The sequence below is a fragment of the Triturus cristatus genome, chromosome 7 (genome assembly GCF_964204655.1).
Source record: "Triturus cristatus chromosome 7, aTriCri1.1, whole genome shotgun sequence".
NCBI lineage: Eukaryota > Metazoa > Chordata > Amphibia > Caudata > Salamandridae > Triturus > Triturus cristatus.
Genome location: NC_140590.1, coordinates 1112886144 through 1112958232, shown reverse-complemented (window position 1 = coordinate 1112958232; position 72089 = coordinate 1112886144). Strand labels below are relative to the sequence as shown.

The 72089-nt window shown below is 48.5% G+C and overlaps 1 protein-coding gene across 1 annotated transcript; it reads left to right on the top strand.

The window, feature by feature from the left end:
- Window positions 1-24547: 24547 nt before the first annotated feature.
- On the top strand, window positions 24548-61677 carry LOC146811173 (zinc finger protein 862-like). Its single transcript, XM_085615046.1, has 3 exons — window positions 24548-24607; window positions 24715-26062; window positions 61520-61677. The coding sequence occupies exons 2-3, from the start codon at window positions 24754-24756 to the stop codon at window positions 61675-61677; spliced, it is 1467 nt and encodes a 488-aa protein (XP_085471172.1). The 5' UTR covers window positions 24548-24607; window positions 24715-24753.
- The last annotated feature ends 10412 nt before the right edge of the window (window positions 61678-72089 follow it).

The following is a 72089-nucleotide window of genomic DNA, read 5'->3' as shown; positions in this document are numbered from 1 at the left end:
CTCCGCGGAAGAAATACAAGAGTGGGAGAAGGTCCGGACCCACGAACTAGAGCTCGCACGACTTCGGCTGGACGGCGAACTCCGGCTGGCCGAAAAGAAAATGGCCATAGAACAGCTATGGCTGCTGGAAGAGATAGAGGAGAAAAAGCGGCATCGAGAATTGGAAGAAAAAAGGCTGACCCTTGAACACGAGCGGGGCCTCAAAGAACTCGAGCTCAAGGCCCAGAAGGGGGAGACCGGCACCCCCAGTAATAAAGACGCTCCACCCTCCACCGAAGCCAAGGTGCATATTCCCAAAGATGTCGTCAAAGAGTACTATAAAAACGACGATATCCAGCAGTGGTTCAAGGCATACGAGGTGGCCATGACCTCCCATCGGGTGCCCCGGAAGGATTGGGGTGCCGGCCTGTGGGGTCGGTTCCTTAGTGAGGGCCGAGACACCCTGCTCCAGCTACCAGAAGATGTGGTGACCTCCTACGACCATATGAAGGAGGCCCTGCTCACCCGCTACGGACTGACCGCGGAAATGTACCGCCAGCGTTTCAGAGACTGCAAAAAAATGCCCGCTACCACGTGGGTAGAATATGTGGACTTCTTCAGCAGGGCCCTAGAAGGGTGGATCAAGGGCAGCAAGGTCACCACCTACGGGCAGCTGGTCGACCTCATTATTTGGGAACACCTCTCCAACAACTGTTTCGTGGAGCTAAGACAACACCTCCTCGACAGCAAGCTGACCGAGCCGCGGAAGCTCGCCGCCGAGGCCGATCGATGGGTCAAAAACCGAGTCCCCCGGAATCCGATGGGGGAGTATCAGAGAAACCCCACCGGACCTCCCCGCCAGCGCGGCGGAGGAGGAGGGTCGAACCGGAATCGGGACATCCCCGCCGGGCCACCCCGGAGTCCGCCTCGAGGGCCGCCTCAGCAACACCTCTCCCCGAGCCTAGCCCGAAGAGGGACAGCACCAGCCAGAACCGGACCTCGGCCCACGATAACCTGCTACGGCTGCCAACAAACCGGACACTATGCCAGCGACCCGGCCTGCCCCATGAACCGAAGAAGTGGGGCCGGCGGGCCCCCGCCCCGACAGCTGGCGGCTGCCGCCCTGGGGGAAGGGGAGGAGGAGGAAGAACCCCTCGACAGAGTAACCACTCAGTGGGAGCCGGCGGCCATGTCCCTGGTCTGCCTGGGCAGCTGAGAATTGGTGCCCCGAACACCCATCCCGAGCAACACCCAGAAGTACCAACAGTGGGTCACTATCAATGGACGACGGGCTGAAGCCCTCCGTGACACCGGAGCCAGTGTCACCGCTGTCCGCCGCCACCTGGTGACCCCCGAACAGATCCTGCTAAATGTGCTATGCCCCGACCGGACGGCCGACAACAGCGAAAGCATGTGCCAGATGGCCCAGGTCCCCTTCGAATGGGGAGGGGTGACGGGCCTACTAAAGGTGACTGTCCGCGACGACGCCCCGGTGGACTGCCTCCTGGGGAACGACCTAGAGATTTCTCCCTGGGCTCAAGTGGAGCGGCGAGAGCACCTCCGAATGTTGGGACTACCCGAATGGGCCTGCGCCACTACCCGGTCCATGGCCGCACAGGCCCCCCGCTCGTCCATGGCATCCGACCCCACCGAGCCCGAGGGGCCCGCGCCACCCCCCGACTTCAGCGAGGGAGAAGCGGACACTGATACCAGACCCACCGAACCCTCCCCAGACGAAATCGCCTCTCTCGACGCACTCCTAGAGCTTGCCCAATGGCGCCACGACGGGGGTCCCACCCGAGAACAGTTCCAGCAGGAACAGAAGACCTGCCCCTCCCTCGAAGGGGTCCGACAGCAGGCATCCTCGCAGGCCAACGGTGACCAGACCGGAGCACACTGGGTCTATTTGGCCGAGGGCCTACTATACAGCGAACAGAAGATTGCGGAACTGGGGGCCAGTCGAGTGCTGGTGGTCCCCCTCCGATTCCGGGAGTTCCTCCTTAACCTGGCACATGATGTGGCCCTCGCTGGGCACCTGGGGCAGGACAAAACCTACAGCCACCTGGTGACCCACTTCTACTGGCCCCGGATGCGGAGAGACGTGGACAACCACTGCCAGTCCTGCCAGACCTCCCAAGCCAGTGGGAAGGCGGGGGATGGGTCAAAGCCCCCCTCCAGCCCTTCCCAGCAGTCAACACCCCGTTCGAACGGGTCGGGATAGACATTGTAGGGCCCCTGGACCCCCGGACCGCCCTGGGTCACCGCTTCATCCTGGTCCTCGTGGACCACGCAACCAGGTACCCTGAGGCTATCCCGCTTCGAACTGTGACGGCCCCCGTGGTGGGCCGGGCCTTAATGGGGATCTTCTCGAGAGTGGGATTCCCCCGAGAAGTAGTGAGCGACCGGGGTACGAACTTCATCTCTAAATACATGCGGTCCCTGTGGCAGCAGTGCGGGGTCACCTACAAATTCACCACCCCATACCACCCTCAGGGGAACGGACTGGTCGAGCGGTTCAACAGAACCCTAAAAGGAATGATCCAGGGCCTGGAAGAGCCCCTAAGGCGGAGATGGGATGTCCTGCTGCCGTGCCTCCTGTTTGCCTATCGGGAGGTCCCGCAGAAGTCCCTGGGGTTCAGCCCTTTCGAACTGTTGTATGGGCATCCGGTCCACGGACCCCTCAGCCTGGTCAAGGAGGGCTGGGAGACGAAGCCCCAAGACGCCCCTCCCGACGTCTACCGATACCTCCTGACCCTACGAAACCAGACCCGCAAGTTTCGAGCCCTGGCCGAAGCCAACCTCGAGGGCAGCCAGGAGGACATGAAGCGATGGTATGATCGGAACGCCTCTACCATTGAGTTCGAGCCAGGCCAGCAAGTCTGGGTCATGGCACCGGTTGACCCCTGCGCCCTCCAGGACAAATGGACCGGGCCCTTCAAGGTGGTGGAGAAGAAGAGCCCCGTCACCTACCTAATCGACCTGGAGTCCCCCCGGAACCCCCTCCGGGTCCTACATGCTAACCGGCTCAAACCCCACTTTGCCCGGACCAAACTGAGCCTGCTACTGGCAACCGACGATGGGGGCGAAGACGACTCCGAGCCCCTACCCGACCTCCTGCGGATCAGCGTCCACGACGGGTCCATCGAAGGCGTCCAACTCACCTCCTCCCTGACCCCGGAACAGCGCCACGACTGTCAGCAGCTGTTGCAGCCCTTTGCGGCCCTCTTCTCCCTCACTCCGGGGGTGACCCCATGGTGCATCCATGACGTCGACACTGGGGACAGTCCCCCCGTGCGACACCGAGCCTACAGAGTACCCGACCGGGTGCGGGCCTGCATCCAGGCCGAAGTGGCAAAGATGCTGGCCCTCGGGGTCATCGAGCCCTCCGACAGCCCGTGGGCCAGTCCCGTCGTCCTGGTGCCGAAGGCCGCCGCCCCAGGCAATCCCCCAGAGCTACGATTTTGTGTGGACTACCGGGGTCTGAATGCTGTTACCAAGACCGATGCCCATCCCCTTCCCCGGGCCGACGAGCTCATCGACTGTTTAGGAGCAGCCTGTTACCTGAGTACTTTTGACCTCACCGCCGGGTACTGGCAGATCCAGCTCACCCCCGGCGCCCAAGAGAGATCCGCTTTCTCCACCCCTGCTGGGCACTACCACTTTCGGGTGATGCCCTTCGGCATGAAGAACGCCCCGGCCACCTTCCAGAGACTGGTGAACAAGGTTCTGGCCGGGCTAGAGGCCTTCAGCGTGGCTTATTTGGACGACATTTCCATGTACAGCAACCACTGGGCTGAGCACCTGGGGCACCTCAAGGCAGTCCTGGCCGCCCTCCAAAGGTTCGGGCTCACGATCAAGGCCAGCAAGTGCCAGATAGGTCATGGATCGGTGACCTATCTGGGCCATCAGGTGGGGAGCGGTCAGGTGGCTCCCCTCCAACCAAAAGTTGATGCCATCCAGGCCTGGGAACCCCCCACCACCCAGACAGCTGTCCGGGCCTTCCTGGGCCTCACCGGGTACTACCGGCAATTCATCAAAGACTATGGGAGCATTGTTGGCCCCCTCACAGAGCTCACGTCAAAGAAGCAGCCCAAGAAGGTGCACTGGGCACCCCGCTGCCAGTCGGCCTTCGAGACCCTCAAGACGGTGATGTGCACTGCCCCCGTGCTACAGGCCCCTGACTACAGCAAGGAGTTCGTTGTGCAGACGGACGCCTCCGAATATGGAATTGGGGCCGTCCTGTCCCAGGCAGATGCGGAGGGACTCGACAGACCCGTGGCCTTCATCAGCCGACGGCTGTTGCCCCGGGAACAGCGGTGGAGCACCATCGAGCGAGAGGCCTTCGCTGTCGTGTGGGCCCTCAAGAAGCTCCGGCCCTATCTCTTCGGCACCCACTTCCGGGTTCAAACCGACCACCGGCCCTTGCGGTGGTTAATGCAAATGAGAGGCGAGAACCCCAAGCTGCTGCGGTGGTCCATCTCGCTGCAAGGGATGGACTTTTCTGCCGAACACCGGCCCGGCAATGACCACGCCAACGCCGACGGCCTATCCCGCTTCTTCCGCCTCGACGAGGAGAACCCCCAAGGAGATGGGTGACTCTCCCTGCCTTCGGCTGGGGGGGACGCCTGTTGGACCCGGCCTCGTGGCGTGGTCTTAGCCCCCTTGGATTGTGCTCGTTACCCGCACCAGCCTACACGGGCCACCCTTTCGGGCCGCCCAGGGACCCCTCCTCTCTTCGAGGTCCCCCCTTGGATTGTACCTGTTTCCCTACACCAGCCTAAGCGGCCCCCTTTCCAGGTCGCACAGGGACCCCTCACCCTTTCGTGGTCCCCCCCTTTGGATCACGCTTGCTCCACGCACCAGCCCCCGCGGCCCGGCTCCCGCCGGCCTCGGCCCCGGCGAAGCCCCGACATCGAGGCACCAAGATCTGGCCGGGGGGCATCACTGGATCGCTTCACCACTCCCGGAGGAGGGGAGTTTCGATGGGACCTCCACCGTCCCCCAACACTCAGGTGCGATCATCCTCCGGCCTCCCTGGGCCTGGCGCCTCTCCCGCTGGGCGTCTGGCCTCTCCCAGCCCGGCCTCTCCGCCCCCCCAGGCGCAAGGGTCCGGACATCAAAGGGCTCCAGACCTATATCTGGGGCAACCCTGCAATGAGACAGCATTTGTATCCCGGAGTCGAGAGCCCTGCTGATTGAATCGCGGCCGACCCTACGGAGAAGAACTCTTGCTTGAGAATCTACCACGAGCCCTGCTGACTGCGTCGTGGCTCCACCTTATTGAGAACACGAATCCTCACGGAACATCGGGGCCCTGCTGACGCTGTCGCGGCCCAACCTCGCTGAAACCTCCCTCGGAGCCCTGCTGACGTCGTCGCGGCTCGAGCTGGACCAAGACACCGTAAGAGCCCTGCTGACCTGGTCGCAGCTCGAACTCCACGAACTGAACGCCAGAGCCCTGCTGACGCCGTCGCGGCTCGACCCCTCCGAGAACCGGAGGCCCTCCAGCTTGAGGATAAGAACTGGGCCCCAGGTACCCTCGTACCAAGCTGCTGCTAAAGACTGTCCTGCTACCCCGTCCCTACCAAAGACTTTGACACTCTTGTGGATCCCTCGATCCCCCTCTTGTAAATATTGATCACCGTAACTTCATAAGTGCTGATAAAGAACTGCTCGTCTTGCTAAATCTCCTCGAGTCCTGTGTGGTGGTGTTACTGTGCTAGTACATTATAGGGGAAGGACCTCTCCCGGAGGCTTCTCAGCAGCGCTCGGCTACTTCGTGCAGTGTGGGGGCCCCTCTGGGTGGTCTCTCCGACTCCCCCGAGGCCCGCCTTCCAACACCAACACATATTTGTGACAAACAACCATCAACAGACAGTTGTAAATAGACACACAGGCACTGCCCAGTGTGAGGATGCAGAAGCCAAATGGGGTCACCCTGTCCAGTGGACACTTGTAGCACACTTTAGGTAAATACAAATGAGGCCAGGGAACAATGCCACAGAGGCCAGACTATGCTGAACACACAGAGAATGGGCACAGTGTTGGATGACACACATGATTCCGAGGCAAGGGTGTCTCAGGGGACTGTAGTGGGCACACTGCTCCATGGTCCTGGAATGATCTGACTGTAACATGAGCAACCGTCCCGGCACTATGCATATCTCCCACTCATGCACATCATGTCTGAGGCCACAACATCGGTCATGCATGCTGCAAGTCTGTTCATTTGAAACCTCACACTCCTATGTTGAGACTCAGCATCAGTGCCAACAAATATGAACCCCCAAATGACTGAACAGGACAGGGCACAGGCAAGGTACCAACACATGTTACAGACCACCCACACACATGATGCAGAAAGCAATGTGCACTTGGATTAACTGGCAGCCTAGATGACCATGTGCAATAGTGAATACACACAGACCAGGGAACACATGTCAAGGAGGGTTAGGGAGGAAGAACAGCACCGGTTGACTTGGGGGAACAGGATATGCACTGCACATATAAACCCTAGCAGTGTATCCAGGCGACTCAGCACTTCCAAAAGCTGGTGACACACAACAAACACACATGTACCTACCCACTCCTTGCTGCTGTATCTCCTGCAACTGCCTATCCATGTCAGGGAAGACCACCGCCAGGACACGCCTCATCTGGTGGGTCAGGCGTTGGCGCCCGCCGTGGGGGTGTGGAGGTGAGTCCTTCAGCTGGACCCGGGCGATCCTCCGGGTCCAGCACCGGATGTCCTGCCACCGTTTTCTTACTTGGGCTAGGCGCCGACTGCGACCCTCCACCGATCTCACGGCCCTGACGGCCCGCTTCCAGATCTCCCCCTTCGCGTAGGCAGTTACCTGTGAGGATGACAAAGTGAGACAACATCACTACACCTGCTCCATGTCAGAGAGACACACATTTGAACATCTTTAATATGTTGAACAGGGCATAGGATGCTGCCAAGGAATAGCATCTTTGTCATATGGACATTGGCCTCTGTGGAAGCCCCAATGCACTACATGGCATATAAAGTACACAGGTGGCATGAGGGGTGCGACACACTCCATGAACATGGCACACACTGTGCATCACAAGTAGGGGTGGGCGGAATTTGCGAAATCCACTTTCACAAATTATCACGAAAATGTTAAAAATTATCGCAAACACGCGGAAATATCGCGAAGATGCGGAAGTTTTTATCTCGCATGTTCGCGAGATTTTCCGCATGGTTGCGGCTCGCCAACTTACCCATGTGGTTGCTCGCGGGCGCGGCCATCTTGTTTTCAGTTGTCTCGCGGTGCATGATCGCGAGAAGAAAGACGTGATCGCACGACACATGACGTCACTGCGGGCGCGAACTGTCGTGAGACAGCGCAAATGGCTAAAAACAATACCACATCTCATGGAGAACGCGACCAGATCCAGAAAACTTGTCGGCGAACGCAGGGATTCATGTAAGGCGATCGCGCGCGCGTGAGAATGTATTATTTTACAGCGCGAGCAAGAAACAAATTATCGCCAAGCTGCGGAATGCGGAAATTTTGACATTTTCGCGATTTCCGCGGAACGCAAAAATGTCAAATTATCGCAATTTCCGCGAACGGAACAAAATTTTAGCCCAGGCTTAATCACAAGCAACACCAGGCTGATGGACAGCACCTCCAAGCAGTTACATGTCCCAGGCCACTGACACAACCTCAGCAGAGTACACAGACACACACAGGCACAGATCAATCACATGCCATTGGCAACAGTGGATACAAACCTCACTCTGCACATGTGCCACTTGCCTGTGGGGTGTCACAGGTGTGGGGCTAGCTCAGCAAGTCAGACACACAGCACAGCTTACTTCTCACATCAGATGGGTAGAGCTGTTGCCTCCTCCATGCAGCCGTGGTGCAACACTTCACATAGACACTCACCTACATGACAAGGAACATTCACACACATCAATATCCACGGGGCGTACACATCACTTGGACACTTTCACCACAGCTCCACTCAACTCACACACATCTGTGGGTACAGTCACCTGTCACACCGGGGGGACCACTGAATCACCTCAGGACTATAGACAAAAAATGCCACAAAGGATTAGCCAGGCTGAATGTGTCATGCACTATGCAGTGAATGTCACAGTAAGCACAATGAAAGTGAGGAGTGCACACATGAATTACAACATGCTCTGCATTGGAGACATAAGCCATTCCCCCTCTGGGACCCACTCTAAACAACATTGCATGTCTGTCACACCTGGACACAATGCCAGAAGTGACAGTCACAAAAAAGGTGCACAGTCAAAGCTAGTGGAGTCAGCACTCAACTGCTCCCCTGGTCTCCCATACAGGCTGTTTTACTGTGGGAGGATGACATCCAGCAATGCCTCATTCTGCTCCTGGGTGAATGGCTGGGCCCTCTCCACAGACCTTGACATGGTGCCAGAGGAAGCACAGACTGCAGCTGTGTTGTCGACAGGAAAGTTGTGCAGGCAAGTGCCCTCTCATGGATTCTGGCTGACTTATATCTGTCTTGCTGAGGGGCATTCATTTGGACGAGTACATAGTGATTGGTCAGATTCATTTGCATCTTACGTTTACTCCAATCCCTTTCCACATACACCAGTGACAGCATTTTCATCGTTCAAATTTTGAGCATCATGTCAAGTCGACAACCACTTTGCAACATTGTATTTTGTGGCTGTTGGACCCGGCCTCGTAGCGTGGTCCTGAACCCCCCTACCAGACCATTCGGGGCCCCCCTGGATAATACCCCGCTACCCGCACCAACCTTCATGACGTGACCCGCCCGGCCGAGGTCCCCACGAAGCCCCGACATCGAGGCACCAAGATCCGCCCCTGGGGGGTCGAGTGGCGACTCCACAGATCCCGGAGGAGGAGAGTTTCGATGGGGCCTCCAGCCGTCCCACAACGCCTGGTTTCGATCGCCCTCCGGCCTCCCTGGGCACTGGCGCCCCCTCCTGCTGGGTGTCTGGACTCTCTCATCCCGGCCCCTCCGACCCCCCAGGCGCAAGGGTCCGGACATCAAAGGGCTCCAGACCTATATCTGGGGCAGCCCGAGACCAGGACAGTAGTTGTATCCTGGAGTCAAGAGCCCTGCTGATCGGATTGCGGCTGACCCTACGGAGAGAGACTCATTGCCTGGACCCCGGAACTCGAGCCCTGCTGCTCCCCCCCTTTGCTGAGAAGAAGACCCTCAAGGAACATCAGAGCCCTGCTGACGTTGTCGCGGCCCAACCTCGCTGAACTGACCATCGGAGCCCTGCTGACCTAGTCGCGGCCCACCCTCGCTGAACTAATCATCGGAGCCCTGCTGACCTCGTCGCGGCTCCCGGAACCTCCCCAGCTCGAGGATTAAGAACTGGCCGCCGAGTATCCCCGGACCAGGCCGGTACTGCGACTGTCCCGCTACCTATCCCTAAAAAGATTCTGAGACTCTTTTGGATCCCTCGATCCGCCTGTAAATATTGCCACTGAACCCTGCTGTTAATGCTGATAAAGATTTGTGAGAATCGATACTCTTGTTGAGTCCTTTGTGGTGGGGTTGCTTGGCTGTTACGATTATAGGAGAAGGACTTCGCCTAGGAGGCCTCTCAGCGGCGCTCGGCTACTCCCCTATGGAAAGGAGGCTCTCGGGGGCGACCGAGGCACAAACTTTATCTCGAAGTATATGCGGTCCCTGTGGCAACAATGCGGGGTCACCTACAAGTTCACCACCCCGTACCACCCTCAGGGGAACGGACTAGTCGAACGATTTAACTGGACCTTGAAAGGGATGATCAAAGGGCTGGAGGAGCCCCTGAGGCGTAAATGGGACGTCCTGCTGCCCTGCCTCCTGTTCGCCTATCGGGAGGTCCCGCAGAAGTCTCTGGGGTTCAGCCCCTTTGAACTCTTGTACGGACACCCTGTCCGAGGCCCCCTCAGCCTGGTCAAAGAAGGCTGGGAGACTACCATCCACAGTGCTCCTCCCGACGTCTACTGGTACCTCCTGACCCTGCGAAATCAAACGCGAAAATTCCGGGAACTGACCGAAGCCAACCTCGAAGCCAGCCAGGAAGAAATGAAACGCTGGTATGACCAGAACGCCTCCTCCATCGAGTTCGAGCCCGGCCAGCAGGTCTGGGTCATGTCACCCGTGGACCCCTGTGCTCTCCAGGACAAATGGACTGGGCCCTTCAAGGTGGTGGAGAAGAAGAGCCCCGTCACCTACCTGGTCGACATGGAGTCCCCCAGGAACCCCCTCCGGGTCCTCCACGCCAACAGACTCAAGCTCCACTTTGCCCGAACAGAACTTAGCCTACTGATGGCTACAGACGATGGGGCCGAAGACGACTCCGAACCCCTACCCGACCCCCTGAGGATCTCCGAAAAGGATGGCTCCGTAGAGGGAGTCATCCTCTCCGCCACCCTGACTTCAGAGCAACGCCAAGAGTGTCAAAGGCTGCTGCATCACTTCGCTACTCTCTTCTCCCTCACTCCCGGGGTCACCCAATGGTGCGTCCACGACGTCGACACCGGAGACAGCCCCCCCATGCGACACCGCGCCTACCGAGTCCCCGACCGGGTGCGGGCCTGCATCCACGCCGAGGTCTCCAAGATGTTGACCCTGGGGGTCATCGAACCCTCCAACAGTCCATGGGCCAGCCCTGTGGTCCTGGTACCAAAAGCTGCCGCCCCATGCGCCACCCCAGAACTCCGGTTTTGCGTGGACTATTGGGGATTGAATGCCGTCACCAAAACCGATGCCCATCCCATTCCTCAGGCAGATGAACTGATCGACCGCCTAGGGGCAGCCCGCTACCTTAGCACCTTTGACCTCACCGCCGGATACTGGCAGATCGGGCTCCCCCCAGGCGCCAAGGAGCCTTCTGCTTTCTCCACCCCCGATGGCCACTACCACTTCCGAGTGATGCCCTTCGGCATGAAGAATGCCCCGGCGACCTTCCAAAGACTGGTGAATAAGGTACTGGCCGGGCTAGAAGCGTTCAGCGCCGCTTACCTGGACGATATTGCGGTGTTCAGCAGCCACTGGGCCGAGCACCTGAGGCACCTCTGGGAGGTCCTGACCACCCTCCAAAGGGCCGGACTTACCGTAAAAGCCAGCAAGTGCCAGATAGGCCAAGGAACCGTAACCTATCTGGGTCATCGAGTGGGGAGCGGCCAGGTGGCTCCCCTCCAGCCAAAGATCGACGCCATCATGGCCTGGGAGCCGCCAGTCACCCAAATGCTTCCATAGTTCATTCAGAACTATGGAAGCATTGCGGGCCCCCTCACGGAGCTCACATCCAAGAAGCAACCAAAGAAGGTGCACTGGATGCCCCGCTGTCAGGCAGCCTTCGAGACCCTCAAAACAGCGATGTGTACCGCCCCCGTGCTGCAAGCCCCCGACTACAGCAAAGAGTTTGTGGTGCAGACGGATGCCTCGGAGTACGGAGTCGGGGCCGTCTTGTCCCAAGTGAACGCTGAAGGAGTTGACCAACCGGTGGCCTTCATCAGCCGGCGCCTGCGGCCCCGGGAACAGAGATGGAGCACCATTGAACGAGAAGCCTTCGCCGTGGTGTGGGCCCTCAAGAATCTCCGGCCCTACCTCTTCGGCACCCACTTTCGGGTCCAAACCGACCACCGGCCCTTGCAGTGGTTAATGCAGATGAGAGGCGAGAACCCGAAGCTGTTGCGATGGTCCATCTCTCTACAGGGGATGGACTTCACTGTAGACCATCGGCCCGGCAACGACCACGCCAATGCCGACGGCCTGTCCCGCTTCTTCCGCCTCGGCGAGGAGAGCCCCCAAGGAGATGGGTGACTCTCCCTGCCTTCAGCTGGGGGGGACTCCTGTTGGACCCGGCCTCGTGGCGTGGTCCTGAACCCCCCTACCAGACCCTTCGGGGCCCCCCTTGATTATACCCCGCTACCCGCACCAACCTTCACGACGCGACCCGCCCGGCCGCGGTCCCCGCGAAGCCCCGACATCGAGGCACCAAGATCCGCCCCGGGGGGGGGTCGAGTGGCCACTCCACAGATCCCGGAGGAGGAGAGTTTCGATGGGGCCTCCAGCCGTCCCCCAACGCCTGGTTTCGATCGCCCTCCGGCCTCCCTGGGTGCTGGCGCCCCCTCCCGCTGGGTGTCTGGACTCTCTCATCCCGGCCCCTCCGACCCCCCAGGCGCGAGGGTCCGGACATCAAAGGGCTCCAGACCTATATCTGGGGCAGCCCGAGATCAGGAGAGTAGTTGTATCCTGGAGTCAAGAGCCCTGCTGATCGGATCGCGGCTGACCCTACGGAGAGAGACTCATTGCCTGGACCCCGGAACTCGAGCCCTGCTGACTACGTCGCGGCTCCCCCCCTTTGCTGAGAAGAAGACCCTCACGGAACATCGGAGCCCTGCTGACGTCGTTGCGGCCCAACCTCGCTGAACTAACCATCGGAGCCCTGCTGACCTAGTCGCGGCCCACCCTCGCTGAACTAATCATCGGAGCCCTGCTGACCTCGTCGCGGCTCCCGGAACCTCCCCAGCTCGAAGATTAAGAACTGGCCGCCGAGTATCTCCGGACCAGGCCGGTTCTGAGACTGTCCCGCTACCTATCCCTAAAAAGACTCTGAGACTCTTTTGGATCCCTTGATCCGCCTGTAAATATTGCCACTGAACCCTGCCGTTAATGCTGATAAAGATTTGTGAGAATCGATACTCTTGTTGAGTCCTGTGTGGTGGGGTTGCTTGGCTGTTACGATTATAGGAAAAGGACCTCGCCTAGGAGGCCTCTCATCGGCGCTCAGCTACTCCCCTACGGAAAGGAGGCTCTCGGGGGCCCCCGGGGGTCGCCCTTCCAACAGTGGCCAACTGACTTTTCCAGGCCACCTGATGAAAAAATTTGAACTGAAAACTCTGTAACCAGCATGCATTTAGTGCCTAATACTTGTCTCTTATGTGTCCCCTATGTAATTTTCAAATCCACACACAGGTACGGTGCGTTTGACACGTACCCCTATGGCACCAGTTGCACAGTTCGTTTGACACGTACGTGTAGGCACTGGTAGTACACGTACTCGTACGTGTACTATTAGTGCCTACACGTATGTGTACTACCAGTGCCTACACGTACGTGTACTACCAGTGCCTACACGTATGTGTACCGTATGTGTAGGCATTGGTAGTACATGTACGGGTATGTGTACTACCAGTGCCTACACGTAAATGTACTACCAGTGCCTACACGTACGTGTACTACCAGTGCCTACACGTATGGGTATATGTACTACCAGTGCCTACCCGTACATGTACTACCAGTGCCTACACGTACGTGTACTACCAGTGCCTACACATACGTGTAGGCACTGGTAGTAAATGTACGTGTAGGCACTGGTAGTACACGTACGGGTAGGCACTGGTAGTACACGTACGTGTAGGCACTGGTAGTACACGTACGTGTAGGCACTGGTAGTACACGTATGTGTGTACTGTCCGTACCACGCGTGCTCCTACGGTACCACTACTATAGTGATATGGACCGTACTTGTACGGTCCGTACCACACGTGCTCCTACGGCCACACAACTCTAGTGATACGGACCGTACACACGCCCTCAGAGCGTGTGTACGGTGCATTTCACATGCTTACACTGTTGATAGGATGCGCGCACGAAAGGAATGGAGGTCTCAGACACGCACAAGGATGTACAGCAAATCATTGTCATTGCTGTCCTACATGTGCAGGGCCTAGGTGTGTCAGGCAGTGATATTGCACATGTCTCCTCATGTATTTGCACAATTGATGTGTGATGACCTGTGTACACATGTCATGTGTGATGGGGCACTATGTGGCACACTTCCCCTTCACACTTTGCACATGTGTGCATGTAGTACAAACATGTCAAGCACAGCATCACTGGTATGGCACAGTCACCACCACCCGCAACTGTCCCATGATGCCAGGGACAGGGACACTAACAACTGACATTTAACGATCAGTGTGTACCGATGTGACTATGTCATGTGTGTGTCATGTGTTCCCATGAGCTTGCTGTTGGTGTTCTGTCAACTGCATCTGCTGTTGCTGCATATTCAACATGTGTCTGTGTCTAGATGGGCATGGCACACATCTATGCACGCCATGCCACATGTGGATTTCCACGTAACGTGTGTCTGTATGCATCGAACTTGATATTTTGACATGAGGACATATCTGCTTCGTCTCAATGTCTGTGTTTTCTGTTTTCAAGTGTACCCCTTCATCGCAATGTGTGTGATCTGTACATTTGACATTCCATGTGATCTGTGCGTCTAGCTTGCCGTCAGCTGTCTGTATGAGATGACATCCTTCAAATGCTGATATGTGGATGTATGTCACTCTTGTGATGTCTCTGGCTGTTCACTGACACTGGCCTACAGCTCGTTTCAGGGCATGTCATGTAGACTTGACAATCAACGGCTGTAGCTAGCTTTTCGTAGGAGTATCACCTGGCTGGCATACGTGTCCTGGATGTATTGCACAGACTAGACTCTGTATTTAGCAGATGTGTATTAGCAGTTGAGCATGTGCTCAGTTCATTGACATTGATGTTGTTATGTTCTCACTCTTCGTTATTCATTCCATTTTCTGCAGGGCACCGCCTGTCCCCAGACCAATGCCAGACTTAAGTGCCATGAGGGAACGTGACTGCATACGACATTACAGATTTACCCAACAGTTTATTGAGGACCTGACAAACAGTCTGGCACCGCACCTCCAACCGCGACACAGGTATCCTACTGCGCTGACACCCAAGATGAAGGTGATGGCAACCCTACATTTTTTTGCCACAGGTACGTTTCAATTCAACATACCTGATGTTGGTGGCATGTCCCAGACGATGTTCAGCCGTATCCTGCATGATGTTTTGGCAGGCATGTTGGAGCACCTGGATGAATTCATCCATTTTCCGACTCCTGAGGAGTTGACAGGTGTCAAGGGTGATTTCTATGCCCTGGGAGGGATGCCCCATGTCATTGGGTCCATTGATGGGACACATGTGGCTTTGGTACCACCACAGGCACATGAGGTCGCCTATCACAACCGTAAACATTACCACTCTATAAATGCCCTTGTGGTGTGTCTTGCTAACATGCTGATTTCCCATGTCTGTGCACGTTTTCCAGGGTCAGCACACGATGCCTACATCATGAGGTGTAGCAGGGTGCCATAAATGATGCTGTGGCTGCACAATGAACAAGCATGTCTTGTTGGTGGGTATACTCTGTTTGTCCTGTGTTTTGCGGTATCTTTGTATCTTACGGCATCCCCGGACCCACTTTTTTACATGATGTTTCCATGAAGGGCACTCTGGCTATCCCAACATGCCATGGCTGATGACGCCTCTCCACAACCCAAGATCAGCTGCAGATCACCGTTACAACAATGCACACGGGCAGACCAGGCGAGTGATTGAGAGGACGTTTGGCCTCCTGAAGAGCCGATTCCGGTGCCTTCACAAGACAGGCAGGTCCCTCCCATATGCACCGGCGAAGGTCTGCAAAATGTTCCTCGTGTGCTGCATGCTGCACAACATGGCAGTGGAGAAGGCAGTGCCACTCATCCTGGAGCAGCATGAGCAGGAACATCCACCCGTAGAGGATGAAGGGCTTGGTCACGAGGCAAGTGAGGAGGAGGAGGAGAGGAGGATATCCGGAGTCAGCTCATACGCAACTCCTTCTCATAATGGTGAGACACTGGGTCTGAGTGTGCATGCTTGGAGCCTTGTGTGGCATGTGTTGCAATGTGTGTGTCCAGCTGACTGTATGCTAAGTGACTTAGATGTGTGTTCTGAGGTGTCACTCGAGTGATGATGTCATTCCACTCATTTTAGCTGTGACCCTAATTTTTCTAATCGCATGGTGACATTATTCCTTTAGAGTAAATGACCATGTATGCGGCTAACAATCTTTTAGCTGACTTCTTGTGTGTCTCTCATCCACAGGTTCTTGCGCATGTTGTCTGGTCGTGTCATCGTTAGCCTCCTGCTATTCCTCATGAGTATTGCAACGTGTGCTGAATCAGCGTTCCATGCACGGACATGGGGAAAAGTCTATTTGCTTAAGGATTGCTGCACGGCATTTTGGTGTTGGTAGGTGTTTGGAATGTGTGGGCACTGCTCCTGTGCATGTTGTACTATACATACATGTTGACTCACCATGGGGCACTTGACATGTTGCATGACTCCCATGTATTGATAGTCAACCTTCGTGACAGTTATCTCTAATGGTTTGTGGATTCTGATGAAGGCATCAATGTGTGTATAACTTCCCTCAGAAACATGTAGGATGCTACGGGTGGACATGGTGTGGGACATCCCCATAACAGGCTCAATGGGGAATTGCAGCCTCTCCTTGTGCAGAAGGGGGTGTTTGGCTCATCCCCTTAACTTGTGTGCCAGGCCATTTGGATTTACTACATCTGTGTTGTGAAGGGGTGTTCAGTGTAGGTCCCACATGTTCAGCCAAATGACCTGTGTGTCTGTTCATCTTGATGCATTTCCCTTAGTGTGAGCCTGAGTAATAAAGGGGTTCCTCACCCTCCAAGGTGCCTCATCTCTGTCAATGCATGTCTCTTGCCACTTTTCATGCCGCATCTCTGGCACAGTTGTCAAAGATTGTGCAGCTGAGTCTATGAGTAGTTTAGCTACATGCATGCAGTTCTTCATGGGTTAGAATCTCGATTGTGCATGAAGTCCATGGTTGTGTATGTATTTGGGCATGTTGGTCCCCACGACGAGCCGTCAACACCTGCTGAGGGTGTGTCTCCTGTGCACGGCTCTGCCTTCTGTTTCCTGATCCTGTGTCAGTCATCTTTGGTGATTGTGCATCCATTTTCTCTGGGTGTGCCATGGGTAACCGGACACTCCTTCCTTTACATACGCCTGTTGCAGTTGTCCTTTCTGACATCCTTGTCTTTGTGTGCTACTTTTGGCATAGTTTCCAGGACATGCCGCCTGCTGCTGCGGCCCCTGCAGCAAGGGCCCACAAAGTGGCGGGATTCGGCAACACACACGCCTCAAAGATGCTCCTCCCTGCCTCCCTCCACCCATTCATTTGGCTGTCATCATCTTGTCTGTGCCACTGTTGCTGCCACGCGGTGCCAAAGGCAGGACCGTCAGCACATGCAACGTGCACATTGCACGACCCTCATGTCCTTGCATGACCCACATCACACTACAGTCTGATGTTGTAGCCACCCTCCAAGCAATGTCTATCTGAAACTCAACCGCCTGCTCTCAGTCATACCCTAAGCGCACACATGACACCTTTGCATGCTGAGTGTGCAACTCCAACTGTCTACACAGCGCTACCCCGCCTTCAAGGCCCTGTCACACCAACCAGATCATGCCCCTCCTGTTCCACACCGGTTCCGTCCACCAGCAAGGCCATGGGAGTGGGACTCAAGCCTTCAGCATGTGGTATAGTGGCGTCATCTGGCACATGGCCCAGGGATCATCTCTCAGCGTGTCAATCTTCAATGTGGCCAGGACACCCCTCTCCACCATCACATGTGCACACAACCTCATCATCATGTCGTATGCCATTGACACGCAGGTGATCCTCACCCTCACCAAAGACGCAGCCATTGTCAGTTCCAACATTCAAGAAGGCATGATGTCCATGGATGAATGGCTTCACATCAGCCACCCAAGGCTGGACTTGTACAGGACTGAGGTAAGCATCTGAGGATTGTCCCCTTACAGCTGGCTCAACTTCTTGTGTCCCACCCGCAGGGGCCCTACACAAGCACCCAGTGTCCACGCACACAAGATGGTGTGCATCATGGATTTGTCACTCACATTTGCCATGCAAATCACCAGCATCTGTACCTCATGCTGCAACACCCTCTGCATGATGCACATGATCCTCAGATAGATCCACTCCAAGGAAAGACAGCCCATCCCCCAGGTCCACGGCACCAGCCGTGTCAACTACTGCCCCGCCCTCTATGGAGCAAGTACATCCACACTCACGGGAAACTTGTCCACATCCAGGGTGCATCCGCACAACTCAGCTTCAACATCCCGCACCCCATCAACATCACCGTCCACCTGAGATAGCTGCAAGGGATCACTGTGTGCTGCAGGATGACTTTCACACTCCTCACACACACTCAGGAGGCAGTCAACAACCCCAGACCCCAAAATCAACCTTGTACGTCTGTCATCCAAGACCCCGTTGGCCCAATTCTATGCATCCAAACTTGGCCTGGCCACCATTCTTCACATCTACAACACTCCAGCAAGAAGGAGATGGTTCTCACGCCTGGACAAACATACCTGGGACTCCCTCCCCGGGAACCTCCACATGAGCCATGACCTCTAGGCCTTCATCATCCTCTTCCTGATTGGTGTGTCCGCACAGTATTTCAAACCCCCCTCTCAGCAGCTTGAGGCCATCACGGGTGAGTATTGGGCTCCCAGGCTGTATCGGATGATACATTGTGACCCATGTGTGTCCTGTACCGGACTCAGATCCCAGGGTATGGATGGCTGGAGTTAGTTCAGCACTCAGGCATAGTTTATCATTTACCCACACGTATGTTGTGGACTAATGCAAAATGACTGCAACATCTCATGACAAAAAAATAGTTTTATTCTCGGTGGGGTGCGTGTTTTGGTAGAAAAAATAAGGTGCTCTACCGGGTGCTTAGAATCCAAAGTTCACAGGGGGAGATGGGATCCTTGGCATTTGAAGTCATCAGAGTCCAGACCACAGTGTTGGTCATCATTGGTCAGACTGTGACCAGCAAGTCCATGTGGCAAAGAATGTCAGTGAATGATGTGCTGCTGTTGCGCATGAAGGCCAGGTGCCAGGCCAGGTGACCTGGGAGATGTGGATGGTCCGCTGCTACTCACGGTCTTTTCTGTGGACGACCCACCTTCCTCCGGGGACCCTCAGATGCAGGCCTTGACGAAGTTTGGGACGCTCCGTCGGACGAATCCTCCTCCTCCTCCTCCCTCCCTGTTACTGGTGCTGGTCTGCACCTGGTGTCACAGGGAGGGTTGCCCATGTTGTCGGCGACCCGACGGAGTGAATGGCTTATGTCCCTTTGCACCGCCAGGAGCTCAGCCAGTCTTGCCTCCATCCGTCCTTGGTATTGTTGTTGAATGGTGTTTTGCTCGACCTGCTGATTCTCAATGTCTGTGAGGGTCACCACTACCTGACTGATGGCCCTGGTGTAATGCCGGTATGCCTCCATGATGTTGCGTACGTGTGTCATACCGGTCCCTTCAGCTGTCTGGTCAGGTTCTCGCCTCTGCCTGCCTCCACTCCCACCACCCCTGCCCACACGAGCCTGGCCTGCCGTTGTGGGCACATCGGGTCTAAGGGACCCCTGAGGGATGGCAGTGTCGGTGTTGGCTGGCTCCTCCTGGTTGCCCGGTGAACCTTGTCCCTCCAGGTCAGACTGGCTCAGTTGTTCAGTGTGGGCAGGGCTCCTGGGTGTCTCCTGGGATGTGGCAGGAATGGGGGTGGTGGTTGGCACAGATGTACCTGAAGCAGGTGCTGCAGGTGCTGGGACACCAGAGGGGCCAGGTGGGTTGGGGTCATCCGCCGAGTGTTGTGAGGTGTCACTGCCGGTGGAATCAGGTTCCTCCCGAGCCTGGGACTGTGGTACTTCCCCCCCATTGTTGGGGGGAGATCCATGACATTGCCCTGTGTGAGAGAGAGACAATGTTAATGCTGTTTAATGCGACATCCATGTTTCATACATATTCTAGTTGCCACAGTTCCTCCAGGTAGTTGTATGTGCCTAGCATTCACATCAATGTTCACTTGTGGATGGGTATGTTGCAGGGGACTGATTGAAATGTTCTCCAGGGTGTTTGACATGTCGAATTTGGGCTTGGAGGCTTCTTTGGCTGTGGCTTGATCTTGTTGTGTCACATGTCCATTGTGAGAGTGGGTAACTCCATTGGCTGCCCCGGGGGTGTGTACTTGTGTAAGGGGTGAGTGATCATCCCTCAGCCCGACGCTGTTCAACATCCACATGGCCCCCCTCACACAAGTGGCCCGCCAATACAACCTCAAAAACATCTCCTACGCTGACGACACCCAGCTCATCATCTCCCTCACCAAGGACCCTCACACCACCAAAACAAATATCCACAAGGGCTGAGAACCATCGCCGACTGGATGCGGGGCGCCCATCTGAAACAGAACTCAGACAAGACAGAGGTCCTCATCCTGGGACCCACACCCTCAGCCTGGGACGACTCCTAGTGGCTGATCGCTCTGGACACAGCACCAACACCCACCCACCATGCACGCAACCTAGGATTGATCCTTGCATCCTCCCTCTCCATGTCCAAGCAGGTCGACGCTGTCTCCTCCTCCTGCTACGACACCCTACGCACACTCCGCCGGATCTACTGGTGGATCCCGACCGAAACAAGTAGAACAGTGACACAGGCCCTCGTCAGCAGCTGACTGGACTACGGCAATGCACTCTATGCAGGACTCCCATCCAAACACCTACGGCGGCTACAACGCTTCCGAAACACCTCCGCGCGACTGATCGTCAACGTCCCCCGCCACAGCCACATCACCCCCCTCCTGAGCAGTGGCGGCTCCCCCATTGGGGTGTGGGGGCATCGCCCCACTGCTTTCTCGCAGTGCTAGAAGGCTGAAACATAAATGGTAATAACTACCATTTTATGTTTCTGCTTCTCGCACTGCGAGAGAGCAGAGGTGCCTGGTTGGGGGTGGGCAGACCTGCTCAAGGACGGGGGGAGTGGCTTGCCCACTGTTGTGGGTACAGACTGTTTGGTTGGCCCTGGGGCCGACCAAACATACAATACTCACAACCTACGTTCCCTTTAAGGCGCGCGCGCGCGCGCACCTTCGCCGACGTCACCGCGCACTCCCGGATGTGGAGCGCGCACAAACGATCCCAGGACGTTCGGCGGAGAGGAGCCGGCCGCGCCGCCGCTTTAAGAAGCGAGCGGCGCGAAAACCAGGCACTTGTTCCAGTGCTGCCGGCGAGGTGAGGTGTCGTAGGAGAGTGCAGGTAAGGGGGCTTGTGGGGGCTTGTGGGGGCTTGCGGGGGCTTGCGGGGGCTTGTGGCGGCTTGCGGCGGCTTGCGGCGGCTTGCGGGGGCTTGCGGCGGCTTGCGGGGGCTTGCGGCGGCTTGCGGGGGCTTGCAGAAACCTATTAATTGTATCCGCTGGTGTAGGTGCCCGTTCACCCCTTAATAGGCGCCATGTTCTCCCTCGACGTGCTCCAGAGGCTGGCGGCAGGCTGACCTAAATGATGGTCCTACTGGCGTAGGATCATTTACATTTGTTTAATGCCTATTACAGCCCATTACATATTGCAGCATGCCTGTAACTGTTTAAAATAGTACACAGTGTATGCATGTATCCCACATCCTTGCATCTGTGTGGCCAATATTGATTATTTATCAGTGATATTCGTCAAACATGGACCTAGCGTAGCTCTTCACATCTGACTGGCCCAAAGTACCTACAAGAGCGTTTCGCTTGGTATATGCCAAGTAGAAACCTTAGATCCAGCTCTTTACGCTTTGTTAACACTTCCAGATTTAACAAAGCTAGATGGGGGGGGGGGGGGGTAGGGCCTTCTCCATATGTGAAGGTAAATGGTGGAGCCTACTCCCTCTCTCGCTGCAAGGTCGAGCCTCCCTGAAGCAATTTAGAAAGCAGTTGAAAACATGGCTGTACACGGAAGTAGTAGAATAGGCTGCCGCATGTACCAGGTTCGGCCCTACTGACTTTACAGTGTTCTATTTTCTGCCCTCTCTTTCTTTCTTTTCCTCTCTTTACTTTAGCGCTATGACACCCTCGAGTATGTGTGCGCTCTATAAAATTATTTTCATTAATTCATTCTTTTATTTCATTCATGCACATGTAAGAAGGACACGCAACAAATTAAGGTAGCAACATAGAGAGCAGTGGTATAAATCCTTCAGATAGATTCTGTATAGGTTTGTTTGTAGGTCTTTCGGCACAATACCCATATGGAGTTGCGATGTTATGCTATGTTAACACATTTATAAAGTACATGGGTACTCCATTCCGAGAGTCCCCGCGCTAAGATTCCACACTGATCGATCTGAGAGGATTCCACCTTCAGCGACTGTGACAATAGATTTGAGCTGATTATATTAATGACATGTTTTAGAAAAGTAAAAATTAAATCCAGATAAAATAATATTTTAGTATGAGAATAGTACCCTTACTTATTATGCCTTATTGTATTTATGAATTGTCGCAGTTATAAACTGTTGCTGTTGTTCTGTAGTTCTAGACAGTGTTGGAAAGTTTGCCAGCAGGATTTGTGGAATGTCCTGAACGCGCATCCTCAGTTTTGATGAAATGTATAGGAGTGTCAGGTCGTGTTCATTCCAGCTCAGAGAAGAAACAGATTCTGAACCTCAGTTGCAAATTATTAAGATGTTTTTAAAACAAAGCCCGCAAGCAAATGTATTTTGTGTGAAATTGTACAGAGTTCATAATGGTGACATGTTTATTCCACCAGGAATGTGTGAAATGAAGCAACTCGATTCTTTCGATAGCCGTGGCCCAGACCTCTTCTCTGAGGTCACCTTTGCCGACTAATCTTAGTGATTCCGGATTTAGGCGGAGCGTTGCAAGAGGCTGTGTCTGAGACCAGAAATTCTTGGTTTGACACATTCCACTTCTGGGCCTGGTAGAATTTCAGGGTATCTCCTCAAGCCTAGGGGTACACTTAAGAGTTTAGAGAGAAATTCTGACACATGAATGGCATGGATTCAGTGTATATTATGGAAATGCACTTTATGTAAATCTATTCGCGGAATATGCCGTGATTACTGGATAAGGGTTAACCCTTAATCAACTGATTTAATGGACGATTTACTAGTACATGGGGAAGAAAAACATAGTGAAAAAAATGCACAACAGCAGTATCTGGATTAATTATTTTTTTGTTTTACCGCATAGACAAAGAAGTTTTCCCAGAGCACTAGTATTAAAAGTTTTTGTTACACAGTTTCTGTATCCTGCGCTAAAATATGTCTAGTTAAGACTTTCTACTGCAAATGAACATACATAAAATCTGGGTATTTATTTTTTTCTCTGTCACCAGACAGCGTCAACTGACAGCACTGTATACAGTACTACAGAGCGCATGATTTGTGTACGAGGAGTCAGCGTGAATTAATATATATATATATCAACATACCTTCAATGATGTGAAGTAAAAGCATTCCCAATGTAGAATCATTCCCGATGTAATGACTGTGATGTGAGGAAGGACTACCTATGTAACCCATGCAAAGTAAGAGCTGACATTAGTTAAAAGAACTCAATATAACATAGAGGTCACAATAGTTCCTGTCTCTCCCTCTTAGGAATTTTTTGGGAGATACAAGCGTACAACAACATTTTACTAAATGATGCTGTCTTTTTTCCTACTAGCATTTTTTCTAAAACATTTTATTTTGAAAGCAAAGAACCATCACTCTTGGTTTCAAGCTTCTGCAAATATTTGCATATAAACAGAGAGCGTTCTGGGAGCATTATACATAGCCTCATATTACTAAACTTTGAAATCGTGTGTACACATTTATACTGGAGCCGCCTTCAGTAGTGAAGGCCGAGCTTGCGGCATTTACTTTTAATGCTCACCCTAATAATGCATTAATGAACCATAAATACAAGTTTGAACAGCATTAACACATGGACCCACATATTACCTTAACTGTAGACAATGGCCTTTCCTAATCCATAATGTGGTACTGTAAACTGGCAGCCAACGTGTTTGTGCTGTAGGGGGTTGCTGACTATCTTGTCTTCAGTTGCAGGTTTCCAGTCTGTAAGGTATTTGGATAGGAGTGGTCAGGTGCGAGTACCCACAAAGACAAGGTAATTCTGTGTACGTTCCTCGTTGGGTTGGGGGTTGCTGGGTAAATAGAATCACAATCTGCACCCCTTTTCTTTTGCAGGTTTGGGAGACCGTACCACGAAGACAATTGCACAGGCAGACGGGAGTACAGGCAGAACAAAGAGGTGATTGTTTGCTAGAGTTAAAGGAGTGCATTTTCTGTTGCAGGTTTTGCTGCCAGACTGTGGTGCATCTTGATCATTGTAGTATAATATACTTACCCATGTTTTCTTCTGTTGCAGGCTTCACAGGCAGACCCCCATACTTTGACACAGGCATACGTGAGTTCAAGCAGGAGAGGTAATTGTTTGGTAGAGTTAAACTGTGGTGCATCTTGATCATTGTAGTATAATATACTTACCCATGTTTTCTTCTGTTGCAGGCTTCACAGGCAGACCCCCATACTTTGACACAGGCATACGTGAGTTCAAGCAGGAGAGGTAATTGTTTGGTAGAGTTAAACTGTGGTGCATCTTGATCATTGTAGTATAATATACTTACCCATGTTTTCTTCTGTTGCAGGCTTCGCAGGCAGACCCCCATACTTTGACACAGGCATACGTGAGTTCAAGCAGGAGAGGTAATTGTTTGGTAGAGTTAAACTGTGGTGCATCTTGATCATTGTAGTATAATATACTTACCCATGTTTTCTTCTGTTGCAGGCTTCGCAGGCAGACCCCCATACTTTGACACAGGCATACGTGAGTTCAAGCAGGAGAGGTAATTGTTTGGTAGAGTTAAACTGTGGTGCATCTTGATCATTGTAGTATAAAGGATTGCATGCATGAGCTAGGCGTCAACGTAAGCCATGTTCCCTTATCTTGCAGGCTTTGTGGCACAGCAGGTTAAAACCGGCTGGCACGGAAATGTTCAAGCGCAAAGCTGTCACTATGGGAGAGTGCAGTGCGTCACCACAAAGGAAGAAATGTTGCCTTGTATTCAAGGAAGAGTGGATGAAGGAAATTGTGGAGGCTGAGACGCAGAAATCGCGAAGCAAGGTCCGCGTGCAACTCGGGGAACTTTTCCAATACAGTCCAGACGTGGGCTTGATTTGCAAAGCATGTGCCGAAGCCAAGATTGTTGGGGACTTTTCCACAGGGAAGAAATGGAGTGATGGCTGGAAACTGGATTACATGAAACGCCATCTACTTAGCAAAGTACACGAGTCTGCCATGGTGATCTTGAGAAACAGAAGTGCTGCTGCCAGGTTTGGTTTCGGAGTGCGGGCAATGCTGACAGAAACTGCCACTGACAAAGCAAATAGAATGGAAGTAGGTGAACGCCAAAGATCTGTGCCTGAAGAGATAAAGATTCTCATCAACAACGTGCTGCTGGCAGTCAAAATGAATACTTCAATGTTATCTGTACAAGACATCCATGACCACCTAGCTTTGTATGTCAAGATACCAGACAGCTGGAGGAGCAAGAACTATGCCTTTGAGTTCCTTGAGGCCATCAATAGCGTGATACACTGTGAAGCAATGGCAGAACTTCGTAACGCTTTGTATCACACATTGATAATTGATGAGAGCACTGATATTTCTGTTTCAAAAATGCTCATCCTGTACTTCAAGTTCCGACCAGTAACATCAACAGAGCACAAAACACAGTTTGGGGGCATAGTGAAGCTGACTAGTTGCAATGCTGAGGCTATCACTAGTGCTGTGAAAGATTTCTACACTGCCAATGAACTGGACCTTATGAAAATGGTCATGTTCACATCTGATGGTGCGTCCGTGATGTTGGGTAAGAATAATGGTGTTGCTACTCGCCTTAAACAATCCATACCTCATCTAGTTGAGCAGCATTGTGTCGCCCATCGAGAAGATTTGGGAGTTGATGATGCCTGGAAAAGGGTTCCAATGGTTAAAGAGATGGAGACATTATTGAGGACTGTCTACACTGTGTTCTCCAGATCTCCAGCAAGGAAGTCCAAGCTGGATGAAATTGCATCGGTCACTGAATGTGAAGTGGTCTCTTTTCGACCACTGAATGAAGTCCGGTGGCTTTCAAGGCATTTTGCTGTTGGGGCACTAATTCGTAATTACGAGGCTGTTCTTAAGTACTTTGAGCATGAGAAAGTTGAGGAGAATGATCCAGTTGCTAAGTATTGTTATAAAAAACTATCAAACTCCAACTACCATATTTCACTTGCAGTACTTAATGACGTTCTGGGTGAATTTGCATCTTTGTGCAAACTGTTCCAAAAAAGTTCTCTGACTACTGTTGAAGCTGTACAGTATGCAAGAGCAAAGATTGGCCAAGTTAAGCAACAGTATTTGGGGGACACTGTCTTTTGGAGCAGTAATGTAAGAGATCTGATGGTGTTGTACAAGGAAAGGCAAGAGTTTGACAGTGGGCCTATTTTGTCTTTTGTTTCCCTTCTTTGTGAGCACATGCAAAAAAGGTTCCCTGAAGATGAGCTAAAAGAATGGGCAAGTTTTGAAATCCAGGCTATGGCCGCACAATCACATTTTGAGTTTGGGACTGAGAATATACAAAGACTTGTAGAAAAGTATAAAAATGTCTTGGTCCTGGGTGATTGCGAAACACCAGAAGATGTTGTTCGACAGTACAGAGACTATAAATATGTGGTGGCAGAACATGTAAAGGGTGGGTTATTTACCACCTTTCAAGACATGGTGAATTTCACTGTACGCAATGCTGCTCAGTATAGTGTGGTTTCTCAGCTTGTAGATGTCTGCGCAACGTTTCAAGCATCTAGTGCAGATTGTGAACGAGGATTCAGCCTCATGAATACTATTAAGAGTAAATTGAGGAATAGACTAGAGCAGAAGCATTTGGATATGCTGATGAGGACAAAGGCCTACCTCCTGAACGGCCAAGTTGACCTAGATCGAGTTTATCACCACTGGAAAAATGCCAAAGATCGCCGTGAGAAGCAACCCTGTCACCCCTCTAGTGATGCCACTTGACATGTCTCCCTTATTGTTTATATGTGATATTGACAATTAACAGTGCTCAAGTTAAGAATATTTATTAAAATCTTATGATGATACCACCGTTTAAGTCTTGTGCTTTTCTAAACTTGAAGTGTACTTGCCTGTGTGACCAATTCATGTCATGGCGTGTTTATCCAATTTGGAAACTGCCCTTAAGACACTTATTGTGGCCCTGTATGTGTGAAAATGCACCATCCTTTCACTTATTGAAGTAAACGTTCTGAGTGACATTTGGCGCCGCGCACACGCGCGGTCTGGTTCCTGCCGCACATAGCCATGGTTGCAGCGCACAGAGACCCTCCACTGCCGCACACAGAGGAAAGAAATTAGAGGGAACATTGCTCACAACAGTGGGCAAGCCACTCCCACCTGCCCTCGAGCAGGACCGCCCACTCTCCCCTTTTCTCTATGTATAGCTGCATGCAGCAGCCTACATAGAGAAAATGGCCCGGGTGGGGCACGCTCCGATGCGCCTCTCCCGTTGTGATTGGCAGAGGGGAGGGAGGCTGACTGTGCGTGGTAGCTTTCTGAAAAGTTGGAGAGCTGGCGCAGAAGGAAAACGCGGGACAGTAAGTTTTATTTTATTTTTTCAACCCGTGGATCTGAAAAGGGATAACTCCTTGTCATAAAGCACACTGAAGAAAGCCAACTTAATCCCACATGTGCAAAATTGAGGACATCTGTCTCTGGATGGACCATAACAAAGTTTGTGATACGAATGCATGTTGCCCGAATCGATGCACAGGTTTGACTCGAATTACCAAGTGTTGTAACTTGTGACTGAATCTAAATGTCGACGAACAGTGTCGCTTTATGACAGCAAGTCATACTAGACTTTCAATGAGTTGTTTCAAACCTGTTAAGCAGAGACCTCGACTTTCCCTGACCCATTCCTGGGTAGTTCAGCCAGCCGGAAAAAATATCTTTGATTTTTGGGTCGTGTAGTTCTGGGTTTATAAATAGTTAAACATGATTACAAATCTCTCCTCCTGCAAAGTTAAAAATAGACCGGGATGAACTACTCACGCGCATTAACCTGGGTAACTTGAGAGAGCTCTTTAGATGTTTCTTTTATTTTTATAACCAATACCAAAAGCTGCTACAGTTCTACAATCATGTTTTGTTTGATTATATTGGTTTATTTATATATTCGTAGATTGATTTATTCATAAGTATCAGAAATATATGCTGCAATACCATGCCATCGTATGGTGACTTCATAGTGTTATGTTAGTGAGGCATGCGTAAATACGAGTATCTTACTATTGTGAGGGTGATTCGGATGTATGTAATACTTCATTCTTTGGTTGCCAGGCGGTGCGCCATTGTCCATAAGTAGGTGGTACATTCCTTGCTCACATGTACCATAGTAACTTTAGTCCAGGCAAATTCAGCAAATTGGCACATGCTGATGCAGACGAATAGGAGTGTGTTCAACAAAACTAGTGCACGTTATCAGGTCCCCCGTGCCAAATGCACTCCATTGTCTTGGGTGGGAGGATTAAGGTTTCTCGTTTAGTCGAATTCATCCAGTTAAGCCATATAGCCAGACCCCCATAATATTGCAGATTCCCACCACGCCCCCTACCCCCACCAGGCGCAAACCCCCCATGCGATGTCCCCCACCCAACCATCATGCCTCCCTCATTTCCTCTCTATGATGTTTCTTGCAGCGTCCGCCTTTCTGGCCCCCTACTCTTACAAGGACCTCCCACCCCCTCACACAAGAGGAGCGGCACCCTTCACATATTTTCACCTGGCTAGCACTTGGGCATGCAGACGTCTCTTCGCCAGAATTATAGATTACTTCACTCGTTGCACTTTCCAAACAATTACATGTATTTTTTAACTTTATGATCAAACGTGGCGAGTCTGATTTAGCGCTGCAGATGTTATTGACCATCTGCCAGTCATATGCGCATAAAAGCTTGCCATATAAATCCTGGCTGTCCTTGCCTTGAGCACTGTGTGTCTGAGCGATGGCCCAGTTGTGAATAATAAGGGATTAAACTGACTGTATTCCAGCTTTTGGCCCATAATTTACACACAAGTGAATCTTCCGGCCGGGGTAAGAGGGATGGGGCAGGCTGAAAGACGGATACTGACTCCCCATGAGGAAAGAGACCCACTTACATAAACAACCCTCAGAAAAGACTTCAAAGCTGTTTTGGGCTGGAATCAATCCCCTGCAGACAGTATCCTTTTAATGGAAGAAGCGCCTTGACAGCACTCTGAGCACTCGGCCTCCTTTCTAGCAGGTCTTCCGGGGTCAGAGCCCCAGAGGGGCCCTGATGGAGCCAGCATGGCGGGAAGCTCATCGTGGAAGTGGGAGTTCACTATTAGAGGGCACTAATGGGGGGACAGGGCCAGGGTACAGCAGTATTACACAGATACACACTAATGTGTGCAGCCAGGGATCAGCAGTATTACATGAGTATATACAATGAATGGGACAGGACAATAAAGCTTTGAAAAGAACAGAGGACGCGAGCGTACAAGTGAAAAGCAGATGGCTCAATGCGAAGAAAGGAAGCACTTCTAAGCACAGCAGGGCACGAGTTTGAGAGACAGAGAGTAGAGAGTGGGAACCCAAAAAGGAGCTAGGAAGGTAAAGAAGGCGACGGTGACAAATAGGGGTAGAAAGGAAAGTGGGCGAGAAAGGAAATGAGATGGTGCGAGAGAGTCACAAGGCACATGGTTGCATCATACATCTGAGCCCCACACCATAATGGGCATTGTCTCTTGGTTGTCATCTCTTTTTCAAATTTGCTTGAAAATGCACCATTTGCCCACTCTTTTTTCAAAATTCTCCCAGGGGAAGGGGGGAACCAGGGGCTTCAGGCTTGCTCGCTTGCTTGCCGCGGTACAGTACAATTGTTTTACGCTCACCACTTTTAAATGTCACCAGCCGCCACTGCTCCTGAGTGACCTGCACTGGCTCCACATCGACAAGAGGATCACCTTCAAGCTCCTCACCCACGCACACAAGGCACTCCACAACGCCGGACAAGCCTACCTGAACATCAGACTCAGCTTCTACACCCCCACCCGCCAGCTCCGCTCTGGCAGCCTCGCCCTCGCAGCTATCCCCCGCATCCAACGTATGACCACCTGTGGGAGATCCTTCTCCTACCTCGCCGCCAAGACCTGGAACACCCTCCCAACCCACCTACGACTGACCCAAGACCTACTTGCCTTCAGAAGACTCCTCAAGACATGGCTCTTTGAGCAGTAGTGGAACCCGCCCCTCAGCGCCTTGAGACCCTCACAGGTAAGTAGCGTGCCTTACAAGTACCCTGATTGATTGTTGATTGATTGATGGTGACTGCTGGTGGGTGTAGTGTGATTTGGCAGTGGGTCTCCTAGGTGATGTATCTGTCCCCCCATGGAGCATGCTGCCATGTCAGTGAGTGTGAGTTCCTGTCCTAGATATCTGAGCTTGTTGTGTTTGTGTTAGAGTTTGCAGTTGTCACAGGAGGTCCTTGTGCTGCCTACAGCAGGGCCAAGTGTCAGCTACCTTGTCAGTACTTTGCCAGTCCCTGTGCATTGTGCATGGTGCATGGGTATATACCTGGGCCATATGGGCTGAGGGCAATGGTGTCTGTTTCTGAGTTGTAGAATATGTTTAGTGATCTCCACCCTCCCAGCATCCCGGACATCCAGTCTTGGGTTTGTGGTTTGTGTAGGCTGGGACATGGCATGGCCTTGCTTTGTGAATGGGGCATACACATGTTAGTGGCATGAGCGTTGTGTTTGAGTGTGGTTGTGTCCGGTGAGGGCTAGGGGGTAGGTGAGTGCATTTGTTGTAGTTGGGGTGTGGATGCCATTACCCCCATGTTACATAAGTCGTTTGTGTACTCACCAGGCTCGGCAACTCCTTCGACTCCGTGTACTCCCACCGGCGGAAGCAGGGCCATCACCTTCTCCTCCCAGGGATGGTAATGTACCGGTCTGCGGGGCAGCCCACCTCCAGTGATGTTACTCTGGGCGTAGTCCTCATTCATTTTGTGCTTGACTGCCCTCCGCAGATCGTACCACCTGGCTTGGCATTCATTCCTGGTCCTTCTGATGGGCGCAACAGCATTCACCAGATCGACGATCCTCTGCCACAGGTGTGATTTTTCGGCTATGCTGGTCTGTCTGACCAATGTTCCAAAGAGCTGTGGCTCGACTCTGATGACTTTGTTGACAAGGATGTCCAGCTCCTCCCTTGTGAACTTTGGATTCTTGTCTGTGGGCATGGTGTGGGGTGTGGATGGTTGTGGGTGTGCGGGTGTGAATGTGTAGGTGTGTGTGTGAATGTGTAGAGGGGGTTTGAGTGAAGGAGGTTGTGTGAAGGTGTGTAAGTTAAGGTGTATGGGTGCAGTTGTTTGTGTGTGGTGTCTGTCAGCAGTGGGTCTGTGGCAAAGGCCCATGGTTTGTGAGCGTGGGCCCTTTTTATTGGTCCATTTGTGGGTGTGGCTGTGTTTGATCTTTTGGTGGGTGTGTTATAAGAGGTGGTTGTGAGTTTGGGCCTCTGTTTGCCTGTTTGGATGTGCCAGGTCAGTCTTTTAGATGTTTTTTGTACTGTAGACGTGTTTTGTGGTGTTGTGCGAGGCGAATTGACCCTCCTTGTGCTGTTTTACAGTGTCCTGGTTCTGTACGAGTCGTTTTAGTGTATGTAAGGTGCGTACATACGCGATGTTGTTGTACAGTGCTCACATATGCAATGTTGTTGTACGGTTCATACATATGCGATGCTGGGGTACGGTGGTGGGATACGGTGCCTCCAAGTATGGGCCTGGGGTACGGTGGTGGGGTACGGTGCATACAAGTACAGTGCTGGGGTACGGTGTTGGGGTACGGGGCTGGGGTAGGGTGCTAGGGCAGGGCGCTGGGGTACGGTGCGTCCAAGTCTGGGTCTGGGGTACGGTGCTGGGGTACGGTGCGTCCAAGTAGGGGCATGGGGTACAGCGCTGGGGTATGGTGCATCCAAGTATGGGGCTGGGGTACGGTGATGGGGTACGGTGCGTACAAGTAAGGGCCTGGGGTACAGTGGTGGGGTACGGTGCGTACAAGTAAGGGGCTGGGGTACGGTGGTGAGGTACAGTGCGTACATGTACGGGGCTGGGGTACGGTGGTGGGGTACGGTGCATAAACGTACGGGGCTGGGGTAGAGTGCGGTCATGGGGGGGTATGGTGCTGACATATGGGGGGGAGGAGGGGGCTGTACGACTCGTATCCCTGGCACAAGTTTACCCGGATACGAGTTAAGGTGTATGGGTGCAGTTGTTTGTATGTGGTGTCTGTCAGCAGTTGGTCTGTTGCAAAGGCCCATGGTTTGTGAGCGTGGGCCCTTTTTATTGGTCCATTTGTGGGTGTGGCTGGTTTTAAACTTTTGGTGGGTGTGTTATAAGAGGTGGTTGTGAGTTTGGGCCTCTGTTTGCCTGTTTGGATGTGCCAGGTCAGTCTTTTAGATGTTTTTTGTACTGTAGATGTGTTTTGTGGTGTTGTGCGAGGCAAATTGACCCTCCTTGTGCTGTTTTACAGTGTCCTGGTTCTGTACGAGTTGTTTTAGCGTATGTAAGGTGCGTACATACGCGATGTTGTTGTACAGTGCTCACATATGCAATGTTATTGTACGGTTCGTACATACGCGATGCTGGGGTACGGTGGTGGGGTACGGTGCGTCCAAGTACGGGCCTGGGGTACGGTGGTGGGGTACGGTGCATACAAGTACGGTGCTGGGGTACGGTGTTGGGGTACGGGGCTGGGGTAGGGTGCTGGGGCAGGGCGCTGGGGTACGGTGCGTCCAAGTCTGGGCCTGGGGTACGGTGCTGGGGTACGGTGTGTCCAAGTAGGGGCATGGGGTACAGCGCTGGGGTACTGTGCGTCCAAGTACGGGGCTGGGGTACGGAGGTGGGGTATGGTGCGTACCAGTACGGGGCTGGGGTACGGTGCATACATGTACGAGGCTGGGGTACGGCACTGGGGTACTGTGCATCCAAGTAAGGGCCTGTTGTACGGCGCTGGGGTACAGTGCATCCAAGTATGGGCCTGGGGTACGGTGGTGGGGTATGGTGCGTACAAGTAAGGGGCTGGGGTACGGTGGTGGGGTACGGTGCGTACCAGTACAGGGCTGGGGTACGGTGTTAGGATACTGTGCTGGGGTACGGCGCTGGGGTATGGTGCGTCCAAGTAGGGGCATGTTGTACAGCGCAGGGTATGGTGCATCCAAGTACGGGGCTGGGGTACGGTGGTGGGGTATGGTGCATACAAGTAAGGGCCTGGGGTACAGTGGTGGGGTACGGTGCGTACAAGTAAGGGGCTGGGGTACGGTGGTGGGGTACGGTGCGTACATGTACGGGGCTGGGGTACGGTGGTGGGGTAAGGTGCATACACGTACAGGGCTGGGGTAGAGTGCGGACATGGGGGGTACAGTGCTGACATATGGGGGGAGGGGGGGCTGTATGACTCGTATCCCGGGCACAAGTTTACCCAGATACGAGTGGTACAGCGTTCGCTCCGTACGGGGCCTTTTCCATACGCTTGTGTTTTCGGACGGGCAGTACGGATCGTACTTGCGCACTCGGACTTCAGTTTTACGATTTGTATGTAAAACTGTCCGGGGACGTCTCGTAGACTTTTCCCGAAGTGAATCGTATGTATTTTTCATGTATGAATCGTACTTCGCCGTTTGTACGGGACGTGTACGATTTGTATGTAAAAAAATACAGATACGAGTCGTACGGTAATTTTTTTTAACGGATCGGAATCGGCACCAATGTGTCACTAAATATTTTTATATAAGTTAAAAGTAATGTAAATACTGAGGCAGGTTATTACATCAAACACAATTTTAATAAAAATAATAGCTATAAATGATTAATAAATAATGTAATCTAAATAAATATTCTACCTTACTAGAACTATATATAACTGTGAACTAAAAAAACTACGTTTACCTAAACTACATCATCATTTAATAAAATACTCATCTATCTAAAGCCTCAAAGTCCCCCAAAAACGTAACTACTATTACATTAGATAAATCACAAATAGACTAATCTCATCAAATATTACGAAGTTAAATATTTACTATTACAGATATCTAAAATTATTTAAACATTAACACCCCTCTAATCCACATACACGTTAACAATATTTAACACATAGTTGTCCCAAAACTAGTTTAAACTACCCCAATCATAAAAATACATATGTAAGCACAAAAAAGTAACATAACTATAAAAATACAATGGTATAATAATAAAACAAGAAAACTAAAATCCGATAATTTAAAGTAGTCGATTATTGATGTTGAGCCATTGTATACAATGCTTCTTGACAGCCACGTACAATTATCATTATCTGTCACAATTGTTTTGTAATACTGTGAATGAATAGTAAAAAAGTAATAATTTGCTGAGAATTTCTGTTTAACATGAACCTTTGATTGTGTGGCAGATGTGTTAGGGGTACTACCGTAGGCATGGATGCTCAAGCAGATTGAGATGTTCTCTGCTCCAATCTGGCTTTCTGATATATGGATCCCATGCACATGAATACTCAAGCTATTGTTTGAATGTTTGCATACCTGGTCACTGGATCCCTCTCAGTTGTCTTTCATCTGTTTTCATATCAGCTAAAAATAAGTAATATTCCTTTAAAACTATTTTCTTAATTTTCTAACCAACCTACAAAGTGCATATTGTAGAATATAATATACCTTAATCAGTAATTAAACATTTCATCCATTTGGTACAGGCAACACATATGTGTCACTGTAAGACTTAAAATTTAAGGCCAGATTTTCAACATGTTTAAAATTTGGACCAAATATTGCTATAAATCACCTGAAAATGTTTTCACCAAAATCTATACAATATATAACAATTGGCCATTGCATGGAGATTTTGCTAACTTTTACTCTTTAATAATGTCCAAATATATATTCATAGTTGTTGAGAAACATACCTCAACAATATGAATTAGTCGATAGGAAGTTGGATTGCTGTGCTAAGCGGACTACTGTTTATGTCTTTCAATTGGATTCAAACAGTTTATAATATTTCTAGAGGCTGCAGTAATGATTTGAATATTTTTTTACTTATTACACATTTAAAATTCTTACAAACTCTAAATAACAGTATATGAAAATAATTTTATAATAATGCATTCTTCACTATAAAAATTCTAAATCAGACCCATCATTTTATTTAAAAAGTGTTTTCATATGCATTAGCTTGCCTCCAGAAAACAGAGGTTCAATGTATGAGGGCTTGTGCATATGGAAAATAAAAATAAAATGCTTTTATACATAGGCCTTCATTACGATGTTCGGCAGAATTACTTCTGATTGACAGCCAGTCAGCGGTCTTGACCGCCTTATTAGAATGCGACTGAACACTGTTCGTAATTCAAGCTCCCATACTAAAATTGGGGGGTCGGTTCATCCCTGCACCCCGTGGCAGGCATCTTAATGTGCCTGCCACAAGGTGCAAAGATCATCAGGGGGCACTGTAGGTGTCTCCTTGGCCTCCAACCAGAGGCTGTGCACCCAAGGGGGCCTTGCTGGCAGCCTCCAAAGACACTTCCCGAAATGATTCCTATGTCAGAGAGACCGTCATGGAAACCATGACAGAAACTATCATCATAATCTCAAGGGTGGAGTGGACTGCCCTTGAGATTATTTTCCGCATTCAGACTGGCGGACAGGCTCTCAAGGCCTGTCCGAAGCTAGGCAGAATGACTGATCAGATTTCTTTCCAATCTTCTTCATCAAAATTAGGTGGTCGGAAAGGAATCTGACCGGCCCATTACGATGCAGCTCGGAAGGGTCCGACCGGTGGTTGAAGCCTTACGATCTGCATAGTAATTAGCCCCTTTGTAGTATTATCACAGTCAATCACTATAAACAAATTATATGACTTGAAAACAAATGTTAATGTTAATGTTTTAAAGTAGTGCAGTCCTCTTTGAGGAGCCTAGTGTGAATACACACATGGGGCTCAATTCACAAAGGGCCTCTGCAGTTGTGGGCGAGGCATCAGTCGCAACAGGGGTCCCGCACATTTATTTTAAATAACAACATTGGTATATGGCAGTTTAACCCCTTCTATGCTCATGACGGAGCGTTTCTGTCATGAGCCATGGTGTGTGCTCATGACCGAACCACTCTGTTACGGAATACCCATGGGGGAAGCGATGGAGCTCCCCCCATGGGCAGCCCATCTAGCCCCCACAAAGGGGGATGGCAGTGGAAGAGTTTCCGCTGCCACCCCCCAACCCCCTGGGCAATCCCATGATATCAGCATGCACAATGCACGCCGACATCCTCAGGAGCAGCCGGAGGTGCTGGAATCCATTTGCTTCCAGGTGGCCAGATGGAAACAGGTGAGTTTCCTTGCTCCGGTGGGGCAAATGTTGATGCACTGAGGCATCTGGGGGCAGGAACAAGTTTTTCCTCTCACCTGATATCGCATTGCAGGGCATTCCTGCTGCACGATCGTGCATGGCAGTGTGATCGTGCAGCAGGAATGTCCCCACTAGGCACCAGGGATTTCTTTGTCTGTAATGGAAGTTACCCCTTGGGCAAGAGTTGCTTCTTAAAGGGGCACAATATTTTGTAGACTTTTCTGACCCCCCGGGGTTAAGATCGGCTGCGTTTTTGGGCCTTTCTGGGGGCAGAATAACTCACTAGAGCAAGGGATCTATTTATATTAGGATTGGGCGTGAACCCTTGGGCAAGGATCGCACCCCATTTTTTGGGGGCAGTAGTGGCTGTTTTCTGCTTCCCCTAGGGGCAGTTTGGCCCATTTTTTAGGCCAATATGCCCCCAGGGAGGGCCTGAAAACAGCAACAATCAATGAATGCAGTGATTGTTTTTTTTGTTTTTTTTTTAATGGAAGAGACCCCGTAGGCAAAGGTTGCTTCCAAGGGGGGTAAAATGTGTCAATGTATTTTCTGCTCCCATTGGGGACAGATCAGCCCGTTTTTTTTTTTTTACTTTCTGTCCCGAGCGGTGCAGAAAACCCCACTAGAGCCAGGGTTTCGTTTATATTGGGCATGGGGGCGATCCCTAAGGCAAGGATCACCCCCCATTTTTGGGGGGCACTTGTAGCTGTTTTCTGCTCCCCCGGGGGCAGTTTGGCCCATTGTTCATGCCAATATGCCCCCGGGGGGGGGGGGCAGAAAACAGCCACAATCACTGAATCCAGTGATTGTTTTTTTTGCCCGAATGGAAGCGACCCCTTGGGCAAGGGTTGCTTCCAAGGGGGGTAAAATGTGTCTATGTATTTTCTGCCCCCCCGGTCAGATCTGCCTAGTTCTTTGGTCTTTCTGACCCCAAGGGGGGCAGAAAACCTCACTAAAGCCAGGGATTTGTTTTTTTATAGTGCATGGAGGTGATCCCTTAGGGAAGGATTGCCCCCTAATTTTTTTTATACTTGTGGCCAATTTCTGCCCCTCCCAGCCTCACCGGGGGCAGGTCAGCCCTATTAGAAGACCCATCTGCCCGGAGGGGTGTAGAAAACCCACTATACCAGGGATGTGTATATATTTAAGTTTCCACGTGGCCCCTTGGGTAATAGTTGCCCGAATAGGATGGGGCATTAGTTAATATTTACTTTTAGCTGTTTTTCTGTCCCTCTTGGCGGTAGCTTGGCCATTTAAGTAGTGACATAGCGTGTTATATTGTTAATTGTTTTATTTCTTGTGAATTGCGATTGCAATGTTTTACTTCTACTTTTTATTCTAGTTCGAGGCTTTTGACTGATGTCCAGGTTGCGGTTTTGTCACTGGTAGTTCTGCAGTTTTTGTAGTTGCATGTGTTTGGTAAGAAAATGTGTTTTGTACTATTTACACTAAATGAGTTTCATTTCCCTGCATGAATGTCTTTTTGTAAATGGTGTACTAATAGCTGAATGTTTAGCTTCTGCTTATTGAGTGTGAAAAAACGTTTTGCATGTGAGCTTGATGTGTATTTTGTTGTCTTGTGAGTAATTGCTTTTGTTTGTTTCTTTCTAGTGGGCTATCGTTGGTTTTTGCTGTGTCGCAGCAGAGTAGACGCTGGAGAGTGTAGCTATCCCTTTTTTTTTAATCCTCATAAGACCTCCGTAGCTATAGCAACCTCTCTGACTGATCCACCCCTGCTGCTTATAACTTGGAGGTTATATTGTTAATTGTTTTATTTCTTGTGTATTGCGATTGCAATGTTTTACTTGTTCTTTTTATTCTATTTCGAACCTTTTGACTGATGTTCCAGGTTGCGGTTTTGTCACTGGTAGTTCTGCAGTTTTTGTAGTTGCATGTGTTTGGTCAGAAAATGTGTTTTGTACTATTTACTCTAAATGAGTTTCATTTCCCTGCATGAAGGTCTTTTTGTAAATGGTGTACTAATAGCTGAATGTTTAGCTTCTGCTTATTGAGTGTGAAAAACGTTTTGCATGTGTGCTTGATGTGTATTTTGTTGTCTTGTGAGTAATTGCTTTTGCTTGTTTCTTTCTAGTGGGCTATCGTTGGTTTTTGCTGTGTCGCAGCAGAGTAGACGCTGGAGAGTGTAGCTATTTTTTTTAATCCTCATAAGACCTCCGTAGCTATAGCAACCTCTCTGACTGATCCACCCCTGCTGCTTATAACTTGGAGGTTCCAAGCTCAGCTAATGTTCTTACGGGAGCCACCCGCAGTACACATTATGAGCTGACCCAGAGATATAATCATTGGACTCTATCCAGTAGCTTTATCAGGATCTAAATGGTCTAACAAATTCCAAAATAGTACTAGTTCTGTTCTCTCTCTATATACATTGACATTCTGATCTAGGTCTCTGTAATATATTACTGAGTTCCACCAAGCTCTCCATGTTGGTGGTACTACCTGACGCCATAACTTGCAGATCTCCCTCCTAGCCAGAAGAACCAAATAAAACACCTATTTCTTCTGTACACCTGAGAGGCTCAGCACCCCTTCGGGCGTCAAAATAATGCTAAACAAGATAAGAGAAGGGCTTACCTCAACCTCGATGCCCCAGACATCGGTCAGAGTCTTACCCACTTTGCCCCAGAATTCTTGAATCAGTGGGCAGGATGCAAGCACATGAACATCATCCGCAAACTGAGCACCACATCTTGTACATCTTGCTTCTCAGCTGCCCTTTATTTAGGATAGTTTGAGGGGGGAACAATATATTCTGTGGAGGGTAAAGAAGTGGTTTCTTCTTAGTGAAGCAGATTTAATCACCAAGTAAAGTGTGTCTACATATACTTGCAAAGATTTTTTATCTCCTCGCTCGGCAAGCTCTTCTCCCAGACCAGATGTGGATGTTCCAGCTTCTTATCTGCTGCAGCCAAAAGGTTATCATACCAGAGTGCTACTTCCTTCTTTTTTGGAGCCAGATCTTGTAGCTCATCCTTTATGGGGTTGTCCTCTAATAATGGCCCGTGTTGGCTCTTACACCAAGATGAAATTTGGTAGAAATTAAATATAGAAAGGGCTCCATTAGTAAGAGTCCTTCAAAAGTCCCAGGGTAGAAATTTATTACTAGTCACAACATCTTTCCAGTAAGTAACACCTGCGCCCTTTAGAGGTTGAGCCAGAGCATCCAAGAGGCACTCTGGTGTCCCTGGGGAGTCCCAAACTGGAGTCCATTCACTATAATAGGACAGTCCCAAACAGGCCCGACACTCCGACCAAAGTTTGGCCGCTGCAAACAGTATCTTCAACCAAACTTTTTCGTAAAATTTAGGGGCACCAAATTTATACATGAATCCTACCTCCGCTACATCCCTCAACATACTGCCAATCAGAGAAGTGTCTGGGCTAAGAAGAAACATCCTGCAGTTTTTTAGTAGATACGCCCAACAATACAACTGGAAGTCTGGTAGACTCATACCACTTTGAGGGAATTTACGCCTTTGTTTTTTCAAAGACAACCTGATCCCCTTGCCTACCCATATTAATGAAGAGATCTTACCCTGTATTTTAAGTAGTTCAGCTTTATTGAACTCAAGAGGATATTATTAAAAATATAAGCATATTTGGTGAGGACACACATTTTAACCAGGTTGACCCGCCCATTAAGGGACAACGGAATATTCTGCCACCTCTTCAGTAAAACATCCACCTCCTTTGAGACTCTCTCCAGGTTGGTTTTAGTAATATCTTTGAGATCCTGAGTTAATATTACTCCAAGGTATCTTAACTCCTTGGATAGCCTAAATCCTTGACCTACGATGTTCCAGGCCATGATCTCAGTTTTATCGTTATTGACCTCATAGCCAGAAAACCTCCCAAAAGTCTCCACCTCCTCGAGTAACTCAGCAAGGGCAGAATTAACATCTGATGATAATAAAATCAAATCTTCGGCATATAATACTAATTTTCTCATAACCCATTTACAGCAAAGGGGGCTATCTTTTCACTCTGCCTTAAGCTCTGAGCCAGAGGCTCTATATACAAATAGAAAAGAATAGGGGACAATGGGCACCCCTGCCTGGTACCACGCTCTATTGGGAACCCCGCAGTGAGGCAGCCATTAACTAAGATCTGAGTCCGGGGAGCTTCATAGATTTTCCTGAGAACCCTCCTAAACATATTGCCAAAGCCAAAAGCCTTCAATACCCTTTTCAAATAGTGCCAGTTGACTTTGTCAAAAGCCTTTACTGCATCGACAGATATGATTAAGAGGGGGCGCTCTGTGCCGTTGCCAGGTCAACAGCGCAAATCAAGGTATAGACCAAATCCAGCATCTGCCTACGCAGGAGGAATCCCTTCTGATCTTCATGAACTATCGACCCCACAATCTTACAGAGCCGGGCATTCAAAATCCCTGCAAAGATCTTTTAATCACAGTTTAGCAGTGATATCGACCTACAGGATTGGCACTGTGTTGGTTCCTTCCCTGGTTCCAATATTAGTGTGATAACAGCAACTCTCCATGAGTCCGGTAAAGGGGAAATGCCTCCAAGAATTTCATTAATCAATTTCAACCAGATCAGGATAATTTCTTCGGATATTTAGACATAGACCTCCGATGGAACCGCATCAGGTCCAGCAGCTTTCCCTATCTTTGCCTTGTTTAAGATATCAAATAACTCGCTCCCTGGTATATCTTGAGTAAGTGTTTTTTGAAAATCTGAATTTAGCTTAGGAAGCTGTTTCCCAGTAAGCCACCGATCTATTACCTCCTTCTCAACCGAGAGATACTCATGGTATAGATCTTGAAAGAATTCCATGAAGGCCTGTTCGATATTACCTTTGTCCTCCATAACCTGGTTACCCACTTTGATCTTACTACTATAACTAGTTGACCTTTCTAATGTACGCTTCATAGCAAGGAGTTTACCACAATTCTTACCTTGATCAAAATCCCTCATTTTACTTACTTCCTACTTCTGGAGGATAATCTCTTCCATTTTAAGTCTGAACTTCAACTGGAGATCTTCAACCCTGCCTAGTAAACTTTCTTTCTCCATACCATGGGCCTGATCAAACTTTAATACTGCCTCAGCTTCTGCTAGCTGGCCCTTCAGATCTCCCATCTCTTTTTTTTGTTGGATCTAGCCCAACCTATAGCTATGCCCTTCAATATCCCTCTCAGCCAGGTCTTAAAGGCATCCCACACTATATATAGGGGGCGGAGTCCAAATTGTGCTTGAAAAAAGATAGCTGTTTCCATCTTTATTAAGCCAGGAAGGAAAGGATGAAGGAGAAGTCTCTTATTCAGGGTCCATCTCCTTAAAGTGCGCTCTGGCAGGAGAACAAAGTTAAAAGCTATAGCCCCATGATCAGAGAGGTGAATAGGCAGATATTCAATTAACCTAACATTACCTAATTCTGGGAGTTCTATGAAAATGTAATTGATTCTAGAGTAATGACCATTTTTTGGCTAATAAAAGAATACTCCCTAGCATCGCCCATTTTTTTCCACCAAACATGACAAAGGTTGAGATTTTTTAACATTGTAGCAAGATGGGCTCTAACCAGTGGTGCCGCTATCTGCATTCTGGGGGAAGATCTGTCTAGTTTACTATTTAAAAGAACATTAAAATCTCCACCTAGTATCAGGTGGGCCTCGAAATCAGACAGAGCAAGACAGAGGGTATTTAGCAGATAAGTATAGTCCTCATTGGGACCATAATAGCTGGCTAAAGTATATTTAGCACCCTGACACCTGCCTCAGCTATTGCCCAGCATCCTCTGTCATCCACCTGCGACCTAATGAGCTCTACTCCAGAATTTACCTTCAGGATTATGGCGACCCCCTTCGAGAAAGATTGTTGATCAGAAGCTACAATCTTGGCGACCCATCTTTGTTTACCAAACAATGCCTTACATTCAGACTGTAACAAATGCATCTCTTGAAGCAAGAGGCTCTTGGCTGGGCTATCTTTAAGCTATTGCATAACCAGGCGTTGCCTTCTCTTAACTCTGAACCCATTCACGTTCCAGCATAAAACCTCCAGGCATCCACCACCCCCAGACTAGATCTATTCTCCATCAATATCCTGGTCCCCTCCTTGCTACATCTACAGACGGTTGTTAAATCACATGAGGTCACTATTATGGATTTATTTTCCCAATGCTGCCCACATACACATGCACCCCTCCCCCCTGCCCTTCCATCCCCCCATGGGAATCCTCCCTGACTTCTCATTGGCAATTTACTAATTGCCACTTTGAGCTGCAACCCACTAAATCAAAGAAGAAAAAAAAAATACAATTCATTATCACTAATAGCTGGACTCCCTCCACGTACTTAAATATGACCCACTAGCTAAGGTTTATTAAGTGCCAGAAAGCTATCCACTTCCTCAGGGAATCTAAAGTTGTACATCTTGTTAGCCCACATTACTTTCAAGAAGACAGGGAATCTTAATTGGACTTGTGCACCAAGCTCTCTCAGCGAGTCCATCTGCTTACCCAGTTCCCATCTTCTATCCTCTGTAATTCGGGATATGTCTGATCTTATTCGAAATGATGCATCTTGAACCGGTAAACTCTTACGTTTAAGAGCAGCCCTAAGCACTTGCTCTTTAAGCTGGTACGATGGGATATAAACCAAAGATTTCCTAGGCTTGTTTCATCCCTGGTTCAACTTAAAGGGATCCCTATGAATTCCTTGAATCTCTGTTTCCCAAACAGAAGCTGAGGCTGCCTGCGGGAAAGCTTTAGTTAGGAGCTCTATAATGAAAGTTGTATTAATATCTCCTTCTAGACCTTCTCTTAAATCCAAAATCCTGATGTTATTCCTCCTCGTGTTGTTTTCTAGTCTCTCCAGCCTTTCCGAAAGTTCCCTTTCTCTTTCCTTCATCCTTGTCACTTCCTGAGTATAGCCCTTCACTTTCAACCTCAGTTCCCCCACTTTATTTTAAAGATCCTCCACACGATGCGCCAGCGCAGATAAATTCTCTTCCAGGCTCGTGCAAGTGTCCTGGATGTTTTTGTGTTTAATTTCTGAGGTGGAAAAGCGTTCTCTGATCTCCAGAGACAATTGGCTCAGCATCCCTTGTATTTGATCCGAGCCTTGTGTTGTCATGAGGGCCCCCTCTGGAGCTGCATCACTTATCCGACCGCCCTCCTCCTGATTGCTTCCCCCGATATAGTGGGTACCTCACTCAAAGGAGAAAATCTATTGGATACTGGGATAGATGGGTTTGTTAGTGGGGAGGCCCCCGATATAGATGCACCTTGCTTGGAGTTTTCCATACCATCCTGTGTATTAAGTTTGAAGTTTGATCTAAGTGAGGGGGTCAACCTTGCAGACACTAAAGAGGGCTTTTTCTTTCTCTCCTTTTTGTCCCTTACAGGGGTAACTTTCCCTGATTTAGCTGGAAGGTTCCTAAGCTTCTGTTTGTTCTGCGAGACCCCAGGAAGTTGAATAGGCCACGTGTCTTGTTGGGAGAAAGGTTCTCTGCCGAGGAATGCGCTAGATCTTAATTTATATCTTTTGCCTGCTGTAGCCTCACTGTGTGGGGTAAGGCAGGAGGGGAGAACCGACAGCGACTTACACAGTGGAATTGAGGTATCCCCCTAGAGAGCGATTTTTTTCCTCCACCTTACTGAGAGGCTAACTCCACACACCTAAAGACCATACCATGCCCTACCCTGTCCTGATTTACCTGGCTTAAATCTTCTAAAGGGGACCCTTCCAAAGTACCTCACGATCAATTGTGCTCCTCAGTCAGTGATTGACAAGTACTCTGAGTACTTTGAGTACTTTGAGCTCCCGCTAGAGGACGGTGCAAGCAGCGAGTACTGTCCTCGCCAGGGTCCACCCAGTAGAAAACAGACAGCTGCAAAGTACGACACCATGCACGGCGAGTCTCCCCTAGCGCTCTGGCTGTCCTCATAAATCCAGGCTGGAGTTGCAATGAGCCTGGATATATATTCCGGCTCACTGCTACAACACTGTTACAACAGATTTTTTTCCTCTAAACCACTATGGCAAACCCCTCCACACTGGACCCACACTGGATCTTCTTCCTACCTGCTCACAGCTCTCTCTGGCAGGACTCGACACCCCTAGGAGGCCCCTAGTTCCTGGTAATGAGCAGTGTTCACAACACGCTCCTCATCTCCTCCACCTCAGGCACTCCTGTGCACCCCCTGTGCCGATTCAAAGTGGACAAAGTGCAGAAAGTCTAGACCAGCAAAGGCACACAAGTCTGAACATTCAGCACCTCCTCTGAGCAGCGCGGCGTCAGCACGCAACATGGAGGCAGAGAAAGAAGTCAGAGTTCACTGCCGTTCGTCGTTTTCTGAAAGCTGCCAAGCCTCACACACAAGACAGTGACTCCTAGCAATGCCGCCAGAGTCCCCGGTCAAGCAACGGCCACAGTAAAGAACGAGGAAAGGGAAGCGAGGAGAGAAGCGTGTCAACTAGGTCTGCAGCTCTTTATGGGAGTCCATATCCTCCAGATCAGTTGGAGCGTCTAGCAACCGGCTTCCTAGTGTAGCTGTCTCTTGCAAGTGAATCCTATACTTTTTAAGTATATAGATCTTTGTGATAAAGGGACACAATTTTTTTACTTACTTATTTTGCACAGTGTTGGATGTTGTTGACTGGTTTATCAGTCCCCTTACTTAGTAATGATTATGGCTAGCCGCAGGAATACCGCTCAGCAGGTTGTTATATGCTTTTTGAGTCTTCCTCTGACCATGGTTCAGAGACTGACTCTGCATCTGAGGCAGAGGAGGGAGTGGAAGATTCAGGCTGTGACTTTTCTGTCCACGAGGAATCATCGGATGATGAAGCTACTCTAAGTGCGGAAGAAGCTACTCTTAGTGGGGATGAAGTGCCTGTTTTAGAGGAGGACATTGATGTGCCGATAGTGCAGCAAGAGGCATCTGGACTGCAGCCTGGGGTTGCAAGGCTTCCCACTGGAAGTGCTGACCTCTGGGTTGCCCCAGGCATGGTGCAGCCGGCATTGCCAGACTGTACTTGTGCTCCAGGGTGCAGAGTGGATACTGCAAACTTTTTGCCGATACATTTTTTTAAGTTGTTTATCGACAATGTATTTTTGGCAGAGATTGTTGAACAGTTTAAATTGTATGCTGAACAGTATTTGAGAGACAACAGCAACAGCCTTAAGCCCCACTCTAGAGCTACCTGGTAGACTCCCTCAAATCTGGATGAGTTGAAGAAGTTCTAGAGTTTAACTTTTTTGATGGGCTTGCTAAGGAAGCCATCAAAGTTTTATATTGGTCTACTAGTCCCTTGATGGCAACAGCTATATTTCCGGCAGTCATAAGCCATGATAAGTATTTGCTTCTGCGTCAGATGCTGCATTTTGTTGATAATGGTTCAGCGTTTCAACGAGAACACCCTGATTGTGACTGTCTTTTTAAGATCCGGCCTGTCATTGATCACTTTGTAGATCGATTTTCTGAGATCTATGCTCCAGGGAAAGAAAAAGCAGTGGATGAGTTTTTGGTCTTGTTCAAGGACAGCTTGGTTGTTAGCCAATACATTCCTAGTGAGAGGGAACACTATGGAATTAAGATATATATGCTGTGTGATAGTAGGACTGGATATGTCTCTAATTTCAGGGTGTACACCGGTAGGAATTCCAGGATTGACTCCCCTGTTTGTTCGTCCACTTTTGAAGTGACTGAGAAAATTGTGTGGGAACTTGGTAGAGGACTTTTTAACAAAGGTCACCATTTATATGTAGATAACGTCTACACTGTTGTGCAGTTGTTCAGGGAATTGGCCAAAGTGGACACTGTTGCTTGTGGCACAATCTGCTCTAACCGTTAAGGTTTCCCAAAAGAACTTGTTTGTCAAAAGCTTGTGCGGGGACAGTGCAGTGCGTTGCATAGTGAGTAACTTCTAGACGTAAAGTTTTCAGACAGGAGAGATGTCTACATGCTGACAGTTCAGAGTTAGTTTGCTGAAGTGCTGTGAGCATTTTATACTATAATAGGCACATGGGTGGTGTTGATAGAGTAGATCAGCGGTTGGAATCACACTGCTCTTCGTAAGGCTTACATTTGGTAATAGAAGTTGGCAATCCATCTTTTCCACTTGGCAACCTTTAATGCCTTTGTTGAATTTCAGTATTGTTATCCTGAGTTAAAGTTGACTTTTTCTAAGTTTCAGGAGTCTGTAATAGGCAGCCTTGTTGTAGTGAAACAGGCAAGTGTTCCTAGAGTTGGAGTGGTGGAGGATGTGGCTAGATTAAAAGATCGCCACTTTCCTGATCACAATCCTTCCATACACTCAAAAGACTTTCCCAGTAGGAGATGCAGAGTCTGTTGGCAAAGAGGTAAGCGGAAGGATACTTGTATGTACTGCCCCAAGTGTCCTTCTATTCCCTGCGCTGTGTGTGCCTGCTTGTTTTAGAATGTACCACAAGTATAAGAATTTTTGGTAGCATCCATGAGTGGTGAAGTGAACTGCCTTGTCTGAATTGTTTTATATTTTTAGATCAGTTTCAATTTTGGCATTTGTGCAATGTATTTAGTTTCAGATTTGGTGCTAGTAGATTTGTATCTACTTACAATTTGTTTGTGTTTTCTTTTTTGTATAACAAAAACCCCTAAATGTTATGGTGGGGTGTGTAGGCTGGCGCTTGGCTGACAGTGGGCCTGGACTGCTGCTTGGCTGGTGGTGTGAATGGACTGGCGCTTAGCTGCCAGGGTGTGTAGGCTTGCTCTTGGGTGGTAGTGTGTGGGGACTAGAGCTTGGCTGGCAGTGTGTGTGGACTGGTGCTTGGCTGGCAGTGTGCGTGGACTGGTGCTTGGCTGGTGGTGTGCGTGGACTGGTGCTTTGCTGACGGTGTGTGAGTAGTGACTTGCTGCTGGTCACTACACACACTGCTAGCCAAATGCCAGACCATGCAATCCGTCAGCTGGTGTGGTTGCTGTGTCAGACATGTGGGCATGTGAAAATGATGGTCTCTTGAATGGCTCTGTCTGCTTGTGTGAGTGTTGTAATGTGATGGGCCCACGGCTGGTGGTGTGAATGGTTTTGTATGTCTCACACGTATAAAAGGTATATGAATGTGTCTTGTCATGGCTTTACAGCTCACGAGCTGTGAGTCAAGGGTTCAGTTTCTCGTCCTTTCAAGTATTAACAGTGCATTTCATTTTTTGTGAAATCTCTTGTTAATACAATTGTATATACTGAACCAACACTCACCCTCATGCCAAATCCAATCAGTATGTGTGTGTACCTGAGGAATAGATTGTTGTGCAGTAATATTTGTCTTTTTTGTCTCTCTGCCAAGGTGTACATTTCATCTAAGAAAAACCTACCAAATGTAGATCTTGTCATAAACTAAACCCCCATGGGAGTACATGGTGTTGTCTCTCTTGTGGATTCCAACAAGATATCTTGCTCACAATGTCCTGCAAACCTCAAATTTCATACCACCCAGCATTTCCCCAAGTATCCCAATAGAAATGGTACCTCACTTGTGTAGATGGTCATTGTACCCCAGCAGGGAAGGGCACAAAATGTATTGTGGAGACATCAAAATGACCTATTTTGAAAGGACCTGGTTTTGCAAGGGGGGTCCCCTGGGTTTTTGGCCTTGGGCTTGGCGGCCATATTGGTAAACCTACCTAACCCACACATTTATGAAAACTAAACACTGTGGTGAGTCCAATGATGTATGGCTTGTGTGGATCCCCCCCAAATGTCCCTACCCAGAATCCCCTGCAAACCTCAAATCTTGAAGAAAAAATCTAATTTTTTTCAAATGTATGTGTGGAAAACTTGTAGGATCACTGGTCTGACACAATCTTACCACCCAGTGTTACCCAGGTCTCCTAAAAAAATTGTACCTAACTCACCTGGGCGAGTCAAATACATGCGACAGGCAAGGGCCCAAAACATACTGAGGAGACATCAAAATTTCCTATCACAAAACAACCTGGTTTTGCGAGGGAGGTCACCTGGGTCTTTGGCCCCTGGCTCGGCGGCCATCCTGGGAAACTACTAAACCCACACATTTCTGAAAACATTGTTGTGTGGATTCACCATGCCGGCACAAATGTCCTACCCCACAGGGTTCCCCTCAGTCTCCCGAGTAAAATTATACCTCACTTGTGTGGGTGGAGCAAGGGCCTGTGACTGGGGAGAGCTAAAAATAAAGGGATTAAGGGTGTAGCACAGAGAATTGCAAGCGCTACTTTTTAAAAAAAAATACATTTTTAGCCAATTCTGCATTGGACACCCACACCAGTGAGGTATCATTTTACTCGGAAGACTAAGGGGAAATCTTTGTTGGCAGAGCAGTTTTCAATGCAGGATGCCTAATCTGCACTAGCGGGTGAGTTCCGGATATCATACTCCGGCAACACAATTTTTTTCCTTCATTTGTTAACTTCTTGGGAGCGTTATCATTCCGCGTCCTACTCAGGCACCATCTTGCTCTTTTTTTGATCAGAGGAACTCCTGTGTGACATATTTCCTAATCACACAAATCTATGTAAGGGATAAAATGCAAAAATTAATGCTACTTGCTTTATATAAGATAAATATTTTCAATGATTTTTCTTGTCGCAATCCATATTAAAATTTGACAACAGGCACCAAGGCTTGAATATTTTGTGTGTTTTTACATACATACATTTCTCTTTGGTACATAATTTTCCTGCTTAAAATATTGTCTTGAACATCTATGCTATGTAAGATATGTTTTCTAGAATGATTTCACTCAAATTGTGATCACATGTGTAGTCATCAATTTTTATATGCACTTTAAAAATGCAATCTTAAATGCGTGGATCAATATTTAGGTCAATATTATTATTAAAATATAAAGATTTTTTGCATATTATATATTAAAAAGTCAACACTAATATTACGTAATCTCATTCTATCATTAGTAATATTTCTAAAACTTGTATAATGAATACATGACCATTCCTAGCTATCCACCCATGTGATTTCAGAATAATACATTCTTCATTATGATTTGCACTTCCATTCCTTTCCTTTGACAGAAGACACAGTCTGCTATGTAAAGTAATAATATTCATTGCAGAAAATATTATTTTTTTAAAGAATTGTTTATTTTTTAAATGTAGCATGATGTAAGAAATAATAATTACATATATTACTTCACAAGATGAATTATTTAAAAACTTCTAAGGGAGCAATTCCACACACTTATAATGATATTTTATATGGTGACCTTTTTAGATGTGTTGAAAAACAGGAAAATATAAATTTCAAGATTATTTTCTAATGCAACTTACCATAAGATATAGGTGTGTCATCAAGATTGGCAGTATAAGTGTCCTTAATGCCAGAAATCATCTAAGGTCCTGCACGTATTTCTCAATTGTTATCAATTTCTCTTAGATGTCTGACCCTCTGCTACTTTGAGTTGCAGCTGTTAATTCCTTTCCATGTAATCATACCACATGGGAGAAATTGGGTTGTTGGTTGACTGGGGTGTTAGCCCTGGTCAAGCAACATCTACAATCCCTGACAGGGTGAACCACAAAAAGTCAGTAAATTAGCCTATGCTTTACCCTGGGTAGCTTGGCACAAGAAGAAGTCCGTTTTTTTAGAAGCAATGAGTAAAGTATTTGTGTAGCACTTAAACAGTAATAAAGTGAGAATATAACACGAGAAAAATTCCACACTTATGCAGAAAAATAGAGTACATTTTAATAAATTATTCAACATTGAAATGACAAACATCAAATTAGTCGAACCGGAGTTATGATTTTTTAAAGATCAAAAGGGTGGACAGTGGGCATCTAGTCACATGAGACCAAGTCAAAGTCAAAGAATATGGCCGTCCGCAATGGAGCACAAGTTAGATACAAGAAGTGGTTTGGGTACTGTTGACGCTGGAGGACCTGGCCTGGCAGTTTGGACTGGACTGTTTCCATGACAAACAGGGTCAAGACTGATTTACATATGGCTGCGTCCAAATTGAGGTGGCCTGCTGGGTAAAAATGATGGACTGGGATGTGGCCTGAGTGATTGCCAGTGGCTGAGAGCAATTCAACCATTCCATCCATCACATTTAGTTTTAGAAAGTTGACATTTTCCCATCTTTAGCCATTTGGTGCCTGAAGTCCCCTTTGGGTCACATGACTTGGTGCAGTTGGCAGTTGGGACTGTGTGAATTCCTCCCAGACAGTCACACAATAGCAGCATTAGGTGTGCTTAAATGGAAATCTGCTGGCATGATGGAGGTGGATCTGGTCACAGGTCTACTTGCAACTGAATGGACTTAGGTTATGCTCTACCTTCACTCAAAGGGCTTGCCACCTCTACATTGTCTCAGCAGCTAGCTTGAAGCTAGAGAATGGTAATCAGGAAGTTGCAAGCATTTCAAAGAGAAACCTCTAGAAAATTCTCCTAACTTCAAAGAAGGTACCAGGGATAAAGATAGGGCCCTCAGACCCACACTCTAGTTTCCTTTGTGGACCTGCGGAAGGACTCTCAGAAGACATCCTGCCTCTGTGATCTGCTGTGTGCTCAACAAGATTGCTTTACTGCACCTGGAAGGACTGTTTTGTTACCTAGAGCCTGCCTTGAACGATCAGAGACCAGCCCTGCTGTTTGAGCCCTGCTTTGTCACCTAAACCAAGGACTAGCTAGGTGACTCTAAGGGCTAGTTTGCAGGTCTGCTATTGAGAGCCACACGAAAATGAAAGGCTCCCACTATCTTAAACCCACACCTGGCATGAGTGAGTCCGGAACCCCTATGTGATGTTCCACCAGTCCTGGACCCTTGGTTGTATCTGTGCTAAAGGTGCCCAGATAGCCAAATTCCAAAATGTTTAGCTACAAACTGCTCTGAGAACCAAGAGAAGATGAGGACCAACCATCTAGTTGATCCACTGAAGGTGAATCGCTAGTCAGCCTGGCTTCGTGGCTGCTCCCACTAAGTTCTTCTCTGCATCACGAAATCATGTTCCATGGTCCTTCAACAAAGGCGTATCTGACTTCCCGAACTGTCTTTGGCTACAGCTTCTTGCCTCCACCCACTGGAGAAGTTAGACTTCCAAAAAAGTGATTGAGTCTGAAAAATAGAAACCTTCACCACAAGTTGGTCCAGTACCTCTTTGACGACAACACTCCTTCATTGGACTCTGCGTGCAGTCTTGCTTCTCTGAACCTTTGCCTTCTCAGACCATTTTTCTTGAAAATTCTTCTAAGTTTGAAAGTAAGCTCTGACCGGCCCCAGTCGACTTCTTGTATGTGACCCACGCTCCATCACTGTCAGTCATACTTTGACCTCATCATTGGCAACCAGATACCACAGTTGGAACTTTGATCTTTTAGGTTTTAGTTTTTAGTAAAACATGTAGAACATCATAACTCCTGTTGTACTAAATGTATTTCTGTCATATTCTTCCCAAATATAGGCCTGGGCTAAAATTTTGTTCCGGTAGCGGAAATTGCGATAATTTGACATTTTCGCGTTCCGCGGAAAGCGCGAAAATGTCAAAATTTCCGCAATCCGCAGCTTAGCGATAATTTGTTTCTTGCTAGCGCTGTAAAATAATACATTCTCACGCGATCGCCTTACCTGAATCCCCACGTTCGTCGACAAGTTTTCCCGATCCGGTCGCGTTCTCCATGAGATGTTGTATTGTTTTTAGCCATTTGCGCTGTCTCGCAACAGTTCGTGCCCGCAGTGACGTCATGCGTTGCGCGATCATGTCTTTCTTCTCGCGATCATGCACCGCGAGACAACTGAAAACAAGATGGCCGCGCCCGCGAGCAACCACATGGGTAAGTTGGCGAGCCGCAACCATGCAGAAAATCTCGCGAACGGGCAGGAAAAAAACTTCCGTATCTTCGCGATATTTCCGCGTGTTTGCGGAGATTTTTAACATTTTCGCAATAATATGCGAAAGTGAATTTCGCAAATTCCGCCCACCCCTACCCAAATAGTTTATGACGACTTACTCTATAGTTTTTAATTAGTGTGGTATTTTCTTGTTTTGTGTTTTTACCTTATTGCTGTTGGTGTGCTGCATAACTTCTTTACATATTGCCGCTTATTTAGGCCTGACTGTTTTTTGTACCAAGCTCCCAAGAATTAAGCACAGGTTAATTTAGTTGCTTTTTGTGGTTCACCCTGCCAGGGATTATGGCTGTTACTTGACCAGGGCTGACACCCCAGTCAACCAACAGCCAATTTCTAATTAGGCGGTTGAGATTGAGTACCTTTGAAGAGAATATGGTGGTCTTGTGATCCACAGGGTGGGTGGCCTCCCCCTTCATTGCAACTACCACATAGGGCCCAGAGTCAGCCTGGCTCTGCTGACTCCATAATCCACACTTTCTGGCTAGGTTGAAATACTAATATGTTAGCCGTTTGGTCATACCATTGCTTCATGACTTCCCGGCTGGCCTCCAAACTTCTCAGAAGCTTACTTTCAGAACTTGCAATCTTGTTCCTAAGGGTTAGCATATAGCTAACTACATCCTGAGGAGAGTATCTTGGGAGCCCGCTCTCACCCCTCCTTAACCCGATGAAGAGGTCCACTCATAGGGAGACCTTACAGAGGTTAAAATGGGCTAAACTCAACTCTCTCTTGTGGCTTATCCCTGTAGGCAAAAGCAGGCATGGTAAGAGGACATCCCACTTCTGCATCATAGTCTCAGGCAGGCCCATAATCATACCTTTTAGGGTCTTGCTGAATCTTTCAACAAGCCCATTTGTTTGTGGATGGTAGGTTGTGGAGAGCTTGTAAGTCACGCTGGACTGCCTGCTTATTGACTTCATGTAAGCAGGCATGCAATTCTTAGCTGTCCCCATTCAAATGGTAGCACTTATTAAATTTAATAGGGCAACCCAATCCTAATGTTTTGCTATGGGGCAGGTCGGCCTCACAGTAGTGAAAAATAAAGTTAGGAATTTGTCACTACCCGGACATGTAAAGGTTCATGTCCAACCTTTTAATTATTATGTACCCATGCCCAATGGGCTGCCTAGGACCTTCCTTAATGTTACTAATATGCAATAAAAGGGAAGCTTAAGGCTTAGAAAGTGGGTTATGTAGCCAAGTCAAATTGGCAAATTAAACTGCATTCAAGCTTTTTCCCTGCTGTCCCAGCAGCTTTGAATGTCAGACATGTGATGCAGAATGCTTTTGAGTATATCTTGAGCTCGGGTCATTAGAAGTGAGAGACAAGCATGCCAAAGGTCTTGCCCTGCCACAGATGTCCTGCCAGGGGAATATCATGAAACGGTCCCCGTAAGACGTCCCTGTAGCACTGGTGCATTACCAACGCACCATAAAGGAGGTCATTCTCCTAACATATAAGGTTATCTTGAGCAGTATCAGAATCTGCCTGAGGTTCAGCCTGATGCCTTCTGTGCCTCACAGAACTCTTCCCTGGTAGATCCTCCCTCTACTGGGACACAGGCAAGTTCAGGTAGGTCACTAAGGTAAGCAATGTCCTCCCCGTAGGCTCCTTCTTCCATTTCTCTGGTGCCCCATCCACCAGCACCATTGGGCATCATTCAGGGGCTGGTTTCCTACTTCCCTTGCCCTTCTCTTTCTTGCAGTTGTCTGGGACATAATGCCAGGATCCAGACTAGTACTGTTTATATAAGGGGAAACAACGGTTCCTGCGGACTCATAAAAAATGATTCAAGCAATATAATATGCACAATCGTAATAAAAAGAGGGTAGAATAATGTCAGAGGGCAAGGAACCACCAACACATTTGTACAATTATGACTTTTTTTATAAACACAACAGACTTATTATATACATTGTTTAAATTTACAATAGAACAGATAATTGTGCACTGTGTGCCAAAGTGAAAAACGGAACCTAATCGTAAGTGCCAGGGTGTATATTTATATACAAGGTTTCCATAAATCTTAAAAGGCGACCATTCTTGTATAATTTCTTTGTAAACAGGAACTGTATATAATAATACGCGCTGGGCAATGGTTCGCTCTTTCAGCTTGTCGACGGCGTTTCGACCCTCTATCAGTACGGGGTCTCCTCAGGACTAGTGATGCAGGGACATCTGGATTGCTTAATGCGCAGCCTTGTGAACTAGTGATGTGCCACAAGTGAGAAATGAAAGGGTATTACTCACAAGAGGACCCGTCCGGATACTCAGTGTGAGGAAAGGCTGGCAGTCAGGGGTACGGTTTGGCCGACCGGCTCTTTACATCAACTCGCTATAGCCATAGCGGTATGGTTAATCCCTGGTAAGTTCTGGAAAAAGTGACAAGGCACTGTGTAGGTCTGGATGATATTCTGTGCGCGAAGAATCACAGCATCTGTATTCCCAAGCTGCGTGAGTCAGCTTCAAGGACGGTCCTTTCTCTTTTGACCAGACTAGTCCTGGGCATAAAACTCTGACCTGCTCATGAAGTTAGCAGAATTCGGTAACTCCAAGTTCTGCAGAGAACCCAGAATTACAGATAAACTCTGCACTCTGAAAGGAGTGGAGTTTTTTTTCGTTAGTGTACTTGAACTGTCATTTTGAGTGCGTGGGGTGAAATGAGAGTCTTTTCCAGCACTTACGGGGACCCACGATATTTTCTAGCTGCCCGGGAGCTCCCACAAGATTTTGTGGCTTTAGGCAATGCCAGCGTATTTCGGCGCTTCTTTTATTACGTACTCAAGTGAAAGTGAGCGTGAATGCCACAGTTGTAACCTGTGAAAGATTCACTCCTCAAGACCCTTCTCAAATGAATCGTTTGCATTGTTTTTTGGGGAAAGGAATCCTTTTTTTAAACTTTTTTTCTATAACTTGTCTATAACTTCCTGTTCCTCTCCAGCAGGCTCCCCCCAGTGCTTTGTCCATTTCCTGGTCACTTTTCTTTTAGATTTGGAGCTAGACGAATCACTCTCCTTGCCTGCTGCATAAATACCATTGGATTTAAAGACATTGTATTTTAGATTTCACATGTAGGTTAAAAAACTGTTGTATAAGGGTGTTGGGTGTTTGAGAGAGGGCATGCATAAGGATTTATTGGTATTTTTATTTTATTTTTAAAATTTATGTTGGTTGGTGGTGGGTGGCCTGCAGTTTCAGTAGGGGCCTAGTTATAGTTTTTGCATTTATTTTTTTCTTCTTTTGTGAAGGAAAAATGTTGCATAGTTCAATACATTTTTTTCATGGTATTTCAATAAATTAGCAATATTCATTTGTGGCCTAGTCTGCAAATTGGCCTTCAGGCCAGTATGCCCAGTACTAATCATGGGTCCTTGAAACAACTGCTGCTTGGTGTTTCTTGAACAGAAACATCATTTAAGCTGTGAATGGCATCGGATTAAATTACAAAATGTGTTTTTTTGGGATATTTCACTTTTTTTCTGCAAACAGTGTATAGGTAGGGTAACATATTTTATGCTTTTGGAAGATATGTGTTTTAGCCCATTTTTTGTCATTTTGGTCATTGCTGAATTAATGTTATTTTTTACTGTTTTACCATGCCTCCTTTGTCTGGCTAGTGTGTGAGTGTGTTTGCCATAGGCCACCATTTGTCTTTGTTCCACATACCATATGGCCGGGGGCCATTTTGGATAGTCAGTGTTCATAGTCATGTATGTGTTTTTTGTTTTCCATGACTCCTTCTTGTTTTTTGATCATTTTGGCTGGCAGCCATTTTGTGTAGGCAGCTAGTGTGCTTCTGCTAAAGGCCTGTATGTGTTCTTTGTTGTGGCCATGCCTGCTTGCTGGTTGCTATTGTTGTGACCATGTGGCTGGTAGCCATTTTGTATGGACAGCCAGTATGCTTTTGCCACAGAATTGCATGTGTTCTTTGTTGTGGCAATGCCTCCTTGCTTGCTGTTTAAACACATTGCCAATGGCCATTTTCTGAAGCCAGCCAGTGTACTTTTGCCATTGGCCTGCATATTTTATTTGTTGTGGCCATGCCTTCTTGTTGGTTGTTGTTGTTGTGACCAAGTGGCTGGCAGCCATTTTGTGTAGGCAGCCACTGTGATTTTGCCATAGACCTGCATGTGTTCTTTGTTTGTGGCCATGCCTCCTTGCTCCCTGTTTGACCATGTGGTTGTGGTAATTTTTGAAGCCAGCCAGTGTGCTTTTGTCACAGACCTACATGTGTTATTCTTTGTTGTGGGCATGCCTCATTCTTGTTGTTTGACCATGTGGTCGGTGGCCATTTTTGTAGCCAGCCAGTGTGCTTTTGCCATAGACCTGCATGTGTTCTTCTTTGTTATGGTCATGCCTCTTTCTTGTTGTTTGACTATGTGGTTGCTTTTGCCATACGCCTGCATGTGTTCTTTTTTGTGGCCATGTCTCCTTGCTGGTTGTTGTTGTTGTGACCATTTGGCTGGCAGCCATTTTGTGCAGGCAGCCAGTATGATATTGCCATATGCCTGCATGAGTTCTTTGTTTGCGGCCATGCCTCCTTGCTACCAGTTTGACCATGTGGTCGGCGTTCATTTTTGTAGCCAGCCAGTGTGCTTTTGTAATAGACCTGCTTTGTTCTGGCCATGCATCCTTCTTGTTGCTCAACCATGTGGTCGATGACCATTTTGTGTAGCCAGCCAGTGTGATTTTGCTGTAGGCCTACAAGTGTTCTTTGTTTGTGGCTATGCTTTCTTGTTGGTTATTGCTGTTGTGGCCATGTGGCTGGCGGTCATTGTGTGTAGGAAGCCAGTATGATTTTGCCTCAGGCCTGCATGTCTTCTTTGCTTGTGGCCATGCCTCCTTGCTTCCTGTTTGACCATGTGGTCGTGGTCATTTTTATTGCCAGAGAGTGCGCTTTTGCCAGAAGGCTGTTGTATTACAATATGGCCTTTTTGTGTGTTATGCTTGAGGCCTAGTAGCTCAATGCTCATACTAAAAGTACTGTATGAACAGTGTTTTATATATTATCATATATATTTTTTTTGTATTTTTCATCTGCACCCTCTTTGCCACCCACAGCCCAGTGGGTTTTAATTCTCATGGTAGTCCTATTTCCCTAGTACTTCAGCAACTATATCTTTTTAATTTTTATTTTGTTGATAATTTTTTCACATTTTCTTATTTAATGTTATTTTTTTCCAATTTGTTTGTGATTTCTTACTATTTTTTTAAATAAATGTTCTTTTCCATTTTTTTACTTTTTTTCAATTTACAAATTTTCTTCAACTTTTTGTGTTTTATTTTTTTTCTATTTTATTCCCCATTTCCCTAACATCCGGCATCAACCCCATGTCTGCAATAGGCGCAAAGTTGCACAATAGCATTCATTTTCTAAGGATTACTCCATTGTCACCTGCACCCCTGAGTGCCATATCCCAACTTGATACACATAAAGCAAACAGCTATATCTGTATGTTGCTGTTGCTCTTTCTTATCCTTGCTCAGTGTGCATGAAAGTTTATGTTTGGTGTGGTTTTACGAATGGATACACTGAGTTGTTAGTTATATGTAACTTAATTGACCACATAAATGACATTGTTTGCACTACTAATTGAACTGCAACAATGCCACATTTCACTGATGTTCTTCTTGCTTGTTTGCTTTTAGGTGCCCAAGAAAAGAGGCATCACCCACTGTACTGCCAGACAGAAGGCCTATGCACAACGTGATGCGTGACCACACAACAAGGAAAAATCAAATCAAATCAAATCAGGTGTTTGTTAAGTATGACTACTCACCCATAAGAGTCTCAAGGTGCTGGGGGGTGTGGGGGGGGTTAGCAGGTTCCAGTCCATCAACGAGGGGGTCTGTCGAAGAGCCAGTTTTGAGGTTTCTTGCGAAGATGGGGAGCGGTGTTAATTGTCTGAGGTGGAGTGGAAGGTTGTTCCAGGATCTGGCCGTGCGGAAGGAGAAGGAGCGGCCTCCCGATTAGGCCTGGGCAAAGCACTACGCTACGCTCGCGTAGTTTGCGAAGTTCGCGCTACTTCACACTACGCGAATTGCACATAGCACAGTGCGAATGCGTAGCGTAGTCTTGCATAGTGCTGCGGTCATTTGTTGCTTGCTCGCGGTCCTCAACGTCAAGTTGGCGACCGCGAGCAAGCAAAATGACATCCCGGCCAGACTTTTTCCTTGTTCGCGATCAGCAACATCAAGTTGGCGATCGCGAGCATGGAAAATAAACCTCCCGTCGAGATTCCCAATGCGAGGAAGTCAGGTTTCTCATTGCGAGGGGTCGCGTATGCTCGCGACCGCTCGCGATGAGAAACTACCAGTTCGCGTTGAGAAAGCTGCCGCTCGAGTAAAAATCTACTCGAGCAGCAGAAAACTACAGCTCGCACTGTGCAAGATGCCATTTTCAATGATTGCACAGTGCCGGTTGCTTGTCCGCACTGTGCAATCATTGAAAACAACATCTTGCACAGTGCGAACATGTTACTACGCAGTTCGCAAAGTGCTATGCGTAGCTCGCGTAGTGCGAACTGCACTTTGCGTTGCTTCGCGAAGTGCTACTTCGTGAACTACGCCCACCCTTACTCCCGATCTGGTCTTTCTGGTGCTTGGGACAACGGCATAGAAGAGCTGGGCTGATGATAGGGTCCTTTGGGGTGTGTGGAATTTGAGTCGGCTATTCAGGTATGCTGGTCCGGTGTCGTGGAGGGTCTTGTGAGCGTGGGTTAGCATCTTGAAGGTGACTCTAGCTTCGATGGGGAGCCAGTGGAGGGAGATGTGGCAGTGTCTTGGTAGGTTGAGGACCAGTCTTTCGGCAGCGTTTTGGATGTTCTGTAGCTTGTGGGTGAGGTTTTTGTTTATTCCGGCATAGAGTGCGTTGCCGTAGTCGAGCCTGCTGGTGACCAGGGGTGAGTGACGGTCTTTCTGTGTTGGAGGGGGATCCATTTGACGGTCTTACGTAGGAGGTGGAAGGTGTAGAAGCAGGAGGACAAGACGGAGTTGATCTTGCGGTCCATTTCGAGACAGAACTTCTCTAGCTTGTGAAGCTGAGTGCCACTGCCAACTGCCAACTTCAAGAGGGCAGCAAAGAAAGGTGCTGCCAAGAAAGTGTCCAGTTGGGAGGAGAATAAGAATTCGATTTCCACAACTGGCATTCTGACCAGGACCTATTTCAGCAAACTTGTGTCTGCCGTGCCGGCCTCAGGGGAGCAAGTTGGGAGCAGCTCTACCAAATCAACAACCATACCTCAAGCTAGGCCAAAGCCCATGACTGACATGAAGGCAGCTACTCTAATCATAGCAACGCCGATGAGCAGTGACATTGAATTGGACAGTTGCAACCAACAATAGTTATTCTGTCTGAAATGGAAGCACTTCAAAAGATTGAGCTTCATGCTGAGGAAGTAGAAGAATTCCCTCTTTCAGAAGATCTATTGTCTTCCACTTTTCCATCAAGAACAAGGAGGGGTAGGGGTATCCCCCATCTGATGATCAAGACTCCATGCGGATGTTGCTCCACGCTGATGCTGCCTAAGACTGAGACACGGCAGGAGACCCTACTGAAAAGGATGGTTCCTGAAAGCCTAAGAGTTATGGATGAAGAAGAAGAGCATGACGATGAGCTAGTCATCATGGGTGTTAGCCCAGCCCCGGTTGAGATTGACGTTGCCCCAGTTTAAACTGCTCTGAGGGATGAGGCAGAGATACCACCACTGCCAGCTTCCATTTTGCAAGGCCCCAGCATGACATACATCCTAAACCACCTCAGTAGAAGTAGGTACTGCAGAGAGGCAAATGTCAAAATGCCCATCTACCGCCACTTTGACATAGTCACTATTGCCAGAAAGTAGACCTTCCCAATTTGGGACTTCTATATGGTTAGCAATAAGGAGCCAAACATTTCCATATGCCCATTTACGGACCAAGTTTTAGTTGAGGTATGCTTGGTACAAATATGGGACTGGAGGCTAAACAACCTATTTGAGTAAAGACCACAAAATCCACTGGGAGGCGCACCTTAGCAGCCAAAAAACTGCACTGGCGCTGGTGAAGGGGGTGGGAGCAGAGAATCTGATCTGATCATGTTGGAACGTGAAAGTGAAGAAGAGGGTGCCATTTCTGTTACTCAAATCAGCCCTGTCTCCAGCAGAGCAGTTGTGTTGCCCACATCAGCAACATCGCAATGGCACAAGACTCAGATCGAGCACCAAGACAAGACCATACAGTGACTGCCCTGCTGTCATGGTTACGGGCTGCGGCTCCAGGGGCGCCAACAACAGTTCCTCTGGCAAAGGTGTTGGAGGGGCTGCTCAACAATGTGCCTCCTTTATGCGATGCACACGTCCTGTTTGTGGTAAAATGCATGGCTTCACAGCGCGCTACTGCTGGCACTGTAGCCTCTCTCATTGTGATGGTTCGTTGGTTGCTTAATCATAATGAGGAGGTATACACGAATGCTCACGTTCTGCTTGCAGCACACTTTCGACCAAAAGTGACATTTGTTGTTTGCTTCCTTCTTTATTTGCTATCCTTATGTGTCCTTCTATGTTTGCCTCGTTGCTTAGCTTCGCCCCTCAAGAAACGTTAACGAACGTAACGGCCATCTTGGGTGTGACTCATCTATAAAAGAAGGCCACACCCACTCCTGAAGTCTCATAATTCTTTCCGGCTCAGGAGTGTGTGCAAGGACATCAGACGGTGTTTGGTGACTTCAGCTGATCCCGCTGCAGAGAGCTGCTGAGCAGAGGCGTTGCAGCGGTAGAACACTTCCGATTCAGGTGGGGGTTAGAAGCTCTTCAGGAAACGAGTAAGAGCGTGAACTCTCTCTTACTTCGCTACAGTTTCACTAACGTGTGGAAAGGATTCAGAGACTGCTTAGACTGTTGGAAAGGCAAAGAAGCATTATAGTAATTTGTTATAGGAAGCTAACCTTTGACTACAGCTTTGGCTTTGAAACCAATAAACAATGGAAAAGATCGAGATTTGGCACTAAAGATTGATACTTCCAACCTGAAGCGTCATGTATATAGTTGCGAGGCAGGTCCGGCTCACATTGTAAAAGTGTTACAGACAAGAAAACAAATTGGACAGTGTTGACAATCTTTTATCTCACAGCATTAACAAGGAGCTGTGCAGTATTTAAGAACCAAGAGACAAGAGCAATGGTAGGTCACCAGTGAATCGTTTAATAATAGAAATGATCACGAATATATTGGTGTTTATAAGTGCCTATGGTTGTATGAGCCAAAATAAAGAAAAGTGCCCATACCTTTGTTTTATAGCTCTCTTCCATGCTCACAAGTGTTCAAGAAAACCACAGGTGAATACACAGTTTATTATCGAGTACACAGAAGAAATGCTAGAGACCTATTTAACCTAATTTGTAGTGTTTTCTCATTACAGATCTCATTCCCTGCTGTGCCCTTCCCAAACACTTTCCCCCACCTGGCCACTCTAATATTCTGAGCCATAACGGCAAGCAGACTTGGAGCTGCCTGGAGGTGGACCCTTCTACCATCGTACAAGTCCTGAAGAAAAGGAAAACCTGTGACACCCGCTGAGGCGCACATTGAGTCTACCACCTTCTGCTCTCTAGAAGTCACCTGCATCAATGGCACCAGAAAAGAAAAAAATCCAGGCAACGAATCCTGGAATGTTTAGTCAGGAAGGACAGTATAAACACAACCACCCAATGGCACACTTTTTACAATGCGAAGCAGTTTTGTGTAAGAAGTGGGTTTTCTTGAATTTGTGGTGGCCATCTGCCTGAAATGGAAGGTTCCCAGGCGGACCAATTTTGCCAGAGTTCCTGTTCCAAAAGACACACAGTTGATGGACAGAATGCAGAACAAATCAAAACATTCACCCCCAGTCAATAGATCTGGGTGAAATCCATCATTCTTTTGCTCACAATGCCACCCCAGTTTAGACCTGGCCATATGCAAATCAGTCTTGACCCTGTGCCTCATGGGAACAGTCCAGCCTGAACTGCCAAGCCAGGTCCTCCCTAGACTGGAAACACGCATCTTAGGACCGCTTTCGAGGTTTCACCCCTCTTCAGCCAGGATAGCTTGAGTCCAGCGGCACAGTGAGACCGGGACCCACGTCTGGCCATACCCTGCGCACTTAGGGCAAGGAAGCAAAAGACACACAATTGATGGACGGAATGCAGAACAAATCAAAACATTCACCCACAGGCAAGAGATCTGGGTTAAATCCATCATTCTTTTGCTCACCATGCCACCCCAGTTTAGACCTGGCCATATGCAAATCAGTCTTGACCCTGTGCCTCATGGGAACAGTCCAGCCCGAACTGCCAAGCCAGGTCCTCCCTGGACCAGAAACAAGCATCCTAGGACTGGTTTCGGGATTTCACCCCTCTTCAGCCAGGATAGCTTGAGTCCAGTGGCACAGTGAGCCCGGGACCCACGTCTGGGCATACCCGGCGCACTTAGGGCAAGGAAGCAAAAGACACACAATTGATGGACGGAATGCAGAACAAATAAAAACATTCACCCCCAGTCAAGAGATCTGGGTTAAATCCATCATTCTTTTGCTCACCATCTCACCATGCCACCCCAGTTTAGACCTGACCATTTGCAAATCAGTCTTGACCCTGTGCCTCATGGGAACAGTCCAGCCCAAACTGCCAAGCCAGGCCCTCCCTGGACTGGAAACAAGCATCCTAGGACCGGTTTCGGGGTTTCACCCCTATTCAGCCAGGATAGCTTGAGTCCAGTGGCACAGTGAGCCCGGGACCTACGTCTGGGCATACCCGGCGCACTTAGGGCGAGGAAGCAAAAGACACACAATTGATGGACAGAATGCGGAACAAATCAAAACATTCACCCCCAGTCAAGAGATCTGGGTTAAATCCATCATTCTTTTGCTCACCATGCCACCCCAGTTTAGACCTGGCCATATGCAAATCAGTCTTGACCCTGTGCCTCATGGGAACAGTCCAGCCCGAACTGCCAAGCCAGGTCCTCCCTGGACCGGAAACAAGCATCCTAGGACCGGTTTCATGGTTTCACCCCTCTTCAGCCAGGATAGCTTGAGTCCAGTGGCACAGTGAGACCGGGACCCACATCTGGGCGTACCCGGCGCACTTAGGGCAAGGAAGTAAAAGACACATAATTGATGGACGGAATGCAGAACAAATCTGTTAGACTTGGGGGTCTATAGTTGGCACAGGTAGGTACTTGTGAAAAATAGAGACCCTCTCCTCTAGTCAGGGTAAGGGGGTGCACTCCTAAAATAACCCCTGTTCACCCCCTTGGTAGCTTGGCACAAGCAGAAAGGCTTATCTCAGAGGCAGTGTGTAAAGAATTTGTGAACACATACAGTAATCAAGTGACACCACACCAGTTTTATATAAAAAAATAGGTATTCTTTATATAGATTTACCACAAGACCATAAACGTCAAAAATCCACAATACTGTTACTTTAAGATGATGGAATTTAGCTTAGTTCTCTTTAGTTCTTAAATGCGACACTTTAAGTCAATGTACCTTTTAGATGCGACACGCAGGGCAACAAAAGTGTTGCAATGATGTTGATGCAATGAAAGTGTGGTGCAAAGAAATAAAGACGTGAAGATCTTCCAGATGCGGCATGCTTCTCCGATGTTGCGAGAAGACTCGATTCGATGCGTCAGCTGCAGTGGCGACACCCCTTTACGCGATGCGACAACAGCGGCTTTGGCAGCGACACTCTCCTCCGACCTTGCGAGATGCTTCCGCTTGATGCGACAACTGCAGCGGCGACACAATTTATGAGATGCGACGACAACAACTTTGATGACGGCATGCTTCTCCGTGGATGTGAGGCGCTTTACTTGATGCGGTGCAATGCGACAGCTACAGCGGCGTCATCCAAGATGCAACGTCAGTGGCTGCGACACGCTTCTTCCTCGATGCGAGACTCTTCTCTTGATGCAGTGCAATGCGTCAGCTACGATTGCTGCGATGGCGACACGCTTCTTCAGCGTTGCGAGACCCTTCTTCGAAGATGCGAGATGCTTCCGCTGGATGCGACAACTGCAGCGCCGACACCCTTTACACGATGCGACGACAACAGCTCCGACGGCGGCACGCTTCTCCTTCTTGAGTCGCGCTTCCAGCTCCTTGTGACACGCAGTCCCAGCAGCAGGCACTTCCAAGGAACTCTGGGGAGCTGGTGTTTGAAGTCTGTTGTCCCTGAGACTTCAGCAGGAGGCAAGCTCTTTTCCAAGCACTTGGAGATCCTTCACAAGTTGAGCAAAAGTACACACACAATTCCTTTTTCCTCCCTTTGGCAGTAGGCAACCACTGCAGGCCAATCCCCCAGTTTCAGGGATAGATTCTCCTCAGCTTCTTCTTGGTTCCTCTCCTCAGCAGAGTTTTCTTCTTGTTTCCCAAAGTGATCTAAATTCTTGGGATCAGGGTCCCAATACTTATACCCCAAAAGCCTTTGTCCTCTGAGGGCAGAGGGGCCTTTGTCTTGTTCAAACCAGTTCTGGTCAGTCCTGGGGCACTTTGTTTACCCTCTTTCCTTTCAGAGTGCAGGGCAGAGACATCAGATATATCAGATGCACCACAGGAGGGGGAGCCAGCATTGTGGAGGGAAAGCACAGCCCTATTCAGGTCCCAGGTGCAACTCTTCCCACCAATCTAGATGCAGATCCCTCTATTCACCACTGGGCTACCACACCCTGTCTCCTGGAATTCCCCAGCCCTGTCACTCAAACTCCAGACAAGGAATACACAACCTAGCAGAGGCAGGTTTGAATGGTTAGACAAGAAAATACCTACTTTCTAACAGTGGTATTTTCAAACAAAGAATGTTAAAACCAACTTCACTAAAAGATGTATTTTATCATTCTGAGTTCAGGCATACTAAACTTGAATTTCTACCATGTTCCCTGAGTCAGTTAGGATTATAAGATGTAATAATCAAACTGTCCATTCTGACCTATGGAGAGCAGATAGCCTTGCAATAGTGAAAAATGAAAATGGCTGTAATTCACTATTAGAACATGCCACACACACCAGGGCCTGTACAACCTTATCCTTACAATGCACCCTGCCCTTGGGCCTACCATAGGGGTGTCTGATATGAAGAAAAGGGAAGGTTTAGGGACTGGCAAGTGGGTGCACTTGCCCAGTCAGCATGACAATACCAGCCTGCATGCAGGCTCTGCAATGGCAGACCTTAGACACACTTTTACAGGCTGCTTCTGTGGGTGGCACAACCAGTGCTGCTAGCCAGCCAGCAGCATTTGGATTACCAGCCATGGGCACTCCTGGTGCACTGTACTAGGGTCTGACCGGTAACCCAAACCATCCAAACATGGAATCACTACTCCACACATCAATTTACAATAGGGAGCACTGGCACTGTGGCACTGGACAGCAGTGGCACAGTGCCCTGAGCATCCAAAACCCCAGCAGAAACACATGAGGCAACAGCAAAAAGTGGAAGGGAGACCCACGCCAAGGTGCCAGGTCTAACAAAATCAAAACATTCACCCCCAGTCAAGAGATCTGGGTTAAATCCATCATGATGTGCTGGAATTGATTGGATAAGCTTTGTAGCAGATTGCTGTTCACACTATCCACCTGAAGACAAATGTGGACCAGTTGCCAAGCCAGTGATTTCATGTGCATCACTGCACACTGGATCTCTTTAGTGGGGGTTACAGAAATGATATCTGCAGGTGTTGAAACTGCTGTAATTATTAAGGGCACTCGGAGGCCTGCAACATTAGCCATGTTCGCCATGGAGAAATTTGATTTTGCTGCATACATCTTGGATGACTTTAACAACAAGCAAATGAATGCTGCAACCATTGGATTTGTTGCCTCAGACAATATTAATAACATAGTTATGTTCATTGTAGATGAAGTGTATTTTAGGGTCTTGTGTTTGGTGCACTGCCTCAACTTCATAGTAGAGGACTTTCTTAGAAAAGAAGACTGAGTAAGCAACTCACAGTCCACCTGCAGAAAAATATACACTCATTTCAGCCATTCTTTTAAAGCCCAGAAGCAGCTGGGGATCATTCAGTGTGATAATAGAATGCCAGTTAAAGCACTTACACAGGAGGTGCCAACGTGTTGTAACTCAACTTATTATATGTTGCATCATCTGTTTGAGCAGTACAGACTGAAGTGCCATGCAAAGATGGGTTCCTGCAGTGAAAGGCATGATCATTAAGATGAACCAATGGTGCCTAGTCAAATGCCTCACAGAGATGCTGCTTCCTTTTGAGGTTTTCACATAGGAAGTCAGCATGGCGAACAGTACCATTGGCCAAGCTATCCCGTATTTGCATATGCTACAGAAACAGCTAAAGGAGGTGTCTGAAATGAACATAGGTGCAAATCAAAGAAAAGATGTGCATGAGTTGGTGGAGAGCTTAATCCTTTGCTTATCTCTTAATACAAGGGTGCAAAGAGACATTGTGTCTTTAAAAAATTACATGTGTGCAACAATTCTAGATCCACTGTACAAATAATTGCAGGCCACTTTCATTCCCTTTTCATATAGAGATTTTTCAAACTACAAGGCGTGGCTTGCTGAGCAAGCAAGCTACCTAGAAGAAGAACGGCTGGGAATTAGAGTCCCACTCCAGGACGCAAGTTCTGCAGTAGAGCCTTCAACCTCAGAGCCTGAAAGCACTGTTGCTGGCTCACAGCAGCCAAAACCAACAACAAGAACACAAGCAACAACAGGAACAGGAGTATCAGCCCCAAAATCTGCATTTGATTTGTTTCTAAAGGAAGTGCTTTCATCCAGTGCAGAGGCTAGGGCAAAAATGTTTGAGCAAGGAGATGCACCAATGACAATTGAGAGGATAGTCCAGGCCTATCAAGATGACCCAACAGAGCTCTATCTTGATCAAAACCCATTAGTGTATTGGTATGGGAATAGGTGCCAATGGCCATTGCTCAGCAGGCTGTCAATAAATTATTGTGCTTGCCCAGTAGCCAGTGTGTCTACTGCGCATGTGTTCAGTGCAGCTGGTGCAGTTGTCAAGGTGAGAAGGACCAGGCTCTCACCCCAAAACGTGGTGGATTTAATCATGATCAAAATGAGTCAGCACTTTATACAACCCAATTTCATCATACTTGAAGCACGACAGGAGGATGATGAGGGTAATTGGTCAGATTAAGGTCATGCTAGTGTGCTAGCTGACCATCTTCTGGGCAAGCACCTGAGTTTGAGGAGGAACTCTACCACCCTGACTACAGAGTAAGCCTGGGCCACCATAGAACTTTCTATTGTTGAACTTTGAGAAAAAAAGCAAGAAAAAAGCACATAGCTAGGGAAAATGAACATTATATTATTTTGCTTGTTTGTGTCTCACTTACTAATGCAGTGCCAACATTGTAGACATATATATGAATGTATGAGCATTTGGACAAGTGTGTAGTGGAGAAGCCTACCCCCTTTCCCTATAATGGCATTGGAGACCAAAGCCTGCCTCCATCCCGTGCCTATTCTTTCTTTAATCCCCTAGCAGGACTGCCCTAGAACAGTTGATTTACAAGACTGGCCGATGTTCCTTTTGTGAATTAAAGATGATATGCAATGTACCACCATGATTGAACTGCGACAGGTAAGGAATGCATCAATGAAGGATATAATATTGTTTGTGAGGGTTACAATGATTCACTTGGTGGTAGACAGTGAAAGTGAGTGTTTAACAATCCTTTTTAAGGTTGATTGTGTTTGTGATGATTTACAATGTTGATGGCCTAATGGGTGATCTGTTCATTTTTTTCCTGAAGATGAATGTTTCCTTCCCCTTAAACACTTAGTGAGATTTGTTTGCCGGGTGCACACTGCTTTATTTCCTGGTTCCCACTCCTTAAAGACCCAATCAGTCTCTTTAGCTAACAAACACAAATCTAGTCTTCACAAAAAAGACTCAATATTTCTCTTGTTTTTTATCAATAGCATTGCACTACTGTTCTATCTCTTACACCACATAAACTCAGGACACCATTACCACCCACACACCTGACATAATGATCATCACTAAAATCTGACTCACCCCCTCATCGGCACCCAACATCACTATTGCGACGCCAGCAGGATACAAGACGATCCACCATGACCGCCCTGCAAATGCAGTGGAGGCATCGCTATCATCCACAAGGACACCCTCCAATGCTCCACCCAGATGATGACCCTAAGCCAATAATGGAACACCTCAACTTTCAGCTTAGATCAGATGCCCAAACAACATTCAGAGGAACCCTCACCTACACACCTCGAGGACCCTGTTCTAGCTTCAGAAAATCCATCAATCAATCAAAGCATTTGTAAAGCGCGCTACATAACCAAGAGGGTCTCAAGGCGCTGGGGAGGGGGTAGCCGCTACTGATCGAAGAGCCAGGTCTTGAGGAGTCTTCTGAAGGCCAGCAGGTCCTGGGTCTGCCGTAGGATGGTGGAGAGAGTGTTCCAGGTTTTGGCGGCGGGGTAGGAGAAGGATCTGCCGCCGGCGGTGGTTTTCCAGATGCGGGGGACTGTGGCGAGGGCGTGGTTGGCTGAGCGGAGTCTTCGGGTGGGGGTGTGGAAGCTGAGTCGGTCATTGAGGTAAGTGGGTCCGGTGTTGTGTAGTGCTTTGTGTGCGTGGATGAGGAGTTTGAAGGTGATCCTTTTGTTGACGGGGAGCCAGTGCAGGCCTCTCAGGTGGGGGGTGATGTGGCTGCAGTGGGGGACGTCGAGGATGAGTCGGGCCGAGGCGTTCTGGATACGTTGGAGTCGTCTCAGGAGCTTGTTTGTTGTTCCTGAGTAGAGGGCGTTCCCGTAGTCGAGTCTGCTGGTGATGAGGGCCTGGGTGACGGTTTTTCTCGTGTCAAGGGGGATCCATTTGAAGATCCTGTGGAGCATACGGAGGGTGTGGAAGCAGGACGCGGAGACGGCGTTGGCTTGCCTGGTCATGGAGAGAGTGGAATCGAGGATGACCCCCAGGTTGCGTGCATGGTCCGTGGTGTCCGGGGCTATGCCAAGCGATGTGGGCCACCAAGAGTCGTCGCAGGCTGATGGGGTGGGTCCGAGAATGAGGACCTCCGTCTAGTCTGAGTTCAGCTTCAGTCTGCTGTCCTTCATCCAGTCGGCTACGGCCTTAATTCCTCTGTGGAGGTTGGCTTTGGCGGTGTGGGGGTCTTCGGTGAGGGATATGATCAGCTGGGTGTCGTCGGCATAGGAGATGATGTTGAGGCTGTGTTGTCGTGCAACGTGCGTGAGAGGTGCCATGTAGTTCTACCATGTAACTGACCTGACCTAAATGAACAACAGCATCATCCACTTTACCCTTCATGGCCCACGAGAACTTCTGACCAGACCTCCCACCCACCCTTGCCCAACTGGTACAGAGTCCCAGAACCCCTCTAGACCATCACACTCAAAGATACCAGGCTCATCTTCTCTGAGACCATCAAACTCAGTGTCCACAACTGCTCCAATTGGATGTACATAGTTTGCGACACCATGCCCCCTTTATCAACCCTACCAGCAACAGACCTACCAAACAAGTCATCTGTTCACACTCCAACTACTGACCCTCAAACACCACTGCAAGAGACTAGAAAGACACTGGCACTCTAGCAAGAACCCCACCGACCTCAGTACCCTCAGTGCCACCCTCAACTCCTACTACCATTACTTCAGGGAGACCTAGAAGGACACCCTCACCAACTGCTTAAAGGCAAAAACCAACCACACCAAGGATCTCTTGAGAATTACCAGGGAATTATCCTGCCCTGTTGCCTCCGATCCGCTCCTTCCAAAACCTCTAAGACTCTCCAGCTGACTACTTTCACCACAAGATCCCCAACATCTACAGCAAATTGGACTCCTAACCTACTGACTTCATCCTCTACTGCACTTAAACCGATACTAATCACACCCAGAGGCTCACTGACTGGATTTAGCCCTCAGCTCCATACACCATCAACATCATGAACTCCATCCACTCCGGAGCACCCTTGGGCCCCTTCCCCCAACAAATGTACAACCTAGGAAAGAAAGATATCAGCAGCATCCTCACAGAAATTTTCAACATATCCATTACAAGAGCCAGCGTTCCCAATGTACAAGCGAATTCAAGAACTTCCAGCCCATATCACTACTTCCTTTACCTGCCAAGGTCCTGGAAAAAGCCATCAAGCACCAGCTCACAGATTACCTCAAAGAAAACAACATGCTCAACACCTCCCAATCAGGCTTTTGGTCCAACCACAGCACAGAGACCACCCTGATCAAATCAACACATGATATGAGGCACCTCCACCACATAGGTGAAACAGCTGCCATTATCCTTGTCAACCTCTCTGCGGCTTTCAACACTGTCTCGCACCACACCCTTTTCACCAGACAACATTGGCATCAAGGCAATGCTCTCAAATGGATCTCCTTCTACCTCTCCTGCCGAACACAAAGGACCCATCCTCCATCCTTCTCCTCCGCACCAAAAATCTCATTTGTGGCATACCCAAGGGCTCCTCCCTTAGGCCCACCCTCTTCAATGCCTACATGTTGGAACTTGCTGACATCGCCCGCACTCATGTAGTCAACATCATGTCATATGCCGGTGATACATAACTCATACTATCCCTCATAGAAGACACTGACACCACCAGAGCAAACTTGCTAAACACCATGTCCTCCATCACCAACTGGATGAAGTACAACTGCCTAAAGCTCATCTTGAACAACACAGAGGTACTCATCTTTGGAAACACGACTTCAACCTGGAATGACACCTGATGACCTACTGCAATCGGGCCGGCACCAACCCCCCACTGACCACCCATGCATGCTTGGAATTGTCCTGGACAGCCAACTGACCATGAAGCAACAAATCAATGCCATCTCCTCTACCTGCTTCCATTGTGATTTTTCATATAGGTACCCTGATATAGGCCCAGGTAACATTGTGAATCTTTACCTATATTCTTCCCTATATTACACTTATAACGGTTTGCAGGGACTGACCTTTTACCTAGATATGACACTGCATTCAGAACGCAGATTTTACCTAATCGAAATCTCAGACATTATGTATGAGGATTCTTGGAAGCGCAGCAGGACTACTATCTTCTGTATAATATATATGTATAAAGTTCATGCCCAATGCCATCCTAAGTCCGACACAGCAATACAGCGAGTTAGGACCAGTGAGGAGAGCTATGGGTATATATACAACATATATTGCTAAGATAGGCAGAGGAGACCAGGACTTCCGAGCCGACATACTGACCAGAGACACAGAGGTTCCTGCATGCAGACACTACAGCTCACAGTGGTCTAAACACATTCCTTGCGGGGTGTCCAACTCAAGACCAACATGGGGTCCCACAGTCTCTCACTTCAGGTAATGGGGTTGACTTTATCCAAGTGGGATTCTTGGCTTAACACCTAAACACATGCTAGGTACACTTAGGTATGTCTAGTTAGAGAGGCATCGTAGGAGTATGCATCTTTTTATTGTCATTTATTTTATATACTCTTATGTACCCATTGTGAGAAGTTGGCCTGATATGTAGTGCTCACTATTCTAGTGATCACTGTGTATCATTCCAAACGACCCTTATTGATGATTGGTTGTAAGTCAACCTTATAGACCAGCTATCCTAGTAGCGTGGATACGAGCAGTCTTAGGCTAAACTCTAGAGGGCGTGTTAAGCCAGCTGTTTACCATCACATATACCCCTTGAACACCAAGTGAAAGGACACCACACAAGTTGTTATGAAAATAAAAGGATATTTATTTATAACAAGACTACCCTGGCTCTTTATGAGTCAGGGAGCTAAGCACACTACAAAACTCTTAGGAAAATACTTCAGTTGCACAATTTACACAAATGCCCGAGGGGCACGAGAAACCATCTACACTAACAGTGAAATGCGAATGGTTAGAGTCTGGAGGTACTGATTCCGGAGTGTTCCGATCAGTGGGACTAAACGAAAAAAAGGAAC

Excerpts from the sequence above, each read along its gene's own strand:
- LOC146811173 (XM_085615046.1), top strand. The coding sequence starts at position 24,754 with ATGTTCAAGCGCAAAGCTGTCACTATGGGAGAGTGCAGTGCGTCACCA. Across the intron at positions 26,063-61,519 it reads AGTACTTAATGACGTTCTGG|ATCTCATTCCCTGCTGTGCC; the intron begins GTGAATTTGCAT and ends TTCTCATTACAG.